A 72,089-nucleotide genomic window follows, 5' to 3' on the forward strand; every position below is an offset into this window, starting at 1 on the left:
CAGCTTTCTTCTGCTCCACTTATGTCCTTTAAGCTAGAAGATGTTTGGAAATCTGCTATACAATCTGGTGGCAACAGAAGTACATTGAGATCAGTTTCAGAGTGAGGTACTTAAATGAGATACCTAAATTCAGTTGTCTATGTATAAGCTAGATATCTAAGCTCCCGTTACAGTCAGTGGAGATCTAATCAATGCAATCAGTAGTTGCACTAAATTTTAAGAACCTAGATTGCCCACATTCTCCACAGATTTGTTACTAATTTGTTGCATCCAAGTTGCAGCTTAGGTTGCCCCTGCCATTTTGTTGCACTATAACTTGTGCAGTTTATGTGGACCACACACCTTTCACRCAGAGCTGGGAATTTGTTGTTAGTCTAATTAAAGTCTTGACAGTCTAATCAAAGAATTATTATTAGACCAGTCACAATGATACTAATGCTTACAGTTCAAGTTATCCAATTACTACAGCTCATCACAAGAATGATACAGTTAAAATTGAAATGTTGAAGCTTTCTAGTAACTGTCCCTTTCTCTGGTATTATGCTCACCCTTCCACTGTGACTCGGGGTCCCAAGGTTGATGGCTTCAGTCTTGGGGTGAGGGTGTTAYGGTAAGTTGTCAGCATCCCTTCCTTCACTGGAAGAAGTATGGTGATGGGGGTTTCTTCCTCYTCCCTTCAGGAAATACGATGCTGATTTTGATGGTTTCTTCCTCCTCAGTCTTGGGTCTGCTTAGTATTTTTATAATATACTGGCTAACACAGTCCACTTGTTCTTTATTCATGGGTTCACAATTCACATTACATCCACTATGTATGGTGTGTTTTACATATGTCAGATACTTATTCTTTGTTCTTTTGTTACCCCTAACTGGGCTTATTTTACCCAGTTTCCAAGGTTTCATTCCTTTGACGGCCAGTAATTGACTACTGGTGAGTTGTTTATGGCCCTGGGGCCTCTGTTATCATCCTGTGTCTGTACTTTCGAGACTCCTGGTATCATCCCTGCCTGTACTCCTCCATACTGCGTTTTTTATTCTAGGGTCATAGATAGTTCATTATAGGAAAAAAAAAATCCTGCATGTTATTAATATCTATCAGTTACAGATTGATAGATAGCTAGATAACAATAAGTGTTACACCACTCAATTATATAAAGCTAAACAAAAGCTAAAACAAATTAAGTAATAGTCACCTGGTTATCAGAAAATTGCTGTTACATCTAAACAAACTAAACTAAAGCTCCAGGCAGATCAAGGCAGATCCAGACAAATCTTGACAAGTCCCAAGGCCTGTTTTTCAGCTTAGCACACAGCCTGTAGCCTGTTACCAGCAATGATAGCACCATATGTACTGGGCTACAAGGCTAAAAAGTCTAGAGAGCTCACGCTGCAATAGATGACTTTATTTGATCAGCTCAGTCCCACATATAGTGTTCTAAATGTTTTCTGAATCCTCCTATGACTTTCTTCTAGTCTAGGATGCATTATGAATGCATTCCTCGATCTCCAAGGAGAGTGAATTATTAATCTTTTCTTACTCCAGTTCTGATAGTGCTGAGATCAAATAATGTTTCTACAAGTCCTCCTGAAAAGTACACGCTTGGCAAAACTGTTTTGAAATGCAAATACCATGGTCTTATCTACACATGCTTTAGCTGTGTGAGACTTCATACCTCAGAACAACTGGAACATTATACATTTAGTACCAGCTTCTCTATCGCTCATAACTTTGATGTTGTCTGAATGAGACAAATATTATACTTTCTTTGTGACTGGAACATTTGCCTCAGTGTAAAAATATTCCAGATGAATATGTCCTTCSAAGTAGAAGAAATTTTTGCGCTTAGTTAAACAACATTCTTTATCACTTGTTGACACCTAAATTCCAGTCATATTCCTTATTACATGCTGACATTTGGCTATACCTGCTGTGTTGTAGATTCATTTGCTGTGATTCTTGCACCAGACTCCGAGATCTTCATCTCCAGTTGTTTATACCAGAAAAATGTTGGAAAGCATCATGGCTCCCATTCACCCTGCAGTTGTGGGCTTCATTTCTGTGGAAACGTGATATGGTACACAAAAAGGGCTAGAAATTGGGTATGATACATGCACGAGTCTGTCCTTGAAATGTCAGGACGTGGTCTGGGGAAACAGGACCTAGGAAATGAAAAGTGATCTTAGACCCATAAATACAGGGAGGAAAGGACTCTTTCTTAGTTCCAGTTAAACTTTCTCAAAGTATCAGCCAACTTCTTAGGTTATATGGTTTCTCACATCTGCTGGTATCTAGGTTATGAAAGGTTCTTGCAAATCATTCTTCTGTTTCCCCTCCAGTCTGGAGCCCTCTCTTTTTTCTGAGACTTAACATTGTCCTGTAGATCTTGTAGGCTCCCATTTTCAGTTCCCACTATATCTTGCTTGTTATTACATTTGTCAGTGCAAACAGCCTAATAATGATAATATCAGCACATGATTTGGCACTTCTGGAAGCGCTCATTACACAGTGTTCCAAAAGAGAAGGAAAGTAAGTTTGCTTAATTCATACAACTATTAAGTTGTGCACTTATCTGCTGGGACATGCCATGGTCCTGATCGTCTATCACTTATTCTTCTGTCTAAGGTGGGTGCCTTTTCTCTTTCTTTTCTGTTATGGCCTCATTGCAGAACTGGGGCGATAGCTGATTCACATCCAGATTTATCCAGAAAATATAACTCAGATGTGAACAAATTTCCAGAGGTGCAGGAGACTAGTTTACTATTAACCTTTTAAGCATCCTTTCCCACCTTCTTCATCTCCCCTTTATTCTGAGATAAGCAAAATAAGCTCTCTAGTGGCCTCTTCCTCAACCTTCCACCAGAAGTACATAGGATTGCCTCTATTATGTCTGCTTAACACTAAGACATTTAGAGCAAGACTTCAAAACCTTTGAAGGCTTGAGGAACAGATTAAATGAACTCTAGAAACTAAATGAAGATGCCATTAAGATCTATTAAGAGCTAATGAACCAAGATATCCTACCACAATCTGAGATTTAACACTGAAATGAAGTAGCTTCTGCTATTTTTCTGAGAAACATATCCTTATCAAAGATACACAGAGCAGCCAGGTTTCAATATCTACTTTATGTGTCATTTGTCCATGATGGAAATGGGCAGAGTTGATGCTTCTGTTGGCAGAACAATGCCATGGTCCTCAGCTAAGGTCACTGCTTGTGAATCAAAAAGATCAGCATATAGGAGCCAGCCCTTCAAGGAATAATTATTTATTTATTTTAAAGTAACTGGTTATCCGAGATTTTTGTTTTTYACTGGTGGGGATGAGATGCAGACTGTCCTTTCTGATGGCCAGGAGTTGTCTAATAGTAGAGATCTGTATGTATTCTATGATTTATTTATATACATTATTATGAAGTCTTGTAAATTAAGATACTATTTTGGTCTATTTACTTATGGACTGCTCAATTCAATGTTTATAACTTTGGCAAGAAGCAAAAAAACCCTAAGTGGTCATATCCTCACTGGATACTGATAGCCAACATACTCTGATCTCAGTGCATGGGCACTAAGGTAAGACTAATTTCACTTAAATCCCTATGTCTATTCTTTAGACATCTACAACTGAGCTAGTCATCCTAGGATCCCTTTGTAGTAAAAGGAGAGAAATAGACACTTAGAAAGAGCAATTCTTCAGACTTACTTTATGCATTTTTCTCWGAATGAATTGCATTCTGAAAGTGCCTGTTCTTCTCCATTGACTATAAATAAAGTCTAGATATCTAGATCAGATGTAGACCTCTGCAATAGAAACATCTAAATTTAGATGAGATAAATTTTCACGAGTGGAATAAATCTGGACAATACAGCTAACAAGAATTTCAAGATAGGTGTTCCTCCTTCCTAGCTGAACTCACCCAACACTGTGCAGGATCAAACCTTTACGGAACTTCTGAGTTTAGAGCACTTCTGTACATTCTATACATTCTGTACATTAAATACATGCATTTAGCTATCGAAGTGCAGCACTGTCTTTTTTGCCTTGAAACTGATATGAATGCTGAAATATTATTCCTGAAGTTACATACATGCCCCACACAACAAAAGAGAAGCTCACTTCAGTGAAAATTGTAACTGAAGATTATTTCTCAAATTTCAGTTTAACTTTCTGCCACTTCAGTGCTAGATCAGTTCAAATGTTGAAAGGTACTTCCATTCAGTTTCAGCATATTAGGCATTTTTTCCAGAAAGCTACGTGCTTTTGAAAACAAGAGCAGGGAAACACTTGAGCAGTTCTAATTACAGTTGTGGTTATGTGTTTGTGCATTACAAGTTCCAAAGTTGTGTCTCCATAAAACTTGGGTGGCTGCCACTATTTAGCTGAAATAGTACAGTGTATTCTGTTCATGTAATATATGTTGAGTGTTAATGTGCTATTCCAGTGTAAAAGAATATTTTTCTTTGTTTAACAAGTTACCTGTTGAAATAAGAGGTCATATTCAGATAGCTCTAACTCCATACAAGCTTTCCATCTYTAAACGAGGACAATTATTTACATAAGATGTCCTCTCAAAGTCATTTGAAAGGCTTTAAAAAATATAGAATGCTTATGGTCTCTCAACAGAAAACTTAGGGCACAGGGCTTTGGCTGGATTTTAGAGTGATTTAGTGTTGCAAGTGGCTAGATTTCCTTGATGATACCTTAGTTAATGATATCGTAATATTATATTTTTGTTTATATTCTGACTTTCTTCCAAAGGAAACTATGCTAGCATTACATGGAGCCACTGTAACAGTGGAAGGAAGCAGTGCAGCATTGCATTGTTTTTAATGCATTTGTATTACAAACACAAAACAAAAAAGATGGTTCCTAATCCAAGAGATTTATAATTTATGCAGAGCTTTATTTTATAGTTAATCTATATTACATCTAACTTGGATAATGAGGGATGGAATTTTCATTTTATAGTGTCTTAAAATAGATTCTTATATTGTGTTATAAGTATTAGGAGAAATGCCAATACATTAAACTTACTGTGAATACACATACAGTTTCCCTTGATAGGACAGAGATCATGCATTGCAGTTAATATTTTAAGGCAACATTGGTGCTATAAGAGTATGGACTTACTTGTATATCTATTGGTCTTTTCTCCTCTTGTTGAATAACAAAACGATTTCCAGATAAMATCCAGCCCTTTATTGTTTAGGTTTATTTGTGTACCTGCTTCATTAAGGAAAAGTTCTCAAGTACTTTCATTCACAGTGTTTCTACATGGTGACAATGTTTACATCATTCACAGAAGACTGAGAGGCGGTTTGAAAAAATTAACTTTCTGATTAATGGGTGAACAAATATTTGAATAATCTGTTTCCTAAGGAATACACATTAAAACTATTTTCTACTTAATCATACTTCGTTGGTAGTACAAAAAATACAGGTGTTGCCAAGATTAGAGTGGAAATATCTTGTCCAAATAGGGCTTCATAATACCAATGGATTTCTTCTTGCAGCATCAATCTGTATCGACTTTCACTGCACAAGCATGCTGCATTTTCTATCATTTCCTCCATGTTTTCCCATCATATTTCAAGTGGTTTGGGATTTTTTTTGTTCTTCATTTTCTAACTGGATATATTTTCTCACGTATTTCCCACATTCCTTCATATTTTGGTGTGTATTTACATGTTTTAAACTGTATTTCTACATTACTCTCATYAGTTTTATTGACTCTGTCTGACTTCTGCACATTCCATTCAACTCCATTTGCTAAATGGAAACTTCAAAGCCATATGGGGACTTTTTTTTTTTTAAACATTTTGTTTATTTCCATAACACCACATGTTGGGTATTGTGAAGGCAAGGTGTTTAACATCAGGTCTATACCTGAAAAAATACTGAAAAACTATATCACATAAAGCTTATTTTAAAATTGTAATTAATTAAGTTTTTTTGTTTTGTTTTGTTTTGTTTTGTTTTCCAGCAGTGTCCACACAAATATTTAAATTATTATCTTTTATTACAAGGTATTTTCAACAAAAATAGTTAGAAACCCATAGATTTTAAACCGATAAACTAGAATTTTTAAGATAACAATTTTAAACTGGCAAACACTCARTTTACTAGTATAATTCTTTTGCCTTGTACTAATTTCTTTCAAAGAACACATACCTCTYTGATGAAGTGGAAATTTAGCAGATCCTTCTTGTTCATTATTAGAACCTCTGTGACCTGTGTGAAACTGCGTTAGCTTTTCCATTCATTCTTCGTAGTAACATCTAGTCTATGTCACATTCTGTGGAAATGCRGCTTTTTAAGAACATACTCACATCATCTGCATCAGCCTTTACTTATGCATTCAGTACCACTTCCTCTGAAGCTTATTCCACAAAACTGGCTAAGCAGATCGTATCTCAGTGCAACCCATTACGTTCTTTTTTTGTGAAAAACACCAAGCTATACTGAAGCTATATACTGATTCTAATGTGAGAGTTGGCTCTTTGAATTTGTTTGAAGCATAGCCATATCTGTTTGGCAGATATTTTTCCTTACCATGCTTCTGTGCTCTGTTTTTTTAACTGTACTTGTGTACTTGTCCAGTAAAGGTAATGAGTGTAAGTTATAAGGAGGACAACAGAGACACAGAGGCACTACAGATTTGGACAAAGTATAATTTGCAGACTTGTGACGAGCTTCTCTGGATATACCTGAACTAATTTTAAACTGTCTCTATGACTAACAGGAAATAGCTGTGGCAGCATACAGATCAGTGTAGACTGCAAAATCCAGCCTAGACCAAGGCAAATATTTGAGATGTTTCCCACCCTGAGCTCTGTGCCGCAGTACACATATTTAAAGCTGGTTCAGATTTATCTGTGTGATATTGGATGTGATTTGCGAGACTATACATATGTATATACACACTGAACAAAGACGATGATAATGTAATTGAAACTCTTTATTCAGCTAAGAAATCTTAAAAGTAGCCTAGTGTTCCTGTTAATGATGGCTCTGGCATTACCACTGCTGCCTAGAAAAGAAGAAAAGATGAAGAAAACCAAGCCAACCTCCTGCTGTTTCTTTCTGAGAAATCCAGTCCCAGTGGTTTCTTTTAGCCAACTTCCTTCTTAGAGTAGCTATCAAAATCCGTACAGAGATCAGAAATTTTATGCAGTTTGCGTAACCAAGAACACAGAATTAAAACTAAATAATTTATAAGCATAGTTTGCAAACAGTGAAGAAAACAAATACAACCAGTAAATCCATGACCTGATTTCAGGTCAGTCCATGAGTAAATTAGGTAAGTACATTCATTTCTTTAAATTTACCTTTGGAAAAATCTATTTATTTCTCAGTGACATTGTTTGTATTATAGGCTTGAAAACCAAGGCTCAAGATGCAAAATTAAGTTACAAAAAATGAGATTTTAATTTTTTTCTTCATTTTTTTGGATATAAATGAACAGCTTTTATTCTCTCTAGGTTTTTTACATAGTATAGTAAGTCAAACAGTAAGCATAATATTGACTTAAAATAGTATAAAACAGTAWAATAGTACAAAAATGCAATATCGCTTTATGTATGTTTATTAAAATAAAATTGACCTAGTTCTGATGCTTACCTATTGTGTAATGTTTCTGTTCCATCAGAAACATTAAAAATGTGAATAGACTTATACATAAAGATAAATATAGCACTTCCTTATTTGCTGACCATTGACAGAACAATGAATGAAAAAAGAAGTTTAAAACTGTTAACAATCTTGTGCTGCTTGCAGTTGTGTAATTAAGTTAGATGTGTCTGAATTCAGATCCCATCTTCCAAGTTAACTTTTCACAGTATCAAGCTTGCAACAGTTATTACTACCAAGAAGATTACTTTGTTGGCTCATTTGCATGTTAGAGCAAAATTTAAACTGTTGTAAACGTGCTGACTAAAAGCAAATAAGTTTCTTCTTTCCTAAAACAAATCTAAAACGCTTTCTTTTAAATGTCATTTTGACATTATTTTCTTTACATGCTGAGCACTTTCCATAAATACAGCTCTTTTACAATAAACAAATTACTACATGATCCAGAAAACAGTGATAACCATTACTGTCACTGTATACCTTGGTTTAAGGAGGTCAAACACAGAAAAGTAAATATTAAAACTAGTATTATTCAAATATTTTAATCAACATGATTTGGTTATCTAGGTAATAAAGTTCTAACCATTCTGAAATACACATTTCTCATGTTCAATATATATTTACTGGTGCCTTAGTGCTTGCTGATTACTTTGTACTATAGATTAATATTCTGCCTTAAACAGAATCTCTAGAACCAGACAGTTAAAATATACAGATAACACTATTTTGAAAATAAAAAGACCTGACAGAAATGTATGACCTTCCATTTTAGCCTTCTATCAGTGCAATAACATAGCCACCCACCCAGTTACATGACTTTAAAAAGAAGAGTTACAGCATTCCAGAAAGAGCAAGAACTGAAAGATGGACATACTCAGAACCAAAAGCCATAACGTCTGTTTAAGGATGCATTGATAWTACTGCTAAAGAACAAGAAGTTGGGTCGCTATATATCTCTTAGGCTGTATCACCCATCCAGAGTTCATCCTTAAGTGTGCAGCTCCATGATATTCCTGAATATCACACACATGATATTCCTCTACTGGTTCTTTTTGCAAGCTTCTGTGGAATATTTTCTAATTTCCATATTAAAGACATTCTGGTTCCTATCTGCTGTCTTTTCTTCCCTTAAAAAAGATATATATTTTTAAAATTAAAAATTACAAGTTACTTCTTATTAAATGCTTATTCAGTTGCACTCACAAACTCTGTTTGTGAGTTGTGTTGTGTGTGTTTGTACTCTGTTTAAATATTTACAGAGTGAAATAATCTTTGGAAGCTATTAGCAGAGCTTATCTGGAGTCCAACTTGGAGTTTCTAGGCCTCTTTATTCCATAGAGCTGGATATTCCATATTTCCACRGAAATAGAAAAAAATGTGGAGTCAGACATTTTCAAAATTTTACTTCAAAACTCCATTTCTGATTACTACAATACTTTCCAGAAAACGTCTTCCTGGGCTGAGATGTGATGCTGAACACTTTAAAAACAGTTTACTTTGGGGAAATTTGTTTCTAACAGTATAGAAGACACTAGAAGCTAAAGCTATTATATGAATGGTCTAAATTCCCATTCTCATGAAATCTGGTAATATAATTAAGAGATTTCCTTGTATTTGGCAACAGAAGCACAGTACAGTACTCTGTACACACTATTCTTAAACTCAACATGACCTGTACTAATAAATCTTCCTTTTAAGACAGAATAATTAAACACAGAAACTTTCATTATGTATAGAGGTAAAGAGGAAAAGGGAGGAAATCCTGCTAGGAAAATAATAATATGAATCCATTTCTAACCTATATTTCTCTGCCAACTTTGTTTCTAGACTGTTAGGGCTTTTTATGTGCAACAGAGTTCTTGAATGAGGAACATAAGAAATGCAACAAACAACAGAGYAGACCCTAAGTTCCCCAAACTTGGTTTGCTTGGGGATTAATAACTGTTGCAGCCGCCAGATGCTGGCTTCAAGTGAGGCCCTGGGCACATCATGCTCCCACCACCTCCTCCCTCATAATCCTGCCGTGCACCTTCACTCCCAGCCCAGAGCTCTCCGCATCTCTGCCCTCYCACGCACACATACTAGGGCTTAAACACCACTCTTGCAAGTCCTTATCCAGCTTATCAGTAATGACTGCCTGCCTGCATGAAAACGCTTACTCTGCAGCTCGGGTCAGCCTCCGAATACGCAGGCTGCCTGGATAAAGGCAGTGATCTGGGCTTCATGGGATAAAGTTCTGCCACAAGCCATYGCTGATGGCAAGCAACTGCTTTCATGAGAGTATTTTTCCTATGGATCAGTTATACTCCACTATACAAACACTCCCTTCTATGACAGCTAGGAGCTGTATGTGCAGCTATTTGGAAATTGTTTTAAACTACGACCACGTATCTGACAATTTGGGAACCTAGGAGTGAGTCATACTGACCTGATATGCCACCAGGARGAAAGTTTTCACTGCTTTTACCCCAGGAGGTCATTAACATTACATAAATACATAAGCATTTACCATTTTAAGAGGAAGAGACATTAACAGTTTTAGGAAGACAAGAGAAGGAGAAAGGAGAAAATCACAACATTTTTCTTCTCTTCCTGTCAGAGAATGGTGCTTTGCCTTGAATTTTTAAAGGAACAGAGGACAACAAATAGGTTCTTGACTTAAATTAGTAGAGAAAAATACCTATTCAAGATCATTCTCTAGGCCTCAAGGATGTCTTCTTTATGCCATACCTATTTATTCTTGCCAGATGGGGATAAGCTCCTAAGCTACATGAGCTTTGGGGACAGAATAGCCTTGCCAATACCRGAGGAGGAGGAGAAATGCCGCAGAAAAGAGGGGGAAAGGGCAGCAATGCACAAACCCCACTGCGGGCCGGGTGCTGAGCATACGTGACCACCCCAAGAGGAGCTGCGAAGGTGAGCTGGCAGGGCACTCAGCACAGCCCACAGGGCTGCCGCACTGCCAGCACCAGCAAYGCCATCAGCTCAACCTCCCGAGCAGCTCCGGGGGTAACAACATGGAGGAGCAAACCTCTGTGACTTCAGCAATGGCAGCAAAGATGGAGAAGGCTCCAGGCTAGACTAGGGGCTCGAAAAAACAGAAGGGAACTACACAGAGAGGAGCGACGTCAAGGTCACACACGTGAGCTGGGGCGTGTTTAAGGAAGGGGGCACATGCCGTACGCGTAGCCCGTTCTTCCCGTAAGGGCGGGCACACGCGCACCCACATAAAAACGGCCAGGCTTCCTCCCACCGCCCAACAGCCTGCGAGGGGCGCCGCCCCTGCGCGCAGGCGCGCGCCCGCCGCCGGCAGCGGTTGGGCTGCTGCGGCGGAGGCCAACGCGCGGCGGAGCACGCGCGGCTCGGCGCGTCACAGAGGGCGGGGGCGGGGCCGCGGCGCGCTCCCCTCCCCCCCGCCCAGCAGCAGGAAGCGAGGCGGTGCTGGGTGGCGCGGCCCCGCCCCTGGCGGCGGCGGCGGCGGGGGGGGAGGGGCTGCCGGCTCCGCCGCTGGAGTGGGCGGGGGGAAGGGCGGCGGCGGCGGCTCCGGCTCCGGTTGAGCGGGCGAGGAGGAGGAAGGGCWGTGCGGCGGCCGCGCCTCTGCGTGTGTCGGCGGGCGGGTGGCCGGGATGGAGCACCACCAGCCCGCCAGCCGCTACCAAGTGGTGAGTGCGGCCGGCCGCGGCCAGGCCCGGCCGCGGGGTCGGTCCGTGGCGGGGGGGCGGCGGGCGGGAGCCCTTTCACCCTTTTTTTTACCCCTTTTTTCTCCTCTTTTCTCGGGCCTGCGCGGCTCCGGGGTCTGAGAGGGGCCGCCCCGCGCTGCTCCAGCGCCGCTGTGGGCCCGGGCCTGACCCCGTCCCCGTCCCTTCCCTCCCGCGGGGCGGTTGGCATCGGCCGGGCCCCCCGAGCTGCTCGTGCCGGCGGAAGATCGCGGTGCCATTCGCGCTCCTCCTCCGCGGGCCGGCGGCGCTTGGCCTGCCCTCGGCCGCCTCGGGGCGGTCGGCGACGGTGCGGGGGCTGCCGAGGGCTGAGCGGTCCCCGCTCCGCTTGGCGGGTGGGATGTTTTCCTCGTCTGGTGGCGAGCTGCGTGGTGGCGGTGTCGATCTTCTCTGCCCTAGCCGAGTGGCTCGTGCTTTCCTCTTAGATAAGAAGTAGCTGGACTCCTCYGTGTAGCTTGTTCCTTCTGCGATGTTCAGGGGAGATTCGTAGAGGTGGGCTTTGTTTGGGTATTTAACTGATCGTTCAAGCTGTTGTCCTGACAAAAGTTTATTTGAAGAACAACAGTGTTTTATGCTGTCTAGCTGTGAAGTTAAGAATAGGGGAATATCTCTAGTTAATACACATGCCGGAGAATGAAGTGCCATTTCTATTCTAAAGACTTTTTAAGTAGTTCTTAGCTATCTAGCACAGGGATAGATCTTAATGCCTGTGTAGTCTAATCTTCAGTAAGCCATCATACATATGTAGATGCACGCACACACACGTGTACAGTGGCTTACTAAAAATTAGATTCAGTGTAGTGTAAAACACTGAAGACAGGTCTGTAAGTCTGTGTGTGTATCTATGTATATGTGTATACACACACACGTGCGCACACACACATACACCAAGGACAGTGGTTTACTGAAGATTGGTCTTCGGTACTTTACAGTTCATTGCATCTAATTTAAGTGCCCTTTCTTTTCTTCCTTCTAAACTTYATTACTGAAACAGTAATTTAGGATACTAAGCTCTTCTTCCAGCCTGAGATGGTTGTACTGCTTGTTTCATTCAGTTGTTAGTTTAGTATCAATTAAAAGGTGTAAACTTTTCTGGTTATTAGTCACAAAAATGACTTAAGTGTAGTCAGCCTCTTCARAAGTTTCAATTTTAACCTTTAGTTCCATGTACTTCATGGCTTTGCTACATATGTAAGGAGATACCATAAAAATCTGAAATCTTTGCTACTGATTGTAATTTAGATCTCTTCTACAATTCTCCATCTAAAGCCCGAATTGTTTATCTTACTGTTTGTGTTTTACAGCTTGAACAGCGAAAACAATGATCACAAAAGTGGTCATGTTTACTTTTGTTTGATCCRTTATCTTGTATTTCTTGGTCTGGTGACATTACACAGTTTTCTGGATGTAAATGGTTCTTCTGGGTTGCAGGCAAAGAACTCATAAGAGTGAACTTATGTTAAAATAAATACAGAAATCTGTATTCAGATTGTTCCTAGGTTATGCTCTAAAATAAGTAATAAGAAAACCTTTGTTATGCGAATACTCATTTTGATAGTGCTACCAACAGTATGGGAGACTTCTGTTTGCTCTGGAGTGATTATATTGTGGAATAGTCATATACTCGAAGAACGTATCCAGCAGTCTGCATCTTCTCAGGAATGATGTGTACCTTTAGGACAATAGCAGGTCCCAGTGCACTATACAGTTTAGTTCTAACTAAACCTAGCCTTCTAACTAGCCTTCTAACATGCTTCTCTTCCTGTGCCATATTACCATAATTTAGAATCAGCAGAGGTCCTGAAGTCATTGGCTCTTCTTTACAAAGGCAAATGAAAATGCTGGCAGAGCATTTTCTGAAGAGCCTTCAAACACTATAGGCTCCCTGAGGTCTGAAGTAACCAAGGTATGTTTTAAAAGGCCTTAAAAGTATATGCTATTAAAGGTCAGATAAATATAATGGAACATTTAATTCTGTTACTCAAAGAAAGGAGTAGAAAAAAGCATGGTAAGGTGGAATGAAGAAATAATTTGCCTCTAATATTTTTTCATGTTTTATCTGATTTGAAACTTCCAGCTATGGTGCTGGTGCCCAGCTTTGAATAAATGCTTTTCGGTGTGGAGTTCTAAAAGGGCCAATATTGATGTAGTACAGTAAGAGTCCAATCAATTCCCCGTGTATATTAAACTTTGTGGCCAATTTATATAACTGAATTTTGTTATGGAAGTGTTCCCTGAAGCCTTTGCAATTACAGCACATTAAATAACTGACTACAAATTCAATAGAACAATGAAAGTGCTGTTTTAAACTTTGATGCACTCCAGAGTTAAAAACAAGATCTTACTGATTGCTACCTTTTAGGAAGGACCATATTGCTTTTTTTCTTTTACTATGCAGTACATCTGACTGCTTGACATTGAGACTTTCAAAATGTTATTTACTTACTGTGCTGGGTCAGAGGATGGAAGAACAAGACAATTGCAGATACACTTAATTAGCACCTGATTATTAAAGAGTTATGATGTATTTGCTTACATAATGACTGTGACAGATAATAAGCAATAGATTATTTCAGCTTTTGAAAATGTCCGTTTTGTTGTCATATCCTAATTTTTAGGGGCAAAATATAGAGGAGAAATATGTGGCTAACATGGCATTAGTTTTGTGAGCCTCTCACTCCCTATTGCTAAGCTCATGAAATCTGACCAGTGCTGTTCACTTTTTGTGTTTTTTTTTTTTTTTAATAAATAGCAAAAAAATTTTTTCCCCATTCCACCCATTCTACCTTTACTTCTGATTGACCTTTTTTGCTCTATCCAGGGCAAGTTTTCTTCTAAACAAAATAAAAAGAATTATTGGCTTACAGTCAGTTCATAGCAGTGACAGTAATTACTAGCACTTCAGTGAAGTTGAAGAATCTATCTCACTGCTGCCCCTTTTTGTTTGTGGTTTCTTTAAGTGAGTTAAACTAAAAGACTTAAAGTACCTGCCATTCTTAATGCTTTAAGACAACTAGCCAATTTTATGACTTGTTAAGGAACAGAAAGTGTCTGAGCATACAATTTAAATGTTGGTTTCTCTTGTTTTTTTCCTCTGTCAGAAACAGTATTAAAGCTTTGTTCTGTTCCTTTTTTTTGTATCTGTGTGGTTTTTTTTTTTTTAAGTTTAAAAATACTAAAATGATGCAACTGTTAAAAAGCTGCTACTTGGAAGTACAGCACAGTAAGTGTTGTAAACTAAGAGCAGGCAGTGAATCAACATTACGTAACTTTATCTGCTTCAGGCATGTGAGATTTTACTGCCTTCTACCCCTCCTTTTCTGTCCTTCTTCATAGGGCAGAAAAGACAACTAATTGATGGGTGAGAATTTGTCATGCTTCCGTGCAGGAGTATGACATCAGAAATAAATTAGCCAATCTTTGCTGTCTTGCGTTCCTTCCTTTTTCTTTCCTTAGTCACTTGCATACTGCAATCTTGTTGGTAAATGTGTCCTTTCCTGCGTGTTGGCTTTTTTTTTTTTCTTTCTGTTCTGCTTTTGTTGGACCGGGGGACTGAGGCATCAACTTAGTAAAATATAATAGTAAATTGTTCAGTGATAATTTTTCTGTATCCTTTTACTTTCTAGCTCTTTGTCATCTGTCCCTAAATTGTGCATTACTATCTCATTGCCTGAAATGTCTGCTTCTGGTCCAAGCTTGTTCACAGAAAAGGTGATTTGAATGATGCTTTATGAATCTGTACTGAAGCTAAGAAAAAGAAATTCAGCAGTCTTCTGCAGTATGTAAAAATGGGTGAACAACTGAATGTTAGAGCTTGGGATTGCCTTTTTCTGTGAAACATGATTTTCCAAGTAACTGAGTAATGAGGGAGACTTTTTCACAAGTGTATGAATGATATAGGCACGTACATCCCATTGAAAGCCACATATGTAAATTGCTTAAGAATTATAATCARTCCCCTCCCCATGTTACTTCATTAAGGCTTTTGATTAATAATCTTTTAATAATCTTTGGTCAGGTAGTTGATTGTCTTGTACTATAGGGTAGCTTAAGTGTTAAGGGGTAAAGTAGGTAAGTAGCAAACCAGGATGGATGAAACCAAAGGTCAGTGACCAGATGTCACTTAAGCTGTCACTGAACTCATCATACCACTGTAGCACCTGGAGTTGAGTGGGGTGTTGGAAATGCTGCTTTGGTTTCTAAGTAATGAATGATGAAGAACTCCAAGACTCCAGCCTGCTATTTATCATGATTTTTTTGTTTGTTTCTTTTTTTAAAGTTGATGAATTTTGTGTGTCAAGTTGTGTACATTGTTTAGAAACAGAATTAAGTGATGGAAATTGATTCTATAAACACTTTGCCTATGTAATGATACATGTTGTGAAGAGTTGTACAATTACAATGAACCCTTAATATTCTGTATTTCTTGACTCCATTATCATTGACTTCTTATGGTCATAATGTTATCTTTTTAACCTGAATCAAAGCCAAGTTATCTTTGTATGTCTCAAACACACATGAAAGTCAACCTACACAGGAAATGTGAACAGAAGAAAAATTTCTTCCTCTTTTGTTTCTTTTCATGGGACTGAGTCTAATAGTGATTGGCAAATAAATAAAAATTTTACCCGAGTATTATTTATTTTGCATTTTTCATATAAGAATCATAGCCTACATCTAGAATATGGTATAGTATTTTTCGTCTTTGGAGAATTGGTGTTACTGAACAGATCAAGCTAGCTTACGTTAGGGAAATTCCATTGCTTTCAGTATGTCTGGTTGTGAAGTCATAACTGGAAGGTAAACTGTTGCTTTCAGGAGACTTCTGTGTTTATAGTGCAGAAGAATACTGAGTAAAGATATGTTAAGTGTTAAGCTTTGCTGTTGCTTGACTGTGCTTATGACAGTTAAGCTGACACATTTAGTGATACAAAACTCTTAACCATTGAAGATAAAAAATTTTTCAATGCACTGGCATTTTGCACTTTAAGCTTTTAATAGTTTAGAAGGGCTTATAAGGGTCCTCTCAAATGAGGTAAGTTGAACTTTCAAAGACTGGACTGTGCTTATACCTTAATTATTTTTAGAATTTAATAGTAAACATTTTAAATTTGTAATTTACTAGTTTTTCAACATATTTTTTACTAATAGCAAATTATATTAAATGGAATATAATGTATTTTTATTTAAAGAACAATTTAATGTTTTTATAAACATTTTTCCCCATTTTTTGCTTTAAAAAATCCCCAATAAATGAAGATGAAAAATTATTATAAATGTTGTGGTATATTTGCAAATACAGTAGTCAGGCTGTGTGTCTTTTTTACTTTTTAGGTAGGCTTTTAAAACACTTCCGTGTTTCATATGGAAGAAGGAAATAAATCTCTAATTTCTCTGTGTGTTCCTTACAGGTCAAGGTGCTGAGGTACCAGATAGGTACAATCTTTTCTCTCTCTTCCCCTTTGTAAATCTAAAACAGGGTAATCTACCTTTGTGTGTTGTCATGACCATCTGGTTTTTGGATCTCTCTCTGTGGGCCACAAATTTTGTACCTAGCTAAGGATCTGCTTCACAGGAGGAAGCACTGTCTCACTGATAGAACAGGAGTAATAGCAGTTACCATAGCTTACTAATAGCTTTTTTTTTTTTTTTTTTAAATGTGGGCACAGGTTGTGGCATTTGGGCAGTTTCTGGTCTTTGGAGTGTATGTTTACTGGGGAAGAAGAACAGCAGTGTTTTGTTTGTTTTAATCAGCCATGCTTACAAACTGGATCAGTTATATAGGACACCAATTTTACCATGCTGAACAGAATAAAATCAGCAGTAAAAGCCAGTAAAATGTACCTGAGTTACTTCACTCTTACAAACTTTTCTCCAAAAATTCATGGGAACTTTTCTAGACATCACATACTCCCATTGTTCATTTTCCTTTTCATACAAGAACTTGTTACTGTCAAAAGTCACTGCAGAGTAAACAGAACTTTGGCTTCTTGTCTCATCCCTCAGTGAGGTGATACAGTCTACCAAACTGGCAGAAAAGCATTGAGACATGTTGACCTTGGTTGGTCACAGTCTCACRAAGAGAACTGGGTTCTCATAGTAAAGGATAATTTAGACATAACCTAAAACCTCAATACTAGACTATTATGGCGTATGAGCAGCTTGTAATTTTTTTCCAGATATTACAGATATAAGCCCAAAAGGAAAAATACAGATATTCAAATTTGAAACTCAAGTTCACTTCAAAGAATGCGCTTAGGTGTCTGCATTTAGGGAAGAAAACCTCATCTAACCCTTAGAGCAGTCTCTGGAAAAACTGTAGACAGGAGTCTCCACATAAATGGAAGTTTTCAAGGTAGAGGAATATTGTATCTATAAAAAAAATCAATCTTTATCTCCTGTAGATTAAAAAATGCTGTAGTAGTAATAACCACATCTGCAAAAGGTAATATCCATATACCTTATCTGCTGACTGATTTGTGACAAAGCTGGCTTTCTAAACTTTGTAAAAAGTTTGGACTTATTTTTGTCTTCTGAATCTTCTTCCCTTCCAATAATTTCTGACCATAATATTCTAATGTTTAACTAAACATAAATGTATAACTAAGTAAAGTTAAATTAAACAGAAAATGCCTGCAGTTCTTATTCATACCTATTAAGTTGCTACTCTCATTTTGTTCTGTCTCTTATGGTTGGTTATTTTGTACTATTTTTTTATATTATTCAGTTCTAGGAAATAATTCTTGGTAGGCCTAAATTTAAGATTAAATGATGCGTTTGCACAGGGAATTGCAGGGAGGAAAGAGTGGGAAAAGTACTGTCCTCTTTGGTAGCAGCAAGCTGTTGKCTTGGCTGAGCCCATCTTGTGAAATTGTACTCCTGAATTTTTAAGTTCCTCAAAGATGCACAAATGCAAAAGAAAGGTGTACCTGCTCTGAGCAGTGACACTAAGTCATGTAATGGAAAAGGGCAGCTTCAGACTAGGTTATGCACACATAGGCCACTTTTAGTAAGTCTGGCTATCCTATTAAAAAAAGGAGAGGGGGGAATGTTCCGTAACAAGAATAAAATGTTTTTGAATAACAGGGTTCTTGGCCACGTCACAGATGACTTTTGCTAAGCTAGATCTCTTCCTATCATGCTGCTTAAAGAAACTCTAAGCACTGTTTGAGCATGTTCATATCTGAAAAATGAGGTAGGAACCACAATAGAACAGTCTCAGAAATCCCATGCTTAAAAATCACTGTTAATACAAAATGTTGGTAGCAGTCTTCCAGATGGGGAAATTGAGGCACACAGGACAAATGCCTAACTTTAGCCTATTTTTGAAACAGTCTTCCTAAAGACAATATCCACAAAAGAATGAACATGTGGCAACTGGTACTGTCATGATACCTAGCTTTTTGGGACCTCAGTCCTAGAATGGAGTTCACAATCCTAGGTGGGATTGCTGTGTTCAGTTTCATAGCTTAAAACCTGCTTCCGGACTAGAGGTGCTTAGGCTGCTTTGGACAGGAGCATGAACAAATGAACTATACACCAATACACCCATATTAGGCAAGCCATTCTCAATTTGAGAAAGAAATTAATCCTAGGAGATTATGGGCAAAGAAAAAATAAAAAAAACTTGGAAGCTTATTAGGTTGGAGGGGCACTGGCAACTCTTCCTACTGAAACTGAGCTGTTGTACAGCCAAGAATGTGGGTTTGAGCTGCCTCAGGCTTAGGTCTCCCACTTCCTGGACAAGTACTGTAACAGCTAGCCTATTTTAGTAAAATGGGTACCCCCTTTGCCGGCTGTGTTTTTAATGAAAATGACTAACAACTTCTGTTCTGTGCTGAAGTCTTGCATTGCCTGGACTCTCAGCACATTTCAGGATGTGGATGCCTTACAGCCTTGAGACTTAGAATGAAAGTGGAAAATATATTTCCATTTTAACATTTAACTGTTTATTCCACTTAAACATTGTTTCCATTATCAGAGGCTAAGAGTAGGCTGAAACTGATGCAGTCTAACTTACTTTTCAATCACTCTGTACCCTAACCATTAGATACTGGGTCATCCCCAAACACCCCCAGCTGTGCCTCATCTGTGTTTAGAATGAACAGAATGATTTAGGAAAAAAAAACTCTTCAAACTTTGTAGACATAACAAAACATGATCAATATCCTGTATATTACTAATTCTGTTGTATTTCTGTTTGTAATCCTCTTCTTATTCAGTTGTTCAGGATGCTTGGCAGAGATGTGTCATCTTATTTCTTATAAAACATGTGTTTTCAGTAAAAATAATAATAAAAAAATCTTAATCTCTAACTATTGTATTGTAACTTAACATATTGACAAACATAAGTTTGTCCACTTTAGTTTTGAATAGTATTTTACTTTTTGACAGCAATTCTATTAATATTGACAGATGGATTATTGTTGTAATAAAGGTCAGAATCATGTCCTTGGTAAAGCTGTACGCATAGCTTACTGTTGAACATGTTTTTGCTTTTCCCTGATTAACCTGAAACGGTTATGTAGATCAGCTTTGAGGAAAAGTTATTGACAAGAGGATATTTGCAATGGCATGTATCTTGCTACTGCAGGAAATAAAATATTTTTTGTGTGGTAAGGTACAAGTTAACATTAAGCATGGCTTGGTAATGGTCAGCATAGTTAATTAACAGTTCATCAGTCTCTCTCTTATCCTGGTGTCTGCTACCTTCCCTTTCTTTGACTTTCCAAGGTCACTAGGTAGCACTAATTTGGTCCTCTGCTTCCTCCCATCTGAACAGTCAAGCTTCCTGGTCAGCTACAATGTGTTTTTTGTTTGTTTGACTAATAGTCAGAAAACTTGACCTGTTGGGAAGTGCTGGCTTCTAGACCTCTGCATCATACCTCTCACCATTGACAGATCCAGAAAATTGCCCATTGGAACGCATACTATGTTTGCTTGCTTTAAAATGCTTAGTCAGCGCTCTTTGGCCATAATATCAGGGCGTTAAAAAAAAACAAAACAAAAAAACCCTATACTATCGGTTGAGACACAAAACACATTCTTTAAAGAGAGGGCTTTTAAAGTTTGTTGCTGTTCTCTGGGTTGTGTTTGTCTTTGTCACTAAATTTATTAAAGCTGAGAGTCCCGTAGTGGATAGAGGAGAAAAATCCACAACTCAAAACAAGAGTATCTTCGATAAGGCCTATCCTTTTGCATATACTGCATGAAGAAAAAAAAAAAAGTGTGATCAGATCATGTATATGGGTCTTTGTTTTTTAAGTTGTTGGAATTTCTGTGTGCATCATCTCTCTAATTATCTGATTTGCTGATATCTTAAATTGAGAAGCTTGAGTACTCCATTTTTCAGTTGCTAAGAAATGAGATATGCATAAAAAGCCATGTAAGGATTGACCTGTTAATAAGAATAAAGAAGGTTTGTTTTTATTGACTTACTCCTCTGATTTATGTATTATTTAATCCAGTGATTTTAATTGGAGCTATTTAGTACTGTTGAGTGGGAAACTGTTCCTGCTTAACTAGCTTTATTCAGATACACAAGAGAAAAACCCCTGCACTGTCAATAATGTTATCTAAGATTTTCTTAGGGTTTTACTCCAGAATTTTCAAGGGCAATTCAGTTGTGATACAGGAGACACAAACTCAAGTCCTTTTTTTCTTACCTCTCTCAAATCAGGGACTTAAGATACCCCTTCTGCAGTTCAGTTACTATAATACTTCTCTAGAAAGACCTCCTTGTCTTCCTCTCCCTACAAACTGAATTTGCCATTTTTAGCATCCTCCCTCATTGTCCTCATTAGGAAGCTATGTGCATGAACCTTCCTGTTGTACTTTAGCCTTTAAGTGAAACATGAATAATATTTACAGAAATACTTAGCTTTTTGTATCAACATTGAAATTTTTAGCCCAGATGAATGTAGGTTAGAATGGAAGCTGGAACTAATTGTTAAATGATGAGTTTGTTATTGGTGACAGTTCTGCCCATTTCCCAATTTTACAGGTTTTCATATGCCCATTGTTTGTACATTTTACATGTTTTGTTTGTGCTGAGTTACTTTAGAATGATCAGGACTTACTTGATGTACTGGTTTCATGCAGGTGCTTTTAAGCAAAGAAAAAGTGACCTTTTGATTGGGGATTCTTGGAGTTGTCACTGATGCTTTGCTGAAGCTGTTGGTTAATGACAGCTGCCAACAAACCCAGACAAAACATGGTCCACTACCAGGAAAGGTATTGAGTATGAACAGGAAGTCTGGTTTTGTCATTGTATGAAACCTTAGTACCAATGACATTTTGAGTATTGTATGCAGTTTTGGTCTCTCACAAGAAGAGCATAGTGGAGCGAGAGAAGGCAAATGGAAGAACAGCTAAGGGGCTGAAGCAGCTGCTTTAAAAGCAGAGAGTAAAATGGGTAGTTGGGTGCTGGGAATGATCAAAGTTTACAGCAAAGTCATCAAGGCCGTGGATGAAGTGATTGTGGAGCTGTTATTCACCAAATCATACAATATTAGAATTGGAGAGCACACACTAAAACTTTGGTTTAAATCACACAAAAATAACTACACAGTGAGAAGTGAACAACTTGTTAATACAGGAGAGGCAAATAGTATTAGCAGATTCAAAAAGGCAAATTCATGGACAAGTGCATAACAGTAACTAAATGGAATAGGCAGAGGTATAGCATCCATAATGTAACGCTTGCCAACTTTTGGGAGGTTTGAGAAAAATGGGCAAATAGTGACCAGGCTTGTGGCCTTTCCTTGTGTAGTTGAAGACAAAACACTGCCGCAGACTGACCACTGTTCTAAGTAACGTACTTTTATATTAATGGATCTGTATTAAACATTCTTAGTTCTAACTAGAAAGTCTTCAAGGAGGAGAAGCTTCATCCTGTATTTTGCTTATAGGATTTAGACTAGTTCCTCAAACTGTTCTTGAGTGATCATTTGACCAACAGAAGGCTGCATGGTACATGGTGATCTCTTTAATAACTTTTAGATTTAGAATAACTCAGAATTACCATACCTTATTGTGCGCAAACTTTACTGAGGTTTTTTACCACCTATTTTCTAGAACCATTTTTATACTGATGCTCTAAGGTTTGAAAAATGCCAGTACAAATAATTTTTTTTTAGAGATATCAGTTCTTTTTTAGTGGCAACTGTCACAATTAATTCCTATAACCATACAATAGGGAAAAACTCTTGGAAGCTATGTCCTATTTATAATTTTATGATAAAAATCAAACATATCTGTTTTGGTCCCATCAGAATTCCAGTATTCAGAATTATCTCTGAATATTTCTGTATTAGAGGAAAAAAAACCCCTAAAGAATAAAGTAGAAAGAAACAGAACTATTTTGAAGGAAAACCCTTTTAGTTAGTGTTAGTCTCAGAATACTTCTAGAAAAGAGTTTGTTCTAATATTAACACATGGTATGTTATTGACAGTCCTTTACTAAGGATAGCTCTGTGTTTGCTATTGATGTGGGGGATGGGAAGAAATAGCTATCTTGGAAGCAAAAGGAAATGAATACAAATGCATATACTGTGTTGTTGTTAAATGTGTAATTAATTGTTTAAATCTGGATTACAATCCATGAGATATGAAATAGTCACATTTTATACGTGTAGTAGCCTTTAGGATATATATATATATATATTTTTTCCCCCCAGGAAGTCCTGATCGCTGTTTGTATTTTTTCTGTAAATGCTTATATGCTTCTTTAAAAAAAAAAAACCTTGAAAAGTCCATAGGCTAGCCCTCTGATATAAGAGCACTGACTGAAATGATTTCACTGTTTACATTAATGTGAATGAGTGTCTTTTTTTTTTTTTTTTAATAAAGAAGTGCATATAAAACACTTTCAGTTGCCATGGATCACTTTATTTTTATATGAAGAGTCCAACTTTGGCAGAAGAACCATTCTGTTGCAACATATTTTTCAACAACATTCAGTATAAATCTCTTTGGATTCTCTTCAGTAGAAATTTGCCTCCAGAGGTTGTGGTTTCCATGGTACCTAATCCTTATTTAGCAGACACATTTGGTATTTCTACACAGCTGTGGAATGGCAGCAATGGCCCTCTCTTCTGCTTTCCTGCTTCTAGTGCAGATTTTATATCTGTGACCTTATAACATATTGACTACTGTTGAAAACTTTTTGCAGAGATGTATCAAAAAAACACCCCACTGTCACTAAGGAGTAGTAGTAGATCTGGATATTTGTAATGGTTAACACTTGTGAAGTGATGGGATGGTGGAGGAAAAATTATGTAGATCTGCTCTGTGCGCTCTGGTACGCTGATCAGCTTTGACCAGTTGATGTTTTAGGTGTAAACCAAAGGGTTAAAAGCAAAAGTTGCTAAAATTTGCTGGGCGTTTGCGTTTTACCTGAATGTACCAAAGTACCTCATGTAACTTCGTTACTTTGTACTTTAATATAGTATTTATTTCCTTAAAGGCTCTCGGTCTAACATCTTTAGAGAGTTAAATTTTGGGGGGGATCTCTGACTGTGGCCAGTACTGTGTATTTTAGAAGAGAGTGCACTTGATGAACTACTGATGAATAGCTTTCAGTAGATAGGAAGTTAAAATTTTGGTCTGCATGGGTTCCTGGTAGGTTGACATTACAACAGGAATTTGTAGACAAAAGCATGATGTTGTTGTAAATCAATGCTTTGATAGAGAAGAAAGCTATAAAGTTAAAATTCTATATTGTTTCTGTGCATTTTTTTCTTATAAATGTTTATTTTTACAAGATCGTTAAAGTCATCTGTTTTCTCAAAGGCCAATGTGAATAGTTTTTTTGTTTGTTTTTTCCCCCTCTACTGATGAGCAAGAAACTTGCAGCATTTCTTTTTCCATAGGAGGATTTATTTATCGCTTATGATCTTGTAATTTTTACCCAAGTGTAACTGTGCTTCTGTGTTTATATATATATTTTTTATGGGCCTTTCTAAAAATACATGAGTAGTCTATATCACAGTAAAGACTGTTGGGACAATGTTATTTGGATTAAAGCATGATCTACTTATGTTAGTTCCACCTTTTTACTTAAAGAATGGTTTTAGGTCCATGATTATGGAGTTTCCATGCATTGTATTGATTTTAATACAGTTTGAATAAACTCATGAACTGATTGGTATGAGGTCGAAACTGGAGGGGACAAACTTCCTAAAGTGTGACTGTACTATCATTTGAAAGGCTAGAAAGGAGGACAAATTAAAAGTGCTTGTAATTTAAGATTTCTAGTGACAATGCTGTGAAGTTCTTTGGCCAAGGCAGAACCATCACCACTAAAATTCATATAAAAGCTTACCTAAGTCGGTCTTTGTCAAGATGATCTTGTAGTACAGGTATAAATGAAAATAGAGAAGGAAAGCTAGATGCCTTTTTTCTAAATGGTAGTATCTTCTGCATAATTTTCTGCGGCACTAAATAAGATGCAATGTGGAAACAGCTTATTTTTTTTAAAGAAGGTCTATATAGTGCTTATAATGCATTGTTGAAATTATGTTGTAATACTTATTTAAATGATACTGAATTTCTGTAAATCACATTTTAGAAAATGGAAAATACAGCAACTTTTAAAAGAATGTGCATAAAATTGGGTAACAGAAATAGGCTGAGTGTGTGTATATCATTTTTGTAGGATACACTGTCAGGATGATAAGAGATAACGTGCAGCTTTAATCCACTTGATCAGAAAATGTCTGTCTAATCTTGTGGAAGCATGATACAGCTGACACTAGATATCATCATAGTATATCCTTTTCCTCTGCTCTCTTATAAATATGACATAATTTAATAGTTTGCCTATATTGCCACTCTTCTACCATCAGTTAATATATCAGAAAAGACGCAAACTCAGTTTTTAGAAGTAAGCAGACATGCGTAGTTCACACAAAATCAGAATCTGGAGGTAAATGAAAAGCGTAAGCAGAGAATGACATCTTCCTCCCACTTTAAGTTTTTATTTCTGAAAAGCTTAAAGAGTAAAACCATCCACAGCCATTCCCTCAGTAGAGGGATTCTGTGCTGCTAAACACTTTCTTCTGGTTCATGTTCTATGATGTCAGCTGATTTCAGCCACCACATCTGCTTGCTTTGGAAATTATTAATTGCACAAATAAAATAGAGGACTTGATTAGATCTCCCCCTGTTATTTATTTCCTTAAAGAAGTGATTTACAATAAAAATGAAATGCTAAAAGAAAAGTGGCTGTATTATCTATTTTTCATAATATTTTGATGTTGAAAGAGCTGAAGATGTTAATGCATAGACACTTTTCATCTTCTGGGATAGAATATTGAATTACTGCTTTAGAGATCTTGTTTGGGATATCAGCTGGAGAGAGTATAAAGTAAAAAAAAAATGTGAAGGAAATAAATATTTTTCTCCTGTGTTGTATATTTTCTGGTAGTCTCCATTGATGTTAGAAGAACCGTTGCTTCTACATCTAAGTTTGAACTTTAAAACTTTAAAAGTGCCCTAACTTAGATGTAACTTGCAAGTCTAAGCACTATGGCTCTTGAACSTGTAATGCACTGTAGTTATAGGGCTGGGAAAGCAGGAAATTAAATACTCATGCAAACGGTTTAGAATCTAAATATACTGAAGTATGTCCTGTTTTTAATTTTAAAGMTCTATATAGTCGACTACATACATGATACTCAGACTGATGCGTGAGGTAATCTGTTTTGGATTATCTAAAAATTGATTTTTAGAAAGCTGACTATTGCTAGAGATGGCAAACTGAACTAGTTGCAGAAAAACCCTTATTGAAAAGAACATTTGACATGGAACCAACAGAAAAAAAATGCCTTTGAGTCCTGCTCTTAAAATAGTGTGGTGGGGAGCAGGGGAAGGTGGTAATTTACAGTTGCCTGTAGTTGTTTAAGAGGTCCTAGCAATTATTTTGACCATAATCTTGGCAAAAGCAACTGTATTGCTTCCAGTTATATAATGGTTCATTTGTTGTGAGGGGAAACTGAACTGTGGGTTCTTCCCACTCCTTCAATTAAAAAAGTGGGCAGAATAATCTTACTATTGAAAAAGAATTTTAGATAAACTTTGTTAACTTTTAATGTTAAATCCTGAAAAGGTAGCATTTAAGTAATGCCTTGAAACAGACATTTTGTATTCCCATCTGAGTGTTTTTAGCTTGGTTTCTATGGAAATGAAACTTATGCTGTCTGTCAGACCTCTGCTTCCCCTATCTCCGAAAATAACTTTAAAATTTACCAGCCAGTATCAGCCAAATTGAAGCAGGAAGGAGGGAGGCTTGAAGGTAGCTGGGTTCCTAGAGGTTTCAAGAAAACGGATGTGTGCAGAGACGAATCAGTGTCCTGTGAAGACAAAGTAGGAGAGGTCCTACCATTTTGTCTGGTAGCAACTGCCTTCCCAGCTGGGAGAGGCAGAACTTGCAGCTTGCTGGAGTGAGTCCCCCTGCCCCAGCAGAGCCTGCTGAAAGGCTGTGAGAGGACCTGAAGTTACTGCCTTGAGGAGAATGTAGGAGACAAGACCCTTGCAGCAGAACTAATAAAAGCTACGATCTGCTCATGGAACAAATTGTCCTTTTTCATTGCAGCTGTAAATATTTGGGCTTCTTAATCTGCTTCTTGTGTGTGTTTGTGGGGGTTTTTTTGTCCCCCCCCCCCATAATGGGGGATTCTGTAAGGAGTGTTGTGACTTTCTTTAAGTTGCTGCAGTAGTATAACTGTGATGCCTTTCAGAATTTCTGAAAGATCTGTATAGTAAGAGACAAGATAAATAGAAATGCTTTCYCTTAATATAAATCATTCAAAACAATGACCAGGACTGTGTCTTTTGAATGCACTTGATTGAAGGGCATAAAGGACTCCTTTGGAGTCTGTAGTAGGGAATTGTTCTGTTCCCTACATGCAGTTGCTGTTACAGGTGGTTGCCTTGTTAGCTTTTTCTGAAGGAGAAAAGTCTTATGTGAATGTTCTCTTCCCATCCTCTTGTCACTTCCATCATTTGTAACTGTTACTAGCTTTCAAATAATTTTAATGAAAATAGTTTTTAAGCAAGCAGATAGAACACACAAAATTAATTCCCTTGGTAATGGAAGAGTGGGTATTGAGCAGCTGCATGTTCTTTGACCAAGGAGCTGTTGTCAGTCTGTTTATATGTACTATTTTTTGGTAGAAGAAAAAGTTGCTCACTGAAGGGGGGGGGCAAAAGGTGAGGAAGAATGGAGATAACAGACAAATCCCTTAACTAGACTTTATTTCTTCCACTGCTCATAGACCAAGCTGTTGCAGTGAGATAATCAGAACTACCCACACATTCCAGATGAGGGTGTACCAGCCATTAATGTAAAAGTATGCCAGTAATTTTCTGTTATTGCTCATCTCGTTCCTAATAAAATAACACTTTTATTTTAAAAAAAAGTTGTATTTTAGCTATATCCATTTCAACACCAGATTTTTCTTGTGAATGATTGTACTTAATTTAGAATTGTAACATTTACAGCTCGCAGTCAAACTATTTTTCTGACCTACCTGACCTTTTCAAAATCAGGATTTTATTTGTCGGCTTACTTGCTTTCTCTATCCCTAAACATATTAGGTTATTTCGAAGTGGTTTTGTTTTTCTGGCGTTAACCACTCTAAATAGCTATGCATATTTCTCAGCTGTTTGCTACTTTTTCTGGGTCATTGATGAGACATAAAATAACCTGATTGCTCAGTTTCCCTGCACCCTCAATACTCCCTTTCATTACCCGGAAAGTGATCTCTGCTTAATTGTGTGTGTGTACATGCACACACATACATATTTAAATATTTATATATAGATAAAACCTTTATTTTTGGGCTACAGTTCTTTGAATGCAATATTTGGAGGGACTTTTGAAAAATGCTTTAAACATGCTTGCAAAAGTTAATGATTAACTTAAAATCAAAACTTAGAAAGTAAATGATTTTGTCACTTTTCTAATTTGACGTATTAAAAGAGAGATAATATGTGAGAAACTATAGGAAAATTGTATAAAGTTGTTCTGTTGTGCTAATTTTTTGTGAAATATTTCATATTTTCTCTTGAACTATCTTTTCAACTTGCCTGCCTACTACTGAAATGTCTTATTTTCTTGTTATTCCTGCTATTATCCTTAGTTTATTGTTAGAAAGATAATCACAGAATTTGTAACCTGCGGAGTTTCGATATACTCTGGACAAAAAACAATTTTTTGTGGGAACATAACATTATTTAGTAAAACTTATTTAGCACCCTCTCTTCTGAAAGTATTCTTTTTTTTTTTTAATAGCCTGATTATACTTTGCCTAATACAAAATTAATGTAGATGTATCCTTAGTATTCTTGTTACAAATAGGAAAACAATATTATTCTGTAGAATCTTTTTGAAAGCTTGTAAATTAAAGTTATAGAATTCTTGTTTCAGGTATGTTCAGTTTATTCATCTGAATTTGTAGACTATGGGTGCTTCAGTAGACACCCTCTAGGCACACTTTGTCTAAAGTTAACACTTTCTTCTTAACAAAATTTGATTTCTGTTTTCTAAAAACTATTCATATGGCTAAAACAATCAGAACCAGTAAAAAAAAAAAAAAACTAGTTACCAGATTTGAATTCTTGCGTTTTAATCAACATGCTTGCTTATTCTAATTCCTATTTTTCTATATGCTTAACTGGAAGTGTCCTCTTAAAACTGCATTTAAAAGAAGAAAACACAAGAACTTAAAGGTATATAGGGAAAAGATTCCTTGCAGAATGTAAGCAAAAGTGGAATGCTTTGAAAGGCTCAGAATTTGAGTGCAGAAGCTATCTGACAAGATATGTGAATATAAAAATCTGTTATACAAATGGAAATATGAGTCTTAGTTTTTGATTTCTTATAGATTAATACAATAAAAGATATTGTTGTTCACCTGTTGTTTTAAAGTGGGTTWATATATTTCATGAATGTATTTAAGAAAAAAAGTTTTGAATATTTTTAAAATATTCATCTAATAGAAAGTATTTTAAACTTAACGTTTTTCCATTTAGAAAACATTGAAAGGCAGAGTTTTAAGCTTTTATTGACATAAATGATCAGAAGTAATCCGTTTCTGAAAAAAATCCATGGTTWAGCTTATCTGATTTAGTTGGACTATTTACAGTAGTCAAGTGCTATTTTATAATTTTTGTTGAAGAGGAATATTTGTTCAAAGTTTGAAAAGGATTCTTCAAGTATTGGGTTGCCACGTAAAAAAATTCCTTGAATGCATCTGAAATGTATGTATGTATTTATTTATTTTAAGCTTCACAATGAGGATGACCCTCCAGAGTCTTCAGCAGCTGAGCAACCTTCCACTTCTACAGAGCCTACGCAGACTCCTCAGACAGCAGCTGTATCGGAAGCAGATACTTCCCCTCCACCTTACTGTAGCATAGCTGTAGAAGCAGCTGCAGCCTCAGGTATTTTTCTTCTTACATAACAGCTTGTTAGAGAATGGTGTGTATGAATCAGCACTTGGTTCAAAGTGGTACAATGCTGCAGGTTTTCTTGTTTGTTTGTTTGTTTTTTCCATGCAGACACTTAGAGTAAAAAGGTGAGCTTTCATGCACAGGTCTTTGTCCGGTATGTTCAGAAGCAGCACACTTTTAAATCACACTGATTGTTCCAAATTACTAGACTAAATGAATATTCATTAATTAGTGTGATACTTAGGTTTTATTTAAGTCTGCATGTTAGTTCAGTTCCGCATTTAATCTTTGCATCTTAAAGCAGTGCTCTGTAATAGACCTCATTAGCAATTTTGATGCCTTTTTATAAGAAAAAAACAATTTATCAAACTAAAACTTCTTAAAGGAACATGGCGTATTTAGTGGAAAATATTGCCATGAAAAGATGCATTTTGTTTTAAAAGCTCTTGATAAAATTTCTTGTGGAAAATTAGAAGTGTTTTTTTTTCTCCCTTTRTTCACTCCTCCCTTTCTCATGAGGTTGTTACTTTCCTTTGGGGTTTGGGAGACTTGAACAAGGACTTGGGTGTTGCTTGCTGTAAGCAGAGTTGCTTGAATTTGCATCTTCCGTGCACAGAGTAAGTGTTTCAGAATTAATCTGTAGCCTGTTTTTAATTGATTGAGGAAGTAATTTCCTACCCCTGTTCTTTCAGAAAGATGTCTTTAAGAGTATAACACATAGCCATGCAGAATTATCCTGTGTCTTTGTGATATTGGCGCCTGTGCTGACAAATCTTTACCATATGGAAGGAATCTTGTTGCAAACTACTGCTGGCTGTGGGAGGAAACTCAGTGTGTTTAAAATACTTTTTACTTTTTTATGATTTTAATGATTTTACGATGACACTTTACTGTTTCAATATATATAAATGAAGTCTGTCCGTTTTAATATAAGGAATGTTTTTTTCAAAGAACGTGGGAAAATTGAAATCTTGGAACAATTGATTTCCATGAACCAAGTGGAATTAGTAACAAGGCCCTGCTAATAAAAATATAGCATGATAATGACAGGACTTAATCAGTATTGATAATTAACAGCCCTTTTTAGGGTTTTTCTTTGCGTGTCTTTTGTGTGATTTGATAAAGCAACTTTTTGGTTAGAATATCTAGATATGTAACTCAGCAAGTACAGTCTTTGTTCCTAAACGTATTAGCTCTTCAACATCTAGGTTAAGGTTTCTGCCTTGAGCAGAAACTACAAGCATCCTTAAATTGTTCACTATTTTATTTTATAAAAATATATATATTTATTTTTTTAAAGTTTGTAAGAATTTGAAGTACAAATATTTTTAACAGAGGCTGAACTTGATAGGTACTTTAAAGCTCAATAGTTCCATGTATTTAATATTTACTATTTTTGACATTTCTTGTTTAAAAATCCATAAACCTCTTTATTTTGAACAGAAACACAGAATGAATTTTATCCTGTACCACCTCCATACAGCATAGCTACCTCTCTTCCTACTTATGATGAAGCAGAGAAGGCCAAAGCTGCAGCAATGGCAGCTGCTGCAGCAGAAGTTGCCCAACGAGTAAGTGACACAGTTCTCCTTTATTTCAAATTTGTGACATCTGTAAGGCTAATTTTAATTATTTATAATAACTTGAACCATGTGATGACCTATTTATTAAAATAATGGTGTGTTAGTGATTTTAAATATTTTGAATTTTTAGTCCTTCATAGATTGTGCAAGTTAGTTGTAAAGTACTGTAAAAAGCGTAGAGTATTCACTTCCTTCTGAGGCACGACAGCTTTGCTAAAAAACTTTAAAAGCCAAATTGTGCCTTGTTTTGATAGCCCATCCCATATGGTGTCATCTTTTAATTAAGAACCCCTACTAATTTTACTTTTTAGAGTTAGTGCTCATTTTGAGTGTTTCAGATGGTGATAAAGTAATAACCAAAGAAGGAAATTCCAACAATCTGGAAGGGGCAAAACCCCAAATACTGTAGATCTTTTAGAAGGAAAGGTCCCTGTTATTTGTTTCATGAAAACTTCAATACTGAATTTTGAAGAAATGATGTTCCAAATACTTAAGTCATGGTAAATAGTAATCTAACTAATAGGTGTATATATACAGTGCTTATAGTTTTGTAAGAATTAACATTCTAAAGAATACAGTCTTCAAAGTAGAAAATTAATATCTACAGTTAGTATTAAATGTTAGTTTTGTTTTGTAAACAGTTGATGATTTTGTTCTTTCTCATCCAAATTATGAAAGGTGGAACTTTAGTACATGATGTGTTTAGCCGTAACATACTATTCTCAAGTTAGGTGTCCACTGCTTTCACTAAAACACCCCATGTTGAAATTGTATGTGATTGCAGTTGAGATATATTTATAATCTGACTGACTGGATTATACCTGTCAGTCACAGTGTGCTCAGAGGAGTCTTTGTGACCAAAAAAAAAAAAAAAAAATCTGCTAACCCAGACTGAGGTTATTACTTCCTTGACTCCCATGCAACAATCACATGCACAACAGTTTCTTCAAGGTATAAACAACTAAAGTTAAAATGGATTTGTGTAACATTACCAGTGCAGGTGTTGCACAAATCTGTTTTATTAAATGTGGCAGTTCATCAGGAACATTTGCRTAGTCAGTTGCCAAGTTTCTGCTATGAAGGGATGATCTCCAGTTGAAGGATTGTAACTTTTTTAACTGCTTTAGCAGGAGCACAGATTGTACTGTGTTATTACTGCTTTTCACATAAGCAAAACTTTTGCTGAAATATTGGTCTGAATTCCCAATTTGAAATTATGAACCTTTAAACTTATTTGGAACTTCAGTGCCCTGAACCTTAACCTTTAGCATTGCCAATCCTGTGGCACTTCAGATGGGGCATATGCAACTCTTGCACGACTCTTGTTACTTTTAACTTTGCAAATCTTGACCGCTGTAGGGTGAAAGTTTTAGACATACAGGCAGTCGTCTTCGAGCTGAATTTCTCAGGGAAAATCTCAGGTTATGCTTCAGCTAATTCCAAGAAAAAAACTAACCAAAACCCACTAGTTTTGCTAATGTTCTTAAGGTTTTTGTTTTGGAGAACTTTAACACTCACATGCTCTGGTCACTGTGTCAGAAATGTCTTTTGCCTTCCTTAGAAAATCTGCCTGGTTTTGGCCAAATTATAAGCTTTTGAAAAATGACTTTCCACAGTTTGTACATACAGCTTTAAATTTGGTAAATCTGTGGAATTTGTCTCCTTGAACAAGTTTAGACTGCTCACAGCTGTGAAGAGAATGGGACTGCAGATGTCCTGTCCACAGAGAACATTTTCAGATGTTCTGTATCAGAATGGGATTATAAATCTAAAAGTAGATATACCTTATGGCGGCTCTTGGCTACTTTTAGTGAAAGCACTGGAACTGAGAAAGAGGAATTTCTCCTGTGCCCTAAAGTAGTTTTACTGTTCTTGGTCTTTGGTCCATAAGGAAGAGGAAAGCCACTTGATTCAAATGTTAGGGCATCAATGTAGGTAGGTGGAGGGAAAAAGGACAAGGGATGAGGAATTTGAGTCTGTGACTGAAGCTTAAGTACTGTGGGAAGAGAAATCTGTTTTTGTTTTGGCTAAGAGGTAACTGCCTTAAAGTGAGGAGAGRAAGACTGGGTGAGGGAGGATGGGCCTAACAGTCAAAATGAGAAATGGCAAGGGTGTATGCTAAGCACTGGTTTGGAGGGAGGAATATATTAAGCTATTTTAATTAGGAGCAAGAGGGGGAAGGATAAGCTGGAACTGGCTGAGAAAGGAACTCAAATGGGGACAAAATGTGGTATTGGAAAAGGAGTTGAAGCGGGTGTGTAAGAAAATGTTGAGCGTAGGGAGGGAGGAAATACAGTGCTAAGAGTGGGTCAAGATGTGAGAGAAGACACTTGTGGAGCTGAGGAAAGAAAATAACTGCTAGTTGGGAATTATGCAACATGAGAAGAGTCAAAAGCCAAATGATTGAGTAAAACTTCAATAGTCAATTGGTCAAGGAAGAATGCAAACAGGAAAACTAGGAATAAAATGGAGGCAAGGAAAAGGAATCTGCAATGAGGAAGTAGGAGAGTAGGATATGGTGGCAAAGTGGTAAACAAATGTTCGCGTAAAGTCTGTCCATATACATGCTTTTCGAAAACATACAGTAGAACTCAAAATTCAGTAACTAGGTGCTGACACCACAAAAACAACCTACTTCTGAAAAATCAATGGGAACAAACATCATTCCCCAAAATTGCAGGTGTTCCCTAAGGTTGTAGACTTAAGTTAGCATTAAGTTAGTGGCAGAAGTCTACTCAGTGTATCTAAAAGTAACAGTCCTTCTGCTGACTGCTAGGAGTCTCAAGTTTGATAGAATTTTTGCTCACCTTGCTTTTGTTCAAAAAAAAAAAAAGAAAGAAAATAAAGACCTGCCCCCCAAGCTATATTAAAGAAACGATATTAAGCTTGCAAAATTAAGCTTTGGAAAAAAGTAGGATAAGCCAAAGCCAAGTTTTTGTTTTGTAGATGATATTAGTCTTATGTGCCAGTGCAGTTTTAATTGATGCTATTTTAATTACCTGACCACATGATATTTCCACAGAATCCCTATGTTATTTAGTACCTGTGATAGAGCATACACTGGGGTCAGCTAAGGCTGTATAATAAGACTGTCTGGCAGATAACTGGAAGAAGAAAAAAGGTCATTTTGTAGTTAAAGTGGTGGTTTGCCATTCTGAAGGGAAGGATTGTGACCCTTACCTCTGAATACCTGTGGAAGAACAGATAAATCACTTAAACTTTGTACTACTACTCTCTAATTGTTTTCTCACTTTCATTGTGTTTGAGACCACAAGCAGTGACAGCTGCAGATAGTGTCAGAGTTGTTTTACACAGTTTTCAAAGCATACACATACTGTACATAGCATGTAGTTTTTGAGTTTTCAGTCTTACAAAATTAATGTTGTGATGGTATGTATGTGAACTCTGCTTTGACCTATGCCTTTAACTTCTTGCATGTAAACTAAGGGTAGTATTTCTCCTTCACTGCAATAGCATTAACAGTTGCAAAAAATTAAATGTCCTTAGGTTACACTGAGCAATCCATGAAGAAGCTGAAAATTGTTTCTTGGTATATTCTGAAGTGTGTGGTAAAGCACACAAAAAAGCTATTCATTGAGCAAAGGAGAGGAAAAATGTATAAAACAATAGCACATTTTGAACCACTTTCATCCTTTTCTTTTTCTGCATAAGGTAGGAATCTTAAGAAAAATTTTAGTGTGATCTTATTACTCTGTCATAGTCCCTGCATCCACAGATGTTATGAGCAATTTAAGCTTAGCATTTACTGATATTTTTCAGTGCTTGACTGTAGTCCTTTGCGAAGTTTGTCTTAAAACAATAGATTGAGTGTAAACATGTATTTCTTTCAAAGGCTCCCAGTAAGTTCAACATATCAAAGAAATTGTAACAAACCTTTGTCATCAGTAGTGATAGCATTAGTTACCTGGCTTTTGATATTTTCAAATTCTCAAGGTCAGTTTTGAAAGGTTATTTAAATGGACAAAATTATTTTTAACAGTTATATGATTTGTTTGTATGTTGTAATAAATGGCTTTTACTTAATGCTGCTCTTTAGTTGCATTTGTCTTATATTTTTCTGTTTTTACATGCTTAGCACGCCCAGTTTAGGGAGTCTAGGAGTCTGTTTGATGAAATATTCCTCAGTCCTCCAGAGGTATGGTATAGTTCTCTCTAGTTTAGACTTTAACTATGAATTTTCCTGCTGGCAAACAAATGCTCCTGGGGTTTTTCATGCTTTTTTTTTCTTTTTTTTTTTTTCCTCTCCTCCAGCCATTGACTTCTCAATATTGTTTTATGCACTGAAAGTATCATTAATGAGTTTTATTAACTAATTTGACCCTTTTCCTAGGGAAGCATTTCTGTGTAAATCATCTATATTGCACAGCATTATACCAGCTTAGTTATCCAAGGGGTTTCTGAAGACTCTGATCCTTTCTTTGATTAAAGGTGGTCATCTCGCTATAGGCCATGCTAGGTTTCAGTTTGAAGAAACTTGCAGAGCCTTGGGGAAGAAAACGACCCTCTCTTCATAGAAGAGCTACAGAACTGTAGTTCCAGAGAAGTTAATAGGTTCAACTTCAATACATGCTGTGTGCAATTTGATGTTATTTTGCTCGGAGGAGTGACATGCGTTTAGGTTGATAATGTATTTTGCTGTTTAGCTGTTTCTCTGGTCATAGGAAGAGTAAGTACACAGATTTCATAACACATTTAGCAGATAGAATTGTCCACAATCCTTAACATGGCTAACTATCAAAAATCAATATAAGATATTGATACAATATTACATATTTTACCAATTTCCATGTGTGTGCATTCAAATAATTATTCTAATTGAGAACAATGTCATTAATATCTAATAGAATTATTACTATGAAGTTATGTTTAGATCTGAGCAGGAGCTGAGAGGACAGAGTCATTTCACATAGCTCCTTAAAATGTGGCCAAAAAGGTGGCAAACAATTATATTTGAAGAAAAAAATGGGACAGCTGATAGTAATTTGCTCAAGCAAGAACATTGTCTTGTGAAGGACAGCCTGCACTTGTGGGGCATGACCGGTGGCCCACTGGTATCTTCCATCTGCAGGACCGTGATCATTAAACCATATAGGACTAAATGGTGGATGTACCTGGAAATTTAATTTGAATATGATTTAAAGGTAGAAAACCCTATTTCATCATTCTTAAAGATTCTGATAAATCAAATATGCCAGTGTTTGAAGACAGTAAGTGGGACTTGGTTTAATATAACTCCCCTTTGACATGGAGTATGATAAATTATAGGTTGTTTACACTTACTATGAAAGTGCCTACTTGCAAATGTTTGCTCACATGTTCCAGGGTTATATATCGACTTGTATTTCTTACATGTGTAAGCCTTAGCAATGTGCACATAGAGAAACCTGTTAAACTTGTTATTTTAGTTGAGCTAAATTTTGTTTTTCTGAAGAAACATTTTGTGTAGAGAGTAGCTCCCTAATTGATACAGAAATGCCAGTATGAAGTACAGTAGTTACCAGACAGTTCAAAAGCGTGGAAAATTTTGTTCAATTTAAGAGGTTTTATAGTCCTTCTGAAATTTGAATTGAAAATATTTTTTTTGTGGTCCTAACTTGAAAAAAGGAACTGGAGGTATACATTTCAGAGATAAGCGCATTCAAATTAGCCTTTCGTTTAATGCATTTTCAGCCTTTACTTCCCCTTCCCCATCAGTATTATAGCTGCAGCAAAGTTATGCTAAATAAACTAATGCTTTCAGAGTCACCTAAGATCACCATTTAGGGATATCTGGAATTATGTAGAGTTGAATTACAGCTTCTTAAGATTGCTACAGCCATTTTTTTGTGTGAATGGCAATGTGTTTAAAGTAATCGAACTGATACAGAGTCTTGGATTATTAATCTGAAATGAAAGAGAGCAGCTGGAATTTCATGTGCATGTTCTGAAGGGTAGTGCTAGCCACCTTGAGTTTGGCACAGTTTGTTCTAGCACGTATTTAGCTGTCATCACTGTCCCCTGGTAAATTGTTCTATTATGCTCACAAAGGTGAGCAAACATGTCAATCACATGGCAGATGGTTGTGACCTGTTTTAAGGTCCTTTTAGTTATGAACTTAGTATACAAAATAACATTTGATACAGCAACTAAATAACGTGATAAAATCAGAAGTATGCTATTTCAGTAGCAATTGTTTGCTGTGGGAAAAACAGCTAAATAAATCTCATTTTGAAGACTCTCCCTTGAATTATATGTTTTTTATACAGCACATCTTATCTCAATTCTAACCCATTATGATTAAATGGAGAAAAAATTTATAGGAAAAATGAATGTTACTCATGCTTTTATCTATACCGTATTACTACTGTTACTGACTGTGCTATTGAATCATCCTGTGTTGTTTTGCTGTTGTTCACTTAACTGTAAGAATTGATGTTTTTAATTGGTTTTACAGTTTTCATCAGGCTGTCTTTAGTAAGTGCTCTCATCATGAAAATTTGTTTTTCCCAGGCTACGATTGTGGTGATGTCTTAGTTCTGCACAGAACTATTTGCAATATCTGTCAAGTCCTGTTGAAAATCGAGTATTGAGAAACAAAATAAATCCATACTTTCAGTGTTTTAAGATCTAATATTTTGACATGACTGGAGAAACATTTAGATTGTTTTGACTGACATCTATCCAGTTTTGTTTGACTTAACAAAGCATTGTGATTTTTGAGTTTAGAGGACGTGTAAACACTTTTGATGTGCTTGCGCCCTCTAGTGTCCCTAGAGACTCTTTGTTTTGTATGGGTTCTGCAGTGGATTAGAGGACAGTAGAATTGGTTAGTGTTGTGTTGTTGCATCAGCAACTTGTCTTAAGATRCTAACCTTATTCTAAAATTTTATCCTGTAGTTTGGGAAGCAATAAAAAGGCTTTCTTTCAGGAAAAAAAAAGTGAAATCATTCTTTCTAAAAAATATGTAATTGCTTAGCTCCATAGTAAGATATGAGAGATATAGTAACGATAGAGATTTCTGCTGGTTTTGATTGTAAAAAATACTCATGTCTGAAATAATTTCTGGTTTCATTTAAGATGAATTTCTAGTCTCATTTAAGATGAGTATACAATATGTACATATCTTTACTTCTACRGAAAGTTTTCAGTTAAATCTGAGCTCTGTCAGTATAAGCAAGACTTGTTGTATAGGTATGAATTATTTTTCTTTTAAAATTCCCTTGTGTGGACCTGTTACAGAAATGTCAATTCTCTCCTAGCTTTAGAAACATAATTAATACTTAAAACCTACAGATAGTTACGCTTAAAATAAACTTTTCACTAAATTATCACTAACCTGTAAATCCAGGAAGAAGAGTATCCACCACGGGATGATTTCAGTGATGCAGATCAGCTTAGAGTGGGCAATGATGGCATCTTCATGTTGGCATTTTTCAGTAAGTTATCTTATATCCCAGACCTATTGAGGTATATCTTAATTGTACCTTATTTCTATGGAATATAAAAGACAGCTGTGATAAACTGCAATAATTTACTGTAACAAATGGATTATTTTTACCTGTACACAGATATAAACACTTCTTGTTCCAGAAGTAGCAAGTACGTTGCACTTTTTTTTTTTCCAGTTGTCAGACGCCTATCACAGATAAGGGAGCAAAACAAGATCACAGTAAGTGTTCTGAAGCATAGCAAGATTGTAAATTGTGATTTGGGAAATTCAGTTACCTGTAGGACTACCAACTTTAATTAAAGGCTGGATTAGAAACTGACAATCAATTTTTAAGTAGAAAGAATTTGAGAGAGAGACGATGTGCCATATAAAAGTTGCTTTTGTTAGTGTACTGAATTAAATAGCTGTGGGTGGATTTGTGGAGCAAATTCAGCCATACTTATTTATTTTCAGGTGGAACTAACCACTAGCATATATAAATACAAAATATACAGTCTTCAGGTGATCTCTTATTGTCACCAGCACTACTTTAGCACTTACTCAAGGCACTGTGTGTGCTGTGCACATCTTATCTTGTAACTTAAGTACCGCATTGAGCAAAGTTGGATATATCCACTATAAGTTACTTCTAGAAGGAATCTGCCTCTGCTTTCCCAGTTGTATATTTATTTTTAATTTCTGAGGATGTTTCTCCTTTCCAAAATAAAACTGTATTTTGCAACCTATATGAAAATTTGCTGTTGGAGATGCAACTGTTCTTTTTAACATTCATCAGGATGAAAGGCGATTGATACCCAGTAAAGTCCCCTTTATGTCTTTCAGCTTAGATTTCATCTTAGTTCGAGTTCTTCTTGTCTTTACAGTCTTTATTTAATTGTTGTGGATGTAGAATATAGAACTTTCAATTTTCTTGTTGCTACAACATACTTGGACAATTTGGGGTTTTCATCTTGGCGTACAAAAGTATGTGGCTACCTTTTATAGCAAATACATATATAGAGAGAGCGAGTTTGTAGTCTGATCTTTCTGTAGTTGGAACATAAAAAGGGTATGTTCTTGTGGGCAGGAAAAGGAGGGTTTGGCTTAAYTGGTCTCTTTCCTTTTCTTCCTCGGCCCATTTGCTACAACCTTTTGTATCCACCCAGTGTGGGTTCTGTATTGTGTGAACTTGTTCATGCTTCTAGAGCCTGCTTCAGGCCTTCATTTGCACTGCACTTGGAGGACAAAGAGACAGGTTGTCGGCAGTGAAAATTCAGACAAAGATCTTTGATTCTGCTATGTTTAAGATCTTAATCTCAGCTGAAAACAGTCTTGTTAGCTTGCATTTAGGAGCAGACAAGTTATAAAAATCATTCTATGCAGAAGCTGAATTAAGGAAAGTGAAGGCTCTAATTACATACAAATATGTTTGGCCAAAACTGCATGTCCAAAGCCTTTGTGCCCACCTTCAAGAATGGAGAGGTTTACTTGGATAAACTGGCAGTTTTCTTTTTAGTTTAGTCAGTTAGCTGAGACTGATTGCGCAGAGCATTTTTTATATATTTGTCAAAAACTCTCTGTAGATCAAAATTTTTCTTGATTATTCTGAGACTATATGACTATCCAACTTTGCTCTCCTTTGAATGAAATACTTTGAGTAAGCTTTCAAATGTAAAACATATTACAAGATATTAATGCAAGCATGTGCTTAATTAGTGTCTGTGGTGACTGTTATGGAAACCAGTTACATATGGAAATTTAAATAGCTTACTGGTCATTTGTGTTCGTATTATGACTAGTGTACAGAAACCTGTAGGAAGTATAGACCTATAATACTCTGAGAATTTTTTTCTTGGGAAATTAGAGAACTAAATGAAAAATTAGTTTAACTTAACAAGGACCAATCTTCAGTGGGAGTGTGTGTGTAGTCCCAATTCTATTTAAGGGAGTAAGAAATTAAAATGAAGTTAAAAAATGGGTGTCTTTCACTTGTGTGTGAGGGTATTTAAATGCTGTACGTAGAGGTGGTTGGTCACTGAGAACCTACAATAAGTTCTCTCGTGTAATTAAATTGCAGGAAAACACTGTCAGGAGCTGTGTTTTAGTGAGAGGGTCATGAAAAGAATGAGCTGTTCTAAACTCACTCTCCCACCTCCTCCTCTGACTGTTAATGTACAGCATTTGGAGAAAGACTATAAAGCTAATGAGGGAGGGAGGCACCTTGGAGGGKTTTTTTTTGCCACAGTTTTAAATATAAAACAGTGCAGTTAACTTTTTTATGTTAATTCAACTGAAATATAATCAAAAGAAACTTTTTACTGTTCTGCTCATTGCAATCGACTAATTATCATTACCTACCATCTAGTGGTAGCTGCCTAAATTGCATAAAATTGCTGTCTTGCAGGCCATCTGGTGGCCAGGTCTGTGGATTTTTTTGGTTGTTGGGGGAGGGTGTTTATGTGTTGGGTTTTTTTGTTTTTTTTTGTTTTGTTTTTTCAAGAAAAAAAAATGCTCTCTAGTTGTGCAGTTACAAATATAGCTTGTATGCACCAAGCTCTTGAACTTGTTTCCTATCTAGGTATGAACTAGATTGTAAAGTACTATTGTGATTAGCCTAACTGGAGAGAGTGAGTCGCTACAGTCAAAAGAAGAAAAGCCCTTCACGTGAACAGATGTTTTTAATGTCTTTGTGTTTGCAAAATGACTTTGAATTTTGTGGGTTTTTTGCTTTGTTTGATTCGGAAACGGTGGAAAAATCTGGAAACCAATTAAGTATAAAGAAAGTATCTATTTTATCTCTAATGTGTAGTAAAATCATATACTTTCAGAAATTGGTCTTGCTTTTGAAATCTTTGGCTGTGTTGGTGTGTGAAGAATCTGGTGTTTGTCAACTTCTAACGTAAATGAATATATTAGATCAAAGGTAGCAAATTACTCTATCAGACCACTTAATTTGTCTGTTATGAATTTAAAGTCAGAAGTACCATATACAGCACAGTATAAACTTTTCAGAATGCAATAGGAAGCACTTAGTAGATAACTTTCTCAGAAGGAGTGACTTTTTGTCTACACAACAGAAAAGGAGGAAATTCTGAGCTTTTCTTTTTTTTTTTTTTTTTTTTGTATACAGCTTTAATGGTGATACAGCAAGTAACTGTCATGCCCAAATGGGTTTGGAGGTTTTTTTGTTTTTAGTGTGCCCGTAACAGATATTTTCAAATCATGTCTGATTGCTATTTGTTCAACTAATGATTGGCTCATCCTTCTTCTTTATGGAAAGGAGGTAGTTTTGGGCAGTGGTAAAAGGCTTATATGATTTTATCTTATATATAATGACTGCATTAGAATATAAACCATCCTTTTCCCCTGTGGACCCCAGAAGGATTGCAGAGCTCTTCTGGATTTTTGAAACAACATGTAGTTTGGGCTGTACAAAACTAAGATTTCTCCCCATACCCTAGAAAAACTGAATATTAATTTGAATCTCTCAAAAGAGTTAATCATCGCTTCAGAGTATGGAGAAAAGAAGGGAGAAAACTTTTTGATCAGTCAGCTGTAGTTTAAGTTCTCATCTGGAGATCTGATTTGTTCTTTTTGAATTGATATCTTGGCAATTTAAACTTTGTAACTACAATTCACACCAAAAAAATTCACAATGTGGAGAAAAGTTAATGTACTCCAGATGCTATATTGGAACAGATAATATCCAGAGCAAAATCTGCAAGCTAATGTTCACACTGTTTTCAAAGCTAGTAGACACTTCAGTCAACAAAGTGTGTACAAACTAGGGTATCTACTTGAAGTWTAAAAAATATCTATATCTATATCAATATATATCTACTTGAAGTTGAGAGGCAGAGTTTTAGTGCACGCTCAGGGTGAGCACAGCCTCCTATTGTGTGCTTCCTGAAAAATACTATGTAGGCATGCTCTAAATTTCCCGTGGATTTAGAAAACCTGCCTTCTAGATGTCTGCAGTATGATCGTTACACAGGTTTCCCTTAGTCATGCAAGAGGAGTTGAGGGGAAGTCGTTTGAATGAAATTGCCTTTTTTGGAAGGAGATAGAGGAACCATTTTGGGAATGCCTGTTTCCCCCTGATTATCAGGGGAGCCTGGCTGACCTTCATATGCAGTCACCCAACTTCTTGCTTTTTGCAGAGAGAAATTGAATTTCTCTGTGCGTGTTGGATGCAATCAAAAATAATTGGAACAAGGAAGCTCTAATTGGGCTTTAAGGAAAAAAAGAAATTCTCAACAAGGGTAACGAAGCACTAGAAGTAAAATGCTTAGGGAAGTTTTGGAACACTCATTGCTGAGTAGAAAAACAAAGTAGACACTCTTAGGAGTAGCACAGGTATAGCTGATCCTGTTTTCAAACAGTGAAATGAGATATATGACTTCTTGTGGACTCCTTTCAGCCATTTTCTCTGACTCAAGTGTCCCCCCCCCCCTTAATTCGGTCTTGCTGTATCACCATAGCCTTATTAAACATATCTTTTTTCCAGTGAGAACTTTTTATTAAACTGCTTGAAGGTATTTTAAAAAGAAAAAATCATAGCTACTGAAATTTTTCATTCAATTTAAGAATAGTCAGAGACATGCAGAAAGTTACTGTTCAAAGGCTGATGTATACAAAGTAGGTGAATGGAAGGAAATTGCAGCATTTCATATCCAGCTTTTTAATACACTGTTAATGGCATATGATTTTGGAAAGAAGCATGGTGTTTCCTGAGATATTCTCTTCCTTTCAGAAAAGATAAATTGTGCTTTCTGTGACTGAAAGCAAATAGCTTGAGTTTCTTTTGAGATTCAAAACACTTTAAGTTTTTTTTCCTGTGAAAATGTCAGATCCATAAGGTGGGTATTTCTGATGGAAAAAGTTTAGTTAAACAGCTGTCTACTTTACAGACATCACTGTTTGTGTCTTCTGTTTCTCCCTCCTTTCTCCCATATGTATGTGGATGCATGTTCTTGCATGCAATTTCTACTCCAAACATGCATGTTAAAGGGATTCTTTCTAAATCTTTCTGCTAGTTTGGATTTTAGACTCTGTTTAGAAGATAACACAATATACCACAGAGGTTTGAAACCAAGTACCTAAGATTTAAGTGCCTGGTATTTTTATAGTAATTTTACTGCTGGAATAAGAAATGTATTTGGAATCTGATCAAAAGCTGTCTGTTGAACTTCATAGCATCCTATTGATCATCAKCAGACTTGAAGTGAAGCCTTCAGAAAGGAGGAAAAATGTATCCCAGTTCAAGAATGGAATAAATTCTACACAGCAGTAGGGAGAATAACTTCTGGTAGTGTATGAAGATTGAAAAGTATTATTTATTGCAGTATGCTTATGCCAGGTGTGAAATTCTMTGGTGTTTTCTCAATATTAAAAAAAAAAGTCATGGGACAGACAAGTCGGGGAATAAAGGATGTAAGTGGTCATGGTTGGATTTTGTTTATCTAGTTGCCATTAGAATCTTTGCACAGGTTTGAGCTGTTGCTAGAATTTGAAACCAGCACAGATCTTCAGACCAGTTTTACTAGCAGGTTTTCATGGTACTGCGTATAAACTTAAAACAAGTGATTGATGTGTAGCTGTAGAAAACTTAAGYCCCCCCCCCCCCAAAAAAAAAAAAATCAGCAAGTGAAATGAAATAACCATTGAGGAAGAAATAGATTAATTCTAGTATGTTTGTAATTATTGTTGCATCTTCCAATGTACAGCAGTACATTAAAAAAAATGCATGCATATAACAGTTTAACATAAACTAGGTTTTCCTTTGTTTACTGTAAATTGTGGGAATAGAGTAAAAAGATGCATCAATATTGCTTTGCAACTTAATGAGCATTGACAAAAAGCAAGCACAGGTTTGTTTTCTGTCAAGTGTTACGAATGCTTTTTTGGAAAGAAGCAACGTTAACAGGTGTTAATAAACTAGTAATGACAAAGTACAGCTTCATACGTAATCTTTGCCTTTCCCTGTAGTTAGAGAATGGAGAATGGCAACAAATACAAGCTTGTTTGCCAGTTACAATTATTTTACTCCAACTAATTTGGAATTGCAGATGGATAAAAGATTTTTGATTTCAAACTTTGATTTCTGATATCAAAAAAAAGGCCTATGCTGAGCACTGCCTCTCAGAAGAGTTTTGGATGTGGAAATAGCTCATGGGTAGCCTTATTTCCATGGACAGATTATAAGCATATTAGACTTGTAATGTTTGGAATATTGTGTTTTTATGTTTCAGCTGGGATTATTTTATTGCAAACTGTAAAGAGAAATAAAAGTCCAACAAAATTATTGTGACCACTACATCAGATATCAAGAGTTTTTTAATAAAGATTCCTTCAGTCTATTCCCTCCCACCCCCATCACCAAGCAACTTCTTCCTCCATGTTCGTTATGAGTTCTGTTGTGGTTAGGAAGCAATCTTACTGGCTGCGTTCTCTTTATGTGAATTACATTAATATACATTTATGCATGTGTATTCTTTAAAAAAAAAAAAAAAGCAGAAAACCACATTTAACACTTTAAGGAGAACAGTTCTAGGCTAAATTGTAAACTGTTCCTTCCATCTCATTTCCTCCTCTTGTCATCGCTTCAGGAATGTATAAAACTGAAAGGCCTACTTTTATCAGTCCCTCTTGTCTGCATATTGTTAGAGTAGTAAAGAAGTAGAGTCAAGTAATGGTTCCATTGCACTCAGTGTGAGTTTCAACTAAATGTCTTGATTTATTAAAGGAAAAAGGACAATAGTTAAAAGTTGTTACATCAAATATGAGCACAAAGGCTAGTGATCTCTGGGACAGAAAACAGTTCTTGTTGCAAAATGTTGAGTCTTACAGCAAGAGTCTAAAAAAATGAATGTAAGATCTGATTGTGTAAAGAGGGTGAGCAAACAGAAGTACAGAATACTTTTTAAATTAAAACAGAGATGTGATTGCAGCAGCTCATCAGACTTTATCTCATTTTTGAGAATGACAGTCGTCTTTAATGATAACCTGTATTAGTGTCTGATCGGGAATATTGTCTGTATGAGAATGCCTTGGAAAGTGTAAGTGGTATGAAGGAAAAGATAGTCTCCTTAATAGCTGAACAGCATCATTTAAATTTTGAGTGGATGCAGGCCAAAAGTGAAAGGCTTCATTGGTAGCAGCAGGAAACTCTCACAACTAAGTTGTTTCTGCGTAGTAGATGCATATTTCATTTTACTAGTTTCTTCCCTGCCCTCCCCACTCTCTTTTTTTTTTTCCTTCAACTTTGGGAAGAAACTTGTGCTATGGCTTCTCTAAAGCAATATAGGGATGAAAATTATGGACACCTTTTATTGCCATACTGTCTCAAGGCTTATGGCAGACAGGAATTGCACCAATTATTTTTGGTTATTCTTACCAGATGCGGTGTGGGCCACAAAGCTCAGGGAACTTGGGTGACTGACAGCATATTCCTGGACATGAAATCCTGATGGAAAAAGATACAGACAGATAGATAAGGCTAGTCTTTAGGTAGAGGAAAACAGYTGGGATATAGATAAAAATCTCATTTGATGCAGTCAGCTCAGAAGCTGGAGATGCATTTGTGACAGGAAAGAAAGAATTTTGTTACCACAGTGAGACAATTAAGATGATCTGAGGAACAGCAGTAGGATACTGAGGAGATGAGCCAGAAGCAACGGGGAAAGAATGAAGAGAAGAGTTTGATGTTGACCATATTAAGTTCATGTGACATCAAGCAAATGTTGGAGAAGCTTCCTAAGATGATGATTAAGATTGAGAGAGAYGGAAGTAGGAAGTTCCTCATTGCTGAACTTTGATCAGGTACCCACAGCGCAATTCTTCTAGTGGATAGATACAAATAGAAACTTAAGTAGTGAGATTTTTCTTCTGTTTAAGGCTCAGTTTTATTGAGATGTGTGAACTTGCAGTTTACAACTTTGCAGTTGATGCTTTTTCTTTCTCACTTTCATTGTCTGCCTAAAACTTGCTGGACCAGCACACTGATTTAAGGGAAGAAAGCTGTTGTGAACAGTATCAGAACATACTGTTTTCTTGTCTTTCAGGAGTTGGGCAAATAAATAGGTATTAAATATCCACCTAATTCTCATCCGGTGACTTTGGATTTATTTTGAATATTCCTTTAGAGAAAATGGAAAGGAGGGTAAAACTGTCATTGTGTTCAAGTTTGAATATAAGAACTCATTTTTCCYCCCTATGTCTTATGATATAGGGAGTAAATATAAATTTTGAATGATAACACAACTGAGTTCAGGTTGTATACAAATCCTTAATTTTTTTTATATAACCTTTAAAATTTTAAGTATCCTAGGAATTCCTCTAGTATGTATAGTCCATTAGAAACATGTCCGTCTTCTCACCTTTTTAGCATACCTATTACTGGAGCCATTATCAAAGTCACTCTAGCCTGAGTAGCAGGGAGAAAGGGAGAGCAGTAAACTGTTGTGCTGAGTCAGGAGCAGAGATGCATTAAAGAACTAGCTACTGAAGTTTGTAAAAACTAACAGTAGGGTGAGTTTAGAGAGCTTGYTTAAAAAGACAAAAGGAAATCCTACCTTCAGAACAATTTATCCAATCTTTCTCAAATATAAATACTTTTTCTCTATTTTGGAGAGATATCTGAATGTACAGATTAAAATATTCTTATTAATAGAATAGCTATCTTCCCCCCCAGCGTATACCTTTTTTTTCATTTTAAGTTGCCCTCACTTATTCTGACTGGAACATCACCTAATCAGAATTCCCATGCTTTGACCTAATCTACTGAAACTGCAGTCAATACAGATATTATTGTTGTTTGCCAACTACATGTGCAGATATGAAAATTTAAATTGTAAAACTATGAGTTGTGTAAGATCATTAATGAGGTAGCAGAAGTAGTTATACACAAASTCCTTTGCTTGATTTCTTATGCTTTTGTGCAAAATGTCTAAGATTTCTGATACCAGGTGTTTGGATATAGATCTTGTAAAAGAAAAGACAGTAACCAATGAAACATCAGCTTCTCAACTTATCTTCATTTCTATAATGTGTGTACAGAACAAGATCAGATACTTTCATTCTGTTCTATCCAAACTGGGTAAAGCTGCATATGCAGCCTTGATATATGAACATATGTGTGCATAATAACTATATTCTTGGCTATAAAAGTGTAGCAAGGTTTTTTCTTTGTTTTAAGCCAAATCTTGTGTGTTGCAGTCCTTTGTTTACATTACCCTTCTTGTCTAGTTTCATCTAGTCAGATWTCAGTAGCAATGTAATACTTTATTTTTTGAATGTTCTCATTTAAAGCAGTAGATTCCAACCTATTTGTGATTTGCTTTATTTTTAAATGAATACACCATTGGGAATGTCTGGATTCAAGCTAAATTTCTAAAAGCTTGAATTATTAGCAGGGAACTTCTGACTATGTAAGCATATCCTTATTAGTTTATAAGTGAAACTAATGTCAAGTGTTTGCCTAGCTATGCAGATTAACAGAAGCTACTGTTTCTTTTATTTTATAGTGGCATTTATTTTCAACTGGATTGGATTTTGTTTATCCTTCTGTATAACAAATACCATAGCTGGAAGGTATGGTGCGATCTGTGGATTTGGTCTCTCACTGATCAAATGGATTCTCATTGTACGGGTATGTTTCTTGATTTACACTATATGGGTTTTTTTGTCTGTAGACCGAAAGCATAGAAACTTATTTAAAAATAGATAATAATGGAATTAAAAAAACACAGTATATTTAAAAATGCTAGTATATTAAAAAAAACTTAAAAATGCCTAGAACTTGTTCTGACTTTCCATTTTATTAGAGAATTTTCTTTCTGTACGTTACTAATGAAGCTTAGACCATTTTTATCTGATTTAGATTTATCATTTTAGATTCCTGTTTTCACTAGAATAAATGTGGAGTGACTCATTCTTTGAACAAATATTAAAAAACATACAGGAAAAAATGGAGAGAGTACCAAAAAGGTTTTGGTACTAYTCAGAAATTCTGCCCTATAAGAACAACTATAAATGGCTCTGCCTATCAGAAGAACATTTCAGAAGTGTTTTGCTAAACTATCCTCCCTTGGAGGATCTGGTATTTTCTCCCTATAAGATACATATGTACTAAATCATGTCAAAATCAAATAGAGACTGTAGAGAAGAGATTGGTCCTTCCTGGATATGCCCTGCATCCTTGTTACAGCTGAGGGTGGGTTTTTTGGTTCCCCAGGGCAGAGGAATTCTCCTGGACCAGAGGTGATTCTGGTGTATTTAGTTGGAATTCAGGGTTTGGGATGGAATTTGTCTTAATGGGGGAGAAGATGTGAATTTTTCTACTATGTATCTGTTGGGGTTATTCTCAACTTTCCTTGAGGCATACTAAGCAGAGAGCAGAACTTAATCATTGTGACAGTTTTATTATTGTCAAGCAGACAGGAATGTGCTCTTTTCTTATAACAAACCCCCAAATTAGTATCTACTAAACTTCCTTGAAGAATTACTGTGTTGTAGCTGATATTTAAATTCTAATATATAACCTGTTGCCGATTTAAAATACTAGAGCTGACCGATTCAAGACCTCAGGGCTGCTTTTTTTGTAGCGAAGATTATCATCTCCCTGTGTTGTCCCCCTTTGCAAAGAGAAAATAACCCAAAAAGTTCATTGGGTATATATTGACAATGCTGTCTTATTGGTGATGCGCAGGTGTGGACATGCATGATATTGTGCTGTTCCTTTGTTTCAAACTTCAGAAGGCTTTTGTCACCCTTTCTCACTTAGGGTCAGTGGTATGCAATGCAACAGTGTCTAAACTATCCTAGTTCATGTATGTTCTCTGTTAGCTGATTTTTTTTTTTTCTCCCTTCTAGTAAAAACTGATAAAAATACAGTTTTGCTTTTGGGGAAATTCTGCAACAATGATTTCTTTTGCCTAAAGAAAGTGTGAGAGTAACACATATAGGCCAGTGCTTGATTGCTGGTTTTAATACATTTTCTTCCCAATTAAATGGAATTATAAATTTCAAAGAAAATGGATTGGTAGATGTGTTTAGAGAATTTAAAGTATTGACTATAATGTGAGATAGGATTTTAGTAATGCTTTGAAATTCCTGGGAATCAAGTATTCATCTGTTATTTTAATGAACCATCAACATACAAAATGCTTTCTCTGCTCGATGATAGAAATACTAGTATTTATGTGGGGGTAATATAAGTACTTATTATTTTAATTCAATTTAGCAATTCTATTGCTTGATTTTTATTTTATTTTCCATGCATTTTTCATAGAAATGAATATGACTACAGGATTAGGCCTTTAAAGAATGCATATGATCTGGCTTTATTATAGAGAAAATATCTGTGGCTCTTCATAGACAGTTACTTGAGGGGAAAAGGATGAATTATGCTCTGTTTTCATCCGAAATTTATTAAATGAGAGTGATGTTTATCTGGTTGAAGTTGTGGCCCAGTATCCTCTTTTTAGAGTAAGCAATGTCTGAATTAGTCTCCTGGTTGACACTACTGAAATGTGCTAGAAATGCCAAATGGGCAGGTACTGTGGCAAGATACATGATAGCAGGATGGGCAGTATTGCTGCTACTAAATAGGTTATTTTATTCCTTCTGGTAACTTTTCACACATCTCTATTCCTATTTCCAATGTGAACTTTGGAGACATTTGATTAGCCTTTTTATCAGTGGAGCATGCAGTCTGGAGTCTGGTAAAGGCAAGGATACCTGTCTCCAATACCATCACGCCCTGCCCTCCAGCTGCCTCCCACATCACAGAAAGGACAAAACTGTCTACCATGGTCACTAACAGGAACAGTTGAAATGCCACTTCAAGGTTCATTTAGCTGCGTTCAGCTCACTGCTGGGAACTGAATACTGGTTTGAAAATGAAAAGACTTTAATGAGTTGGGGGTCTTTATGGGGCTGGTATTCTTGGCAGCGATTAACAGTAGGGGGTATACAGCGGGTCAAAAGCTCTTCTTTTGAGGGGTCAGCAGAACATCCCTGTCTGATAAGATTAAACTAATGTGGCTTCTGGTGTTAATATCTAAAGCAGCAGGCTGCTGTAATGTGTTTGGGATGGCAGGCATTGGGAAAAAAATTGACAATGGTGATTCATTGTAACAGAAAACGTCAGATGATTCCAGCAAGTAATACTAAGTGTTTTTTAGAGGATTTGAAATAACTTTGCTGAAGAATACAAATAATGCTTCCAGTATCGGGTGTAGTCCATTGCTGCACAAATAACAGTTTTGTATTTTACCCTGATATATTATTTTTATTCAAATTTGCTTTTTCCTCTATCCTTTCTGTATTTAAATAGGCATTAAATATGTCTTAGTCACCTATCTTACTGAAGTTAAGTCTTGTGAATGTATTTCAGTTCTCAGATTACTTTACTGGATATTTCAATGGACAGTACTGGCTTTGGTGGATATTTCTTGTACTTGGTAAGTGGCAATTGCAAACATTTGTGTTTTTATGTGGAAGTACTTAAAGATGAATCATGTCCTTGTAAGTAGAGTTCTATAATGTATTTAGCTGTGTGTTTTTCTTTAGCTATTGATAGTTTTGTATGTTGCTTTTATTTCCTTAGTGTTGACCAGGTTATTGGTTACTATCATGTTGTTGTGTGAACTGCAGACTATTTGATTAACCTTCAACTCAGAATTTTTTTCTGCACATATAATTATGCACATATCTGAGACTTGGAATTTGTGTTTTTCTACACAAACTGTGTAAAACAGTTGTACACAACTGTTTTAAGAAACCTCTGGGCTTTATGTGGAAAAAATAGTGGAAGTAAGTGATAAATGTTTACATATGTAAAGTTGTATGTCAGATTTTACATTTTAAGAAATGTGACTGATCCTAAGAAGGTGGAATCTGTTGTCTTGTACACAGGTCATGAAATGTCCTTTTCTAGTCCTTTGAAATGCATACTGCATTAGTAGTTAGTCAGACAAGAGAATGGCTTCATGCTTTCTGATCACAGTGCTTCCATGACGTCAGTTCTCTTTTAAAAAGTCTGTCTGCCTAGGTTCAAAGTTTTATGCACTTCTGATTCTGTTCTTCTGTCTGTTTTTAATTATAATGTACAAAACCTCAACCATTATACCTTTTTCCTAGTGTGGATTTTATAATTTGAATATGAAATCTGAAATAGTTTACTTTTACTACAGTGATGAATGCTACTATCCATTTTATTTTCTGTCCCTGGAAACTTAGTGAACTGCTGCTGATTCAGTAGGTGGCAGTCTTTCCTTTGAGTCAAGTAAGCTAATGACTAAGAGCAAATGTTAGGATGAATGTTAAGTAAATTATAAAAACTGAGATCTTGTTTGTGATTATCTAAGGTTTCTGGCATTACTTGTGGGATAAATAGCAAAGTTATCTGACTATTTCTGCATCCTCTTTTTAATAATGCTTGAGGGCATTTGTCAGAGACTTTTTAATATTCACCTTGCTCTACTCTTGTGCGCTTTGTTGCTTGGAGTATACAGAAACTGCAAATGTTTAACACTTCACAGAACCAGTCCCCTTGAATGCTCTCATACTCTGAGGTGACTGTTCAACTAGCAAGTGAAATGGCTCTTTACACATACAAGCATCTCCAGATAAACTTTTAATTAAAACAAGCCTTTTGTGGTGCCTGAAACTGGGGTTTRACACTTTCACTTGTATACAAGCAGTATGTTCTTCCCCTAACATCTTCTTCCACCCTGTCAGAGCTGTGCATTTGTAGTTCTTCTTTGTACTAGTCTTCTGGGGCACTTTGCTCATTCGGAAGTTAGGCCACTTATATTTAGGAAAGCTTTATTTTCAGCTTTGACTTTTGAAGATTTTCTTTTACGTCAAGTCACAAAGTTTATAATATACCTTGAAATGAAAGGCATCACGAGGTATGCAATATATATCCAGTAAGTGACATTCCCTTGTCTTAGGAATGTTTTGACTGAAATATGCTATCGATAATTTTAAACTGATGAAATGAATACGCTGAGATTACTAGAATGCTACAGAAGAATTTACCCCAGTAGAACTACTTAGTAGGACATGAAAGAAAGAGCATTATCAAGTCATGGCGATTCTGCCAAACAGATCTTTATCTCAGTGTTTCAGACAACTTTCCAATTAGAATACGCTAAGTAGTATATCCTGTATTTCTTTAAAAATGAATAAACTGAATTCGATTCTTTGTCTTTGGATAGTCTGTTGACATACTTGAGCCCACCTGTTGTCATCCTTTCTCCCTTGTAGTGTTCACCTATCTGCTTCTGCTCCCTTCTCCTCTTTTGGAGCCTGGAGAAATGTGTTCGCACTCTATGGARAAGTGAAATGGTCTACTTCCAGAGCTGTACAGTGAACAAATTGAAGAGAAAGACAATTCTAATTTTCTAATTTAAATGTTAGCCAATGTTTCTTTTTGAGGAGCACAATGGAAAGTTCCTCACCCCCAAAGGAGAAATATAAAATATGGATTGAACTTGGATTGGCTTTCCAATGTGTGTAATGCAAAAAAAAAGTGCTTTCAGGCATTTTGAAAGCTACCTACTTACCTTTTGCTGTTTCAGCTGCTTTTCCAGCTGAACCTGGGACTCTCTCTGGTAATATCTGTCTAGCAGCTTTTGTAGTAGACTTCTAATCCAGATCTTAGTACTTTCTCCTCCATGCAGAATTCACCTTAATCACAAAAATGTATTTGGCTTCAGTCAAAGATCCAGCCATTAGTGGATCATTCTCTGGCTTTTTGTATCCTAATGAGGCTTTGATTTAAAAAAAGAAAAAAAAATGACAAAAAACATTTGGATAAGAAATGAGCATGGGGCAGGGGACAAGGTCTTGGCAAGGACAACAGGGAAAAAAAAGTGCATCAAATAGCAAAGTATCTATGTAACCAGAGAGAGAGAGTTTATTAGGATGTAAGAGAAAATGAAGAAATCTTTTGTTAATCTTGTTAAGCTTTAGTTTAGATTTTCATTTGAACCTTTGGGATCTGTCACATGCATACATGTATGTATCTTCAAAGCACCTACAATGTCCTTTAAAAAAAAAAAAAAAAAAAGGATGAATCTAATTTCTGTGTAATGATGCACTTGGTATTGAGCTACCTGGCTCAGATTCATAAATGGTTAACTTCATTTTTGGAGAAGCAAAGCTGATCCTAAAGATATATAGTTAACTTAAATGTAGGCTTTCCCAGTCTGGATCAAACTGAGGATTGATCTTAGCTGGTGTCTCCTTTTCTGTAAGAGCAAGCACCATACAGATGTGCTGTTAGAAAGTACAAGGATTTAATGTGCCAGCATCTAAATCAATCTTGAATGTTTGAAAATTTTAAATGTTAGGGGCTGTGTTCATTCTTTTTTTTTTAACATTTAATAATACTTTAAACCTACTGTACTTATCTGATGCATGTCAGAATTAAAAATGAGTTGTCAAATGGATAGCATATTTCTAATTTGAGAGAAACTAATGTGTATTCTTCTGCTCTGCCTTGAAGATGTAAGAGTTCATTTTCTATGCCTGAGACACTGGCAGTAGGACCTCACTAACMCGCGGGGGCAGAGGACCTGCTGAGGGCAGTGCTCCTTACCTATTCTAGGGTGAAAATAATGTCCCTCTAGACTTCTGTTTCCACATATGTGAAATTCAGATTTAGACACCCAACTTTCTGGGCACATTAACCCTACCAACAGAAGTAGAATAATCTGCTGAAGTTTACTCAGCAAAAGTACAGGTTGTGGGCTGACCTGCTGGAAAGCAGCTCTGCCGAGAAGGACCTGGGAGTGCTGGTGGACACCAAGTTAAGCATGAGGCAGCAATGTGCCCTTGTGGCCAAGAAGGCCAATGGTATCCTGGGGTGCATCAGGAAGAGTGTTGCCAGCAGGTSGAGGGAGGTGATTCTCCCCCTCTVCTCAGCCCTGGTGAGGCCACATCTGGAGTACTGCGTCCAGTTCTGGGCTCCCCAATACAAGAGGGATGTGGCACTACTGGAGCAAGTCCAGCGAAGGGCTACAAAGATGATTAGGGGACTGGAGCATCTCTCTTATGAGGAAAGGCTGAGAGAGCTTGGCCTGTTTAGCCTGGAGAAGAGAAGGCTGAGAGGAGATCTTATCAAYGYGTACAAGTATCTKAAGGGAGGGTGTCAAGAGGATGGGACCAGACTCTTTTCAGTAGTGCCCAGCGACAGGACGCGAGGCAACGGGCACAAACTGAAACACAGACAGTTCCATTTGAACATGAGGAAAAACTTTTTCACTATGAGGGTGAGAGAGCACTGGAACAGGTTGCCCAAAGAGGTTGTGGAGTCTCCTTGTCTGGAGATATTCAAAACCCGCCTGGACGCGATCCTGTGCAACGTGCTCTAGGTGACCCTGCTTGAGCAGGGGKGTTGGACTAGATGATCTCCAGAGGTCCCTTCCAACCTCAATCCTTCTGTGATTCTGTGAAAAGAAGAATAGATCTAAGAGCTGTCTCCACTGTGCAACATTGTGGGGTATGTGGAGTGCCCCCCGTTCCCCAGTTTTTGTTCAAAGGTCCAGTGATTYTCTCAGTGGGTAGAATGATGATGACAACATATGTGAGTGATTTCCTTTGTTACAACTGTAACTTCTGTGTGACAGTTCTGTATCTCTTGTTCATATAGTAGTTCAGTAAATTATTAGAGCTGAAATATTCTTTCAAAAATGGCTAAATTTAAACATTTAAAAATCACTTAAAATGTGGAGGTGAGCGTAATAAATGTAGTCGTAACATTAGTTGATTCAAATAAGATTACTCAACATCTGATTTTCCTCCATTAGGACAAGTGCATTTTACTGGATGGCTAAATCTCAAGCCATCAGCTACTATAATTTGTTACTGGTTTGGTGCTGGAACACTCAGTACTGTCTTGTTTCTTTTTTTTGTCCTTCATTGGCAATACATTTATGATCTTAAACATTTCTGAAGTACACTTGGGGTTCAGGCAGTCTTCTAACACAGTAGTAACTTCTAAAAATTCTCGAAATAAATTCTTGAAAATAGTATGCGTTTATTTTTTAGAGCATGTATTCTTTTTTAAACATCTTTCACGTAATCCTTTTAGTGGGTGATAATTGAACCCAGAATGAGTGTAAAATTTCTGAAAAGCCTTCCGTAAGGATATATCTATCATACCTATAAGCTAAAAGCAGAACACTTGCCTCTTGAACTTGTTTGTGAATAATGCATACAGGCCTTGCTGACTGTGTTTTATATAACCGGGCTTTTAAAAATTATTTTGATAAAAATTAATATAGCTTATTGTGTACTTTGACATGTTGATATACTTCATTTTGTGCATTTCTGACATTTTCAGGACTCCTCCTGTTCTTTCGAGGATTTGTCAATTATCTTAAAGTCAGAAATATGTCTGAAAGTATGGCAGCTGCTCATAGGACAAGATTTTTTTTCTTGTACTAAAGGTAAGCAGTTTTTAGTGATGAGATAATCTTATCTCTCCCAGGAAAACTCTGAGAAGCAAAATTAAATATTTATATCAAAAAAATTTCAAACTTCAGTCATGAAGCAAGAATTTCTTACTGTTGCATAGTTTCCAAAGATCTGTCATGAATGTTGCCTATGTTCTATATGTGCTTGGAAATACCTAGAATATCTTGAAATTGTGCAGTTGAAAGTAAACCTGTTTCCTCATTGCTACTCCCAGTCCTCCCTGGAACTAAAGTTGAGAAACGAAAACGCAGTAAAACCTGTTATTCTTCCTAAGCAAGAAACAGTATCTGCTGCCCGTCTGGATACTGTCCTTTATGTAGGGAAACTGGCTTTAGTAGTCAGCGTGTTGTCAGCAAGTTAGGAAGCACTGATCTGCCTGCATATTGAATCTGATTAACATGGGTCTCAACATGCAAACAATAGATAAGTATTGCCTCTCTTTACATGACTGTCTTAAGATAGTCATGTACAAGGATGATTATTGCGTATTCAACAGTGTGCTTTATATAGCCTTCAGGAGGCTGACTAATCAGTCTGGCACATATCCACGCTTTATTTATTTATTTATTTTTATTCTTTTTATCCATTAGGTGGATCTGTTGGACTTCACTATGTAACTTAAAGTAGCGGTCTCGTTAGTATTAAGCTTTTTTACCTTACTGCATGACTAGATAAATTTCAATCCACAAACGAGTACTGTAGCATCTTCATTACTCTGCAATTTACTTAAAATGCTTAAATGATATATTTGGCTTAACTGAGAAGCTATGTTTACTGTAATAAAGCAAATTTTCTTAACTTCTTTTTTTTCAAGATTGGCCAAAGGATCAATGCGAAGTTACCAGCAACACGTTATTGGAAGTTTGAAAAAAACTGAGACAGTGTTTACCTAGAAAGGATGGTTCCTTTTATTTAAGACAGTGATATACGTTTAAACAAATGGCTAATGATAAATATGGAAACTCAATACTTGCGCTATACTGTAATGTTTTTGATCATGGAATAAAACTGTTAAGTGAACATAACTATAATGTAATATGCTTTTACTCTGTGCCATTTTGTCAAAACTATGCAGTAAGTTCAAGTGTTAAATAACAGAATTATGTTGCCTTTTAGTAATCAGCCTAAACTGGTGTCTACATTGCAGCATTTCCTTTTTACAGCAGTAACATAGCTTTCATTTTCTTAGCAATACAGTGACCTCTTCAGAATAAGGAAATTGGTAGAGACTGCATGAAAACATATATGTATTTATCTAAATGTTAGCTTTCAGTATAATAAAAAAAAATATGACTTTAAACATAACTGTTGGGACTAACTGGTATTTGCAAACTGAAGCTTGAAGAGATTAATGAGAATGTATGATGATGCAGTCTGTGATTCTTTGATCTCTTGGAGTTAAAATTCTGCTTTAGGACAAGATGCTAATGCCTTATTCAGTATCAACTGAAGTTAATGAGTTGTCCCATCTGACTTCAGTGGCTTCTGAATTGGTCCTTTAGCTAAAGCATTTCTCATCCCTGTGCTGTATGGGCTGACAAGATTTGTGGAGTCTCCTTAGAGAGCTGGATGCCTAAATATTATTATTTGAAGTATCTTAAGTATTAAATGTAAACAAGAAGTTCAAATTAATTTCTACCAAGCTTAAATGACTTTGTTTTTATGCAGACAGATAAGTCCTGTCCAGTGACTATTAATTTTATGAAATAACAAATGTTACCTCTAAAATTATAAAATATTCGCAAGTGTTCTTTCGGAATGTAACTTTGAGAAAATAATAATACAGCATTCACTTTCTTCTGCCATCCTGACATAGCAGGGTCAGGGGGAGGGGAAGCTGCTTTTTACTGCTTCTAGTTCTTATCTCAGTTAGCAGTGTTGCTTATAGCTAATCACTCCGATGAACTGAAGTACAATTCTTTTTTTATCTCCAGACTGCATCGAACAGACATTCCTTTCCTATACCAGTGTGAAATTTCCAGATGATCTGTAACTCTCCAAGTTAATAGGATAGAAGACTACTAAAAGCAGAAGACAAATTAGTGAAGATACAGCTTCAGAAATGAATGACAGGATGGTTTATGGTCAAGTGCCAGTTCTGGTCATTCTAGTAAATATTTATAATTACTGCCTTTTCTTTCAGCACATTTGCATATGTGCTTTGAGGATAGTATTGAAGTAAGAACAAACCATCTGTTAGTATAGATTAAGTATAGTCAGACTTGGTTAATCTGTGCTTGTTATATCTGAAAGATTTATGTGGTAATTTGTTTTACAGCATGTATGTACCACTGACTTATTGAGCTGAAGTTTGAGTAAAAATGGAATGCATCAAATGATTCAGATTAACCAGATCAGACACAATTTTTTATATAATTTAGATTCATCTAATGATTATGTAGAACTCTTAAGTTTACTAAAACCTGAAGTTCCTTCTTATCACAAACTTATATTCATCAGTACTTTATCAAATTCAAACCAATGTACTGGTTTGCTTAAAACTGATACATCACTTTGAGTCCCCTGTAAATAATTCTGCATAAATTACTGTTTAAATTGCTTCTTAGGAAATAAGTCAAAATATATTTTGTAACAGCATATTCTCTAAATTATGTTTAATCTTCATATGAGCTACCTATATTTTTTGTTGTTGTTGATATGGCTATTAGGGATATAGTTACTGTTAAGTAGAATTTTGGATGTAAAGGCATTGAATTGTCTCATCCTAAGTTTGCTCACATGAATTTCTATTAACTGGTTTTGGCCTGAGCCTGAATGTCCTTATTCATATGCATAATCCTGTTAAAAGATGATATTTATTCATGTTAGCAGGGATGGGCAGCCGTATATCCTTAATCCATGATTTTGCAGTTGGATCCTTTTAGGTGCACCTTTGTTCCTAAAACAGAGTATTGCACATGCGTTCCCTGGTTTATAAACACTGGCTTTATTTAAAAGTCTTGAGTTCAGTACAAACACAACATCYGCTTTGAGGGTCGTCTCAAAAAAAGTTCATACAGGTATCTTACAATGTTTGTTTAGGGTAAATATATTGTCATTTCATAAGAATAAACCAGTTTAAATTCAAGGTAATTTTGGAAATAATCTATGGGGAGGGGAATCATATTTTTAAGACTCTGAAAGTGGAAAAATTGTGTTGCACTTCTCCCTGTACTCATTTAAGTTATACCATTACTTTCTTAAAAATATCATCTCTTAAGGGGTACTCTCTTCTGTTCATGCACATTGAATTTCCTTAAATGTTTGTGAAGTTTATGCTTCTCCCTAGGTAGGAGAATACATCTCTCAATCCTTTGTACAACTGGAATCTCAGTTGCAAAATACGTTGCTTATTGGTTGCACCTTTGGGGAAGAAAAAGATGCAGATACTTTCCTCCAGTTTTTTTTCTTTTTATATTAGAATTCTGCTTTTTTATTACTAACATTAAAAATGATGAGGTTTATGTTGTCATTAAGCTAGTGCTGTATTCAATTTTGTATCTATAATGTTTAAAAATGCATATATAAACTGGTCACATTATTCATTTTCTTAATCTTTCAGAGATATTAAAAGTGATTATAGACTAACTTAAGGGGCACCTCCACTTCTCAGCTTTTTATGGGGGGAAAAAAAAGTTCAGTATTATGTTCAATATCTGATTGGAATTTCCCTCTGTACTTACCTGTTCTTTTTCTATGTTCTTTTGCATTCATTGTCCTTATGAAAAAGAAGCAAATAATAAAACATTGCTTTGTTTTGCTAATTAAGACTTCTGCTTTTTGTTTTTTTGCACTTCGCATTGAAAACTACACACTGCAATATTTGTGTTAACATGGAATTACAAACAAATTGGCGAAATGGATGCTAACCAATCTTCTGTTCTCTTTTCCTTTTCATCTCATGTTTTATTGGAGCATACTGTAAGGACATTTCTCTTAATGAGTTAATACAAGTGTGCCAGGCATGCAATATTGATTTCCTTTTCTATATTTACCAAGGTCAGCTAGTACTATTTTCCAACTGTATGAATTTTTCCCAAATTAGCAGTCTTCCGGTTGATTTATTTCTATTTGCTTCACTAACACTTTACAGAGTGCTTCATCCAGATATTTGTTTTTTTCTGGGCTAGCTTGGAAGAATTCTCCTTCAGACAGAAAGAATATGTAGGGTTAAAAATTTACATGTTATCTAATCCTCTATAGTTGATGCAGCAGTTTGGTAGCCTGAAATCTCATCAGCAGAAGGAAGGGAATTGGGATACTGTTTTCAAAGACTGTGCAATCTATTCCAGATGTGTCAAATGCTTCATATTTTCCTTGCTATTTCCTGTGAGCTTGGTTAGGAGCAGCTGGCTCTGTGGTTTAGAGACACCTGGCCAGCTTTGCTTTGTGTCTTACTTGGAGAGGAAGGGGAGGAAAAAAAAACAAAACACCCTTTTCTTCACCGCCRCCCCACCCCAGTATCACAGTGGAGTTGACTGTAAACAGATTTTGTATGAATGCAAATAAAACTTTGAAGTTTGGAGCAAAATGGTGGAGGGTGATTCCATTTAATTTGTGTAACTTGCATGAATTGAATGTATTGCATGAATTCTGTAGTTTTCCTTGTCTATTTTCATTGATGTGAACGCCACAGGAAGACAGACATCTTGAATATGATTCAAGTAGTCTGCAGCTCTACTAACACATTTTGGAAATGATCCATCACTAACTTTTCCCGTGCAGATGACTCTTTTGAGGAGAGACAGCTTGGAGACAACCTTCGCTTTGTCTCACCTGGAGTATGGATGTAATCCTCATCCTGTAAAACCCTTTAACCTTGTTTCAGCACTCCACTCTTCCTGGATTCCACTGCGTTCCCATTGGATGATGGCAACAGGTGGGGAGGTGGTTTTATTAATGTGCTATCCTAACATAAGAAGACTCTTAACTCTGTTCCACATTTAGAGAGTGTTCTCCCATAATATTCTGTATTAGGTCCTCTTGTGCAGTTGTTAACATTGTTTGCTTGCAAGTTCATCACATGAATTTACCATTGCTGCTTGTACTTTTGAAGAGTATGATTAATCTCTAGTCTTGGATATAGCAATTTGTCAACAAGGGAAAAATTCCTACTTACCTTAAAAGGTGATTAGAATATGTGCACAGCTACCCACAAACCAGTCCAGTCCCATGTATTGTGTTTGTTCTGTGGTGTTTTTTTCACCCACCCCAGGTTCCTCTTGTGATTATCATCTTTTTCCTCTGAACTTCCCGGGATACTTTTACCTTCTGTATCTTCTCCACTTACCATATCCTTTCCATTTTCATTATCCCTTCTTCTTTCTTTATGTCCTTGTTGTGCACTCAGCAAGTTGTTCATTTATTCTTCATTATGCATGCCTGCACGGACAGATGCCCATCCTTCTTAATTTGCTAGGTTAGTGTAGTACTGTGAGTTCCAAATGCCCAGTTTCATGTGAAACAGACTGCTGCTGGCATAATTTGTTTATTAGTAAAATAACTATATAGCAAACTGCACTTGCACATGTTCTTCAAATGAATATTTTAGTTTAATATAATTGCAGTTGCATTGCTGGCTTCAATAAATATTTTATTTTTTTCATTAATGTATCATAAGTCCACTTCTGCTGCTACTGAGATGAGAGCTCATCAGATGAGAACTCACTGCTAGATTCTGAAGTTTTACATGTATTTTCCATTAGTGTTGACTAGGTGTTTGAGTGAAGTCTGCAGATCTTCCTGGAGGTGTTATTGGAATAACACTAGTGCTAGTCATGGTATAACTGTTAGTAGGAGTGCCACTGGGATTACTGCGCAGCTAGTCAGCTCTTTTTTGAAGTCTCTTTAACCAATTTCTAATTGCTAACTTCTGCACTTGACAATATTCCTTGCATCTTTCTTGGAAACTCTGTAGGCAGATTTTAGTCTTAAAGTATGAGGGATTGTATTTGATAGATCAGTTTTGTCTCTGTACCTCTCAGAACAGCAATGAACTTCTGAAGACAGCCTTATCATCTCACGCAGAACATTGGAAATGACTTTTGCATATTAAATTGATAAGTCAAATACTGCTATATTTACCTGAAATGGAATCTCTTTTATAAATTACAGTCAGTCAATTATAATATTACTTTTCTTTGAATTCTGAAGTGCTGATATTTTTCTCCTGAGGAGTCAAGTTTTGTTGCTGTTGTTGGTGGGTTTTTTTTTTTTTTTAATAGGAAACTCAGAACACATGCCAGTTCTGTTTGTATTCATTGTAACAGTGCCCACTTCCGATCACAAGAAATATTATTAGTATAATCCCATGGTTAAAAATGACTTTTGCATATTAAATTGATAAGTCAAATACTGCTATATTTACCTGAAATGGAATCTCTTTTATAAATTACAGTCAGTCAATTATAATATTACTTTTCTTTGAATTCTGAAGTGCTGATATTTTTCTCCTGAGGAGTCAAGTTTTGTTGCTGTTGTTGGTGGGGTTTTTTTTTTTTTTAATAGGAAACTCAGAACACATGCCAGTTCTGTTGGTATTCATTGTAACATGGGTACATGTTAAACACAAGAAATATTATTAGTATAATCCCATGGTTAAAAATTTTAAGCGTACACATTCAGGAGAGATTTAATGTTTCTGAAATCTGACTGAAAGTTGATGTGACTTGTTGGACTCCATAGGTTACATATTGCTTAGCTCAGGTCTGTACTTGACTCCTTGCTTAATAAGGATCACGAGTGTTGCTATGCAGTGTGTTCTAGACATGCCATCATTGGATCAAACCGAAATTGCTCTGTGTTCTTTTACTGCACGTTAAGCATGGATTTACTGATAGGAGTAAGAAAGTGAGAGAAACAAGGGAAGGAAGAGTGCTTGGACCTTTAACTCTGCTTTTGCAGCAGCTGATTTAGCAGGTGTTTCTGGCACTATGATGTGAGCACGTTTGTGTATATCATTCCCTTTCTCCCCAGTTGACATGGGCTGTGCCCAAGCCCTTTTGCATACATACTTATTCTGTGGAAATTGCCCTTAGTATTACTTTTGCCTTCTGGAGACAACTACTGAAATAGCAAATTCTTCTCCACTTTGACAGAGAGAAGGAGGTCCCAGATGGCTGCCTGCTGAGGCATTTGGCCAACAGTTGTTAGCCCAGCCTGGCCTGTGGGAAATGCTTCTGGCTGTTTCCCTGCCCTGCCAGGCAGAATGTAATTTTCAGCCCTGTCTTCAATTATACAGTCTGCATGGCATATGCAGCCCCTTCAATCTTGCAATATCAAAGTTTAYATTAACACAGAAATCAGTGTTGTCAGCTATGTTTTTGTCACAAATCTTGTGATGTTGGGTAACTTACTGTTTTTGTTACTCTAACTTACTCAGTTTGGTAGCTACCCAAGCTTCAGTTTAGAAAGTGACAAACATCATGTTCCCAGCATAGTTTTTAAGGTTCGGTAAATTGGTGCAGTATATTTGTGAACACTTGCTACTGATCTTACTGACACTACCACCTGGTACACAGGGGGCACTGTGATTCATGACTGGATTCTTAGGAACTACTATTTTGCTTACAGAATTTGCACTTTGTAAAAGAAACTTCTGCTTACTAGAAATATTATCTATCTGTATCTGTGTGAACACTCAGCAGTTCTATAGTGTCTAATATCGTACATGACTTGAGCAAATGAAAAGTTTCAAGTAGCATGTTAACTTTTTCTTGTTGGAGTGGTTGTTCACTTGCTTCTAACTTCATTTGATTTTTACATTTAATTTGTTTGAAGTTTTTTCTTTGGGGGTTGTAAAGGACTAAAGGATGGATGTTAGGATTCTTAAATGCTGGTCACTTAATTTGGTTGCTCTTAGGAGGCTGTGCTTCTTTGAACTATGAATGTAAAAATTACTTAGGGAGGTTTCATGACCAGTGAGTTGTCAGGAATTTAAGAATCATATTGATCCAGAGAGCACACCCAAAAAATTAAACAAAGTAAAAGAAAAATTTTTCTTTCAGCTTTTCGACTTTCAACACAGCCAGTCCTGTAAAATTAACTTTAGTTCTGCAAGATCTTGCCTTGCAAATCATCAGCATTAATAAAAACTCAGCAGAAGAGGGTGTGCTTCCAGTCACAGTCTTGCAAATGAATTTGTATTTAGTCTTCCCACAGATAACATGTATAATCTGTTTTATCTATCTATCCATCTGTCTAACTATCTATAGCCTACATATAAAATTTGGCCTACATATAAAATTTATCATTTTGTAGGTCAAGGAAAGTACCTGTCCTGTGAAAAGAAGTAACTTGAAATTTTATGCACCTGCCATTTTTTGAGGAATGTCTTCAGTTGCATTTTTTTTCCATGATCAGACTCTACAAATGGATGTTGTGAAGTGGGTGCAGTTCTTAAGACTGGGTATATATGATAACATAGCCAAGTCTGTGTGGTGCTTGATGCATAATTCTTGCTTTCCCCAATTCTTTTGAAGAGCCATAATGCAGAGAAGAACCTTTGGCTTTGACTTGATGCTCTGTAGCATAAAGTAAAAATGAATAATTTTAGAATATGGAAAACTGATTCAAAAGCAGATATATTGTTCTTCATTTGCTTTTTACTTTCAGATTCAAAGAACTTGGAAATAATTCCTTAGTTTGCTGTCAGTAAATGTTACACAAAACATTTGCTGCATGTTTGTTGTTAGTTCCCCGTGGCTTTTATAAACTCTTTCTCATGATGATAGTCTGGCTATATATGTGCTGTATATAGAATTTGATCTGTATCTGTGGCCCATACCTATAAAGTGACCTAATGTATTTTACGTACACTAATTTATTTTACGTACACTTCTGCAATGACATCAAGAGGAAAGATGGTATGCATTAAAACACGGTAAAACTGATAAGTTTTGCTTTGTTTGCTTGGGAAGTTTCAGCAGATGATTTACTACTTCTGTTTCTCAGCCGTCAAGTATAAGATGCAGTGAGAATGGTAATGTTTGCTTCTTTATTTCTCCAGGTTTTTTTTCTATTCTGGTCTCTTTGAGGCCTGCGTTAACCCTTGCACAGTGCTTGGCACATTCCAGCTCCACATCTTTTTTAGAGTTTCTAATTATATATCTGTGTTACAGCAGCGATTAAGCACCTAGTGCATATGATTTTATCCAGATTGAGGGCTTATGAAACAGATATAGTGGAATCTGTTAGTATTAGTGCTCCTAATTAGTTCAAAATTGTTTAGCCCTTCAAATGAAAATTACCATGCAGTTAAACTACCTCTGGATAATTGAGAATTATCTGCATTATGAATCAATGAATGCCACAGATACCTGCACTAGTCCTGTTTGGCTGCCAGCTCTGTACTCAGCAGTTTAGTCACGGCAACTATGTGGCAGTGACTACTGATTTAGGTTTGAGTTTGGAAATGGTACAGCTGCCTCTGTATGTCATGATACTGAGCTAATAAGCCCTCTGTACCTGAGCTAGCTGCATACAGAGCCATCCTAGGTTTCCTGTGGTATGTCTCTGGTATCTGGACTTCTGGCAAATATCGTTCAGAAATTTCAGTGTGGAACCAGCTTGGGTCTGACTTGGCTGGTTCCAGCTCAGGTCACCCAAGTTCAGTCAGACTCAAGCTTATGCCTTTTGGGCCACCCTGAGTGTCAGCATCATGCTGTTTAGCACATCTTAAGTATCTGTGTTAATTAGATTTCTTTTTTTTTTGGAGGGGGGGGAGAGATAGTGACAAAAGAGTAACAAACTGCTCTGTATGTCACAATTTAATACCAGGTTCAGGAACTTAGATGTACTGTTCAGATATACAACAGGGAGACATTGAGATCCCACTCTCAGGGCTGTTTCTATGTTTAGAGTAAAGGAAAATACAATCTCCTCCTCTGAGTATCCCAACTCCTATTTGAGTGCTATAGCTAGGTGTCCTCTCACCTGCTTTTCTTTGGACCATTGATTTCTGCATTCACTGAGTCAGTCATTCAGGTTGGAAGAGGCCACAGGAGGTCATTTAGTGCAGAATTCTGTTCAACGCAGGGCCAAATGCTGAATTCAGACCACATTGCTTAGGACTGTTAGTTGGGTCTTGAAAACCTCCAAGAGCAGAGATTCCACAACCTCTCTGGGCAACTTGTTTCAATGCTTAATTATCCTCATTCATGATTGTCAATGACCTAGTTTCAACAAAAGATGTACACAGTGGCTCCTTCCACAGTACCCTGGAGCTCTGAACTCTCTCCTGACACATGAATCCCAGGCCTTTGGCATGAGGAAGGCTGGAACCGAGATGTCTCAATTACTAAGTGGCAATGCAAACTGCTCAACTATTGAGTGAAGAGGGGGGAGAAAGTGTTTTAAGTTCTCTTGTTTAGAGAGAGAAAGAACATCCAATCCCTAATGAACTGCATATGTTTCCAAGCCTAAAAAAGGATGTCAGGCCCTCTTCCACTATTTTCTGCCAGCTTGTTTAAGCACTCAGAGCACCGGATGCTGTGAATTCTCTTAATGGTTCCTAACATTGTCGCTACCAGGAGGCCTCTTGCTCCATACATGGGAATTTAGGTATTCTCCTGTGAATCCTGTTTCAGACTAACTTTAGGTATTACAACACCAAGCATGTCTGTCCTGTTTGGGCCTCACTTAAAAATTGCTTTTAAATGAATTGAGGTTTAAGTATCTAAATCACTTGGAGTGGAATTCATGTAATCTAATTTAATCTACCTAAAAGTGTAGTCATCTAGTCTAAGATAGTCACCAAGGATCACTCTGTAGTCAGATAAGAAGAGATGCATCTGCAAAAGATGCTCGTTCCATCCAAAGACGTATATCCAAAATTGAGGCAACTGAATCAGTGTTGAAAAGTACTTAGACTGCAAACTGCATCTTTAAGCACCTTTTAAAAATGTGCCCTGCAGGTTCTTAAGAAAATGATACCTTTTGGTCACACTGGTGCTTGCTGAAAAGTTTCTCATTTACAGGAACTGACTTTTCTTCTTTGAAATTCTGTTGAGCAATTTGCCACTGCTCCCAGTGTCCCTGGCCTTTAGGGCACATCTGTCCTGYGGCTGATACCACAACTTCCAGAGCTGCCAATCCCCCAGGCTCTCTCAGAATCCTGCCTTGTATTTGGCAATAAACTTCAGTCTGTGGTGTTTCAAATGAAATGGTTTGGGCTTTGTGAAATCCTGTTTTCCTACAGACTTTGTTTCACAAGTAAATATGGATCTGCTGTTCACTGTCTTCTGTTCCAAGAACTGAGGGGAACATAATGAAGCAAGTATGCAGATGGGGAATTTTTTCACAAAACATGTTATTGAGCTGTGAGACTCCTTTCCCCAGTATTTTGGTATATTGTTGTGATTAGAGTGGCTAATTACTTAGCAAAGACCAGAGAAAGGAGAGAAATTTCCATGGCCAGGCCCCTTTCAAGTATGGCTTGTGAATGGCCATGTATGTTTTCATGCTAAGGCTGGTATGGTGTGCTGAAAGTTCAAAGTGGCCATGTGCTAGTCAAAATTTGTCATGTTCCCAGTGTGTCTATCCAGTTTATGAATCGCATTTTGGTTGTTATTTCAAGATTAATTGACAGGTTTTGAGATTTTGAGAATTCTCTCATACTCAGAGATCTACAGGCTCTTTTGATTCTTGCATGTTCCTCCCAAGAAGCCAAGAGCTCTACCAGTTCTGAGTCTTAATGTCATGAAGAGTAACAAACCCCACTGCAAGACAGCCATTAACTATTAGAAAACACTTTCAAGAGAGGGCTCAGAAGTTACACAGCTTGTCATGAATTAACCTAATTTTACAGTTGCAGAAAGGGATCCTTGGCCCTCAGGTCATGGTGCAGAGTGGCTTCCTCTTATACTACTAAGACCAAGCAGACCTGGAGCAGACTGGCTGCATCTACACTACATACATCCACATCACTTGGCCCTAGCTTTTGTTTGGTCCTAAGATAAAATTATTATCTTGTGTTTGTGTTGTGATTGAAAGCATCTGAAATGTGGGCTATGTGGCATTTCCTCAGTGATGCCTTTCTAGCAGGAAACAGACGGTTTGCAATACGTGGGAGTGCTCAAGGGTACAAGTGCTGCTGAGAGAGTGTTGGAGGACTGAGCTAGTAGTAGAGGAAAAAGAGTCAAACCTGGTGCAGTCTTGTTGTGTTTTGGGAGCCTCTTCTGGAATAAATACTTGCCAGAACTGCATCCAAGTTTGGTCATGGGGAGAGCTTAGCTAGAGCAGTCCAAATGCCAGGGAATGACCTAATGACTAAACAGTGCAGAAGATCAGGGCTTTGGTGCTTACATTCAATCCCTGACTCTTTTATTTAGCAGTATGGACGTAACCTTAAAACCATTTTCATTATCCCACAAATTTACTTAGCTGCGAGCTCAATCAGATAAATTTGGAACAAGTCTCTATACAACTTAAGAAAATGCAGAGATTCTCTCCTGCAGCTCCTGGAAACTGATCCAGTTACAGCTAAGGAGGATTTGCTTGTGAATTTAAAGGTCAAGTCTCAACATTTTCATCTCCTGCATGAAAAGAGCAGTGATCCAAAACATACTGTGACAAACCGAAGGAGTCGAGGAGTCTTTAATTGCAGCCAGTGGGGAACTGGAAAGTCTACCATAACTCAAAAGCTCAAACTTGCTCTCCCCACCATTATATAAGTTAAAATGCTGTAACTGTGTGAATTCCAGGCAGGTAGCGGGAGATGCATATTAATATTTAATTTTTCATACTGTAAGATGTAGGACTGCCTCCCAACTTCTGATTTTGCTCTGCGTCCCATCCTCTGGCACGTTGGTTTCCGTACAAAGGAAGGGAGTTGCAGCGAGCTGTGAAAATATCCCTGGATCTGAACAATTATGAAAGGAAGGTGTGTTACAGAATACACTTGCCCTGCCCRGCCAAAGAGACCAAGTTCAGATAGTTTCACAAGCTGTAAGGTCTCAAATCCTGCCAACGTTAGCACCTAATCTTCACTTTACATTTGTAAGTAGTCCCCTTGCTTTCAAAGAGAGGAGGAGTTGAGAAGAGAGGCCTCTTTTGTAGGACTAATTTTTAGGGTTTTTTTTTTCTTTTTTTTATCTCACTTAATCTTTTTGGTTAAAAAAAAAACAGCAAATGTGACTTGTTTAATACTGTAGTCAAATTTTCCTCCTTTGGGTTTCTGTAAAGAGGTACAAAACYGATTACTGAGTTGTTTACACAAGGGTAAATAATAACTGACCACTTACTGAGGGGCTTGATAAGTATCTGAAAGGTAGCGCTTTATGTAGGCTTTGGATTCTGCCTGATGCTTGTGCCCACCCAGAAGGCTCAATAAAACCCTTTTTTTCTTTACCGTTGTTCTACTTAGAGGAGGCTTCCTGAATTCAGCTATATAAACTTTTAATGAGTGACCTATTTGCAAAACTCCTTTCCGGATTGGCAAATGGAGCTGATATGGAGCTTGTCATGCTCCCTGTGCCGTAACCTCCCTTTCCTCCCTGTCCCCTCTAGCTGGAACATGACCAAGGCAGAAATAGCTTGAAGTAAATTTCACGGCGGTGAAATGCAGTGTTGACAACAGCTGGACACAACATTTCTGCACCTTGCTGTAACGCCACCAAAAAATAGGCACCGTGTGTTGAAAGTGGCTGTTGCGTACTGTCCACCTCAGCCGATGAGAGGCTTTTCAGGCCTAAAGTAAATAGCTCTAAAGCTGAATGCTGAGGCCTGGGTTATTGTTGACATAACGATAAAAGAGCATTTGCAGCATACAGTGTGCTTTCTTTCACTGCTTTTGAAAGGTGTAATGACTCCTAGTTCCAAAAAAGCAATGAATTTGGATCTGGCACGTTGTACTTTAAAAGGAAAGATCTCAATGTCTGTCTGGATGGGGCATAACAATGCTCACTCCTTCCTCCTCCTCGTCTGACTGCCAGAGGGTTTTGTTTTTTGTTTTTTTTTCCTCCAAACATAGGCAACTTTGGATTAATTTCTCCATACAAAGAAAAGACACTTTCTTGAAATGATATTTATTGCGTGTTTATAGTCTTGAGGCTTAATATATTCCCTAAAAGGGGATTAAGAACTAGAACTAAAAAAAAAMCCCTGAAATGGTCTAAATAATTAACAAAAAGTCATTGAAAGTGGAAAAGTTGTGCTGATATACATTGTTTGAAACTCAGATGCCTTCACGCTATGCGAGACAACACAGCAAAAGAAGTTTCTAATTAATAGTCTAGCTCATCATATGATATGCCAATAAATACTGAAAAACAACATTATTGCTCGAGGTTATGCAGCCAGATGTTTTTTATGAAAATATTCCTAAATTAACTTCTATGGAGAACTCTGATCCAGATTTGTCCCAGAGACAGTTAGCTAAAACTTCATAAAAAAAACTCACCAGTGAACTTTAATTCTGTAACTTTTATTTTAGCACGAAGAATTTCATATGATGACAGCTTAGTCAGACAGACTTACTCTCTGACAGACTTAAAAGATATTCATATGGCTACGATGAAAATGAAATCTATGCATTACCTACATGGTGAAGAGGCAGGATACATAGAGAGCAGAATAAACACAACGATTAGCATCTGGTTTCACCTGAGATGTAGGTTTCACATATTGGACTTTGTTCCTATTTTAGGGTTCATATGCATCTGGTTTCTTATAAAGTCTATGTGTTGATTGCAATCAGAGAGTCCATCTTTCAGGTCTCAAGTGCTTACAAGCGCATAGTTTAATGCTATATATAGGAAGGACAAAAGCATCCACGTTTGTCTTGAGTCTGTACTTAGAAAGTGAAGGAAAAATGCTCATTTCCAAGTCCCCAGTGTGGCTCTGTTACAGTGGTTTCCAGTGAATTGCACTGTGGGCCCATTTGCAGCTCAGTAAAAAAATTCGTAATTATTTGCTTCCCATTATTATGCCTGTATTTTTCTTACACTAACTAAACTAAACTAACAAAAGGTACAAGATTAACATCCATTTGAACAAGCGGCCTTGAAATGCCAAATTTTGGTCTCAGTGCAATCCAAGGTTTGTGTAAATGTCTTCAGCCTGAAGCTTGAGTTCAAATACTGGTTAATTCAGTATGTTGGGAAAAGCTTGATAGTTTATTTGTGCGCATCTCAAAACCACTGCATAGTTTGGCATTGGAAGGGAATAGCAGAGAATTTGCAGGTCAAGAATGAGGTCAGCTGGCAAATTGGTGAGGAAACTTGCACAATACCTGCCCACAGTTGGTTTGACTCTAACCAATACTAATGTCCCTTGCTGTAATGAACTCTGAAGTGGTCCACAAATCAAATAATTTTAAAGAAACACCCAGCACATTGTAGACATTTGTCTACAACTGTAAAGATTAATCAAGTTTATTACTGAAATGTGCTCTATCAATGGAAATGTGAAGCTAGTTTTAGAYGAAAGGAGATTCATGGGAGATGGGATTTTGAGGAGGGGGGAAGAGGACTSTCTTCTGGGCAGCAAGCTTCATTCCTCTTGAACGTTCCCACCAGGTGTTTTGGTGAAATTCAATGTAGGAATGTATAGTAATAAAAAGTGGAGATTCAGTGAGCAAACCAAGAGACAGGGATAGATTTATGTCCTTGGCAATTCAGGCCGGTCTCCATATGTTGTTAACATTAGATGGTGAGAGAAATTAACTGTGTCATATGCTGTTGCACACAGTCTGTATTTTGAGCCTCTCCTGTTTAAAAGCAGCTTAAAACAAATGGAAAAGATGCAATGAGTATTTTCCTCAAGCGAGAACAGATGGCAAAGTTTTCAGG

General features: G+C 36.7%; 1 protein-coding gene across 4 annotated transcripts; it reads left to right on the plus strand.

Moving 5' to 3' along the window:
• Positions 1 to 11,135: 11,135 nt before the first annotated feature.
• Positions 11,136 to 60,069, plus strand: NDFIP2 (Nedd4 family interacting protein 2). 4 transcript variants are annotated; one of them, XM_026066591.1, is made up of 9 exons: positions 11,139 to 11,289; positions 29,634 to 29,790; positions 31,243 to 31,370; positions 35,479 to 35,538; positions 38,731 to 38,818; positions 48,336 to 48,460; positions 51,209 to 51,275; positions 56,168 to 56,273; positions 57,116 to 60,069. In XM_026066591.1, the coding sequence occupies exons 1-8, from the start codon at positions 11,254 to 11,256 to the stop codon at positions 56,269 to 56,271; spliced, it is 765 nt and encodes a 254-aa protein (XP_025922376.1). In that variant the 5' UTR covers positions 11,139 to 11,253; the 3' UTR covers positions 56,272 to 56,273; positions 57,116 to 60,069. The 4 variants fall into 4 exon arrangements, with proteins under 4 accessions (XP_025922379.1, XP_025922376.1, XP_025922377.1 ...); XM_026066592.1 differs by having other exon boundaries at positions 58,236 to 60,069; XM_026066594.1 differs by lacking the exons at positions 56,168 to 56,273; positions 57,116 to 60,069 and adding an exon at positions 53,086 to 53,891 and having other exon boundaries at positions 11,136 to 11,289.
• Positions 60,070 to 72,089: the final 12,020 nt, after the last annotated feature.

The sequence above is a fragment of the Apteryx rowi genome, unplaced genomic scaffold (genome assembly GCF_003343035.1).
Source record: "Apteryx rowi isolate R43461 unplaced genomic scaffold, aptRow1 scaffold_244, whole genome shotgun sequence".
NCBI classification, from domain to species: Eukaryota; Metazoa; Chordata; class Aves; order Apterygiformes; family Apterygidae; genus Apteryx; species Apteryx rowi.

Excerpts from the sequence above, each read along its gene's own strand:
- NDFIP2 (XM_026066591.1), top strand. The coding sequence starts at position 11,254 with ATGGAGCACCACCAGCCCGCCAGCCGCTACCAAGTG. Across the intron at positions 48,461-51,208 it reads AATGGATTCTCATTGTACGG|TTCTCAGATTACTTTACTGG; the intron begins GTATGTTTCTTG and ends AATGTATTTCAG. Across the intron at positions 51,276-56,167 it reads GTGGATATTTCTTGTACTTG|GACTCCTCCTGTTCTTTCGA; the intron begins GTAAGTGGCAAT and ends TGACATTTTCAG.